General features: G+C 40.3%; 4 protein-coding genes across 11 annotated transcripts; 3 read left to right on the top strand and 1 right to left on the bottom strand.

Annotated features, from left to right (window-relative positions):
* The first annotated feature begins 14,430 nt into the window (after positions 1-14,430).
* On the top strand, positions 14,431-20,991 carry admp (anti-dorsalizing morphogenic protein). Of its 2 annotated transcripts, XM_048560165.2 has the most exons (5): positions 14,431-14,921; positions 15,019-15,161; positions 15,904-16,026; positions 18,435-18,630; positions 20,101-20,991. In XM_048560165.2, the coding sequence occupies exons 1-5, from the start codon at positions 14,642-14,644 to the stop codon at positions 20,502-20,504; spliced, it is 1,146 nt and encodes a 381-aa protein (XP_048416122.1). In that variant the 5' UTR covers positions 14,431-14,641; the 3' UTR covers positions 20,505-20,991. The 2 variants fall into 2 exon arrangements, with proteins under 2 accessions (XP_048416122.1, XP_048416123.1); XM_048560166.2 differs by lacking the exon at positions 15,904-16,026.
* Positions 20,992-22,239: 1,248 nt separating this feature from the next.
* Positions 22,240-28,562, bottom strand: pole4 (polymerase (DNA-directed), epsilon 4, accessory subunit). Of its 2 annotated transcripts, none has more exons than XM_048560168.2 (4): positions 28,339-28,562; positions 27,025-27,109; positions 25,868-25,909; positions 22,240-23,502 (listed from the first exon to the last, which is right to left on the bottom strand). In XM_048560168.2, exons 1-4 carry the CDS (start codon positions 28,522-28,524, stop codon positions 23,489-23,491), a joined length of 327 nt encoding a protein of 108 aa, XP_048416125.1. In that variant the 5' UTR covers positions 28,525-28,562; the 3' UTR covers positions 22,240-23,488. The 2 variants fall into 2 exon arrangements, with proteins under 2 accessions (XP_048416125.1, XP_048416124.1); XM_048560167.2 differs by lacking the exon at positions 22,240-23,502 and adding an exon at positions 23,509-23,635.
* Positions 28,563-34,355: 5,793 nt separating this feature from the next.
* LOC125465708 (serine/threonine-protein kinase NIM1) lies at positions 34,356-49,726 on the top strand. 6 transcript variants are annotated; one of them, XM_048559453.2, is made up of 6 exons: positions 34,356-34,600; positions 35,848-36,012; positions 36,376-37,046; positions 40,135-40,403; positions 44,065-44,775; positions 46,333-49,726. In XM_048559453.2, the coding sequence occupies exons 3-6, from the start codon at positions 36,758-36,760 to the stop codon at positions 46,348-46,350; spliced, it is 1,287 nt and encodes a 428-aa protein (XP_048415410.1). In that variant the 5' UTR covers positions 34,356-34,600; positions 35,848-36,012; positions 36,376-36,757; the 3' UTR covers positions 46,351-49,726. The 6 variants fall into 6 exon arrangements, with proteins under 6 accessions (XP_048415410.1, XP_048415406.1, XP_048415408.1 ...); XM_048559449.2 differs by lacking the exon at positions 46,333-49,726 and having other exon boundaries at positions 35,851-36,012; positions 44,065-44,833; XM_048559451.2 differs by lacking the exon at positions 46,333-49,726 and having other exon boundaries at positions 36,736-37,046; positions 44,065-44,833.
* Positions 49,727-52,943: 3,217 nt separating this feature from the next.
* ndufa11 (NADH:ubiquinone oxidoreductase subunit A11) lies at positions 52,944-66,363 on the top strand. Its single transcript, XM_048559425.2, has 4 exons — positions 52,944-53,080; positions 55,893-55,985; positions 59,002-59,124; positions 66,192-66,363. Exons 1-4 carry the CDS (start codon positions 53,002-53,004, stop codon positions 66,302-66,304), a joined length of 408 nt encoding a protein of 135 aa, XP_048415382.1. The 5' UTR covers positions 52,944-53,001; the 3' UTR covers positions 66,305-66,363.
* Positions 66,364-71,082: the final 4,719 nt, after the last annotated feature.

Raw genomic sequence — 71,082 nt, 5'->3', positions numbered from 1 at the left:
AAGGGACAAGCAGTAAGAGCGAGAATAAGGGACAGGACAATAGGTTGCTACTGATTGATGGGGACACCTAATCTTATGGAGAAAATAAACAAAATAGCTATATAAAATTCATGGCAGAATTTTAAAAAGACTTGCAGATAGTGATCAAGGCTGAAAAGTTGCATAACATTTAAGTTTCTAATCATTGTACCCAAAATTACAGCGTCCTCTCCATATTAGATACAAGTGCTCACTGCTGTTGAGGTACAACTGTGTAGCTCCCTCCTAAAGTAGGTTCTGCTAATGTAATGTTCTCTGAGTTAATCCTTAACGAAGAAATTAGGGGAATATCATCATTAAAGAAAGCCAATCTCTTTCCTCAAAATATTGCCTTTGTTTTGTTTACTCCCTGTAGGTGGCTTGGGATGTGTACCCACCAAATTTGAAACAGTTGTGTTGAGAATCCAAATGGATTAGAGTTTATTCAAACTGTGGAATTGTGTGAGGTGAGACAGAACTGTTCCAGACTGCCCCATGTGGAGTATTACTTTGTGATCACCATTAACTCCAGCGGTGAGAAGGAAGAGGGCCTGAAGATACTGGAGGTGTTAATTACTCAGCAGCTGCAGTTTGCTCAGTGTTTGGCTTTTGTGCATCACATTAGTTCCTGTCGTGACCGAACCTCTTTGTTGTGATAATGTTACAGGAAATCAATACTGGCAGATGTTTGGGAGTGTGTACTGCAGGAAATGGCTGTCACTTCAGATGTGCACGGTTGGTCCAGGTATGTTCCCCACCCCACGGACATGTTTTCCGAAAGATAGTCTGATACTGAGTTTCGCTAATGTTAATGTCCTGGTGAATGTCATGACAGCTGGTAAATTTGGGCACTAAATGAGTTGGTATTGCTGCCCATAGAGACTTGGTCCAAACCCAAGAGACAAATTCTGCCTGCACTGTAGCAAAAGTATTTCAAAAATATGAACTGTACTTGCAGTCAGCAAGAGTGGCCAAATTTAGGAGTGCTAATGGGAACTGTAGATGCGGTAGAATCCAAGATAACAAAGTGTGGAGCTGGATGAACATAGCGGGCCAAGCAGCATCTTGGGAGCACAAAAGCTGATGTTTCGGGCCTAGACCCTTCATCAGAGGAGTCTGATGAAGGGTCTAGGCCCGAAATGTCAGCTTTTGTGCTCCTGAGATGCTGCTTGGTCTGCTGTGTTCATCCAGCTCCACACTTTGTTATCTTGGCCAAATTTAGGAGTTCAGGTTTGCTCCACCTCAAACAACATAGGCCAGTAAAAGGCCAATAGCATGCTGTGTTCTACCTCAAGATAGAGAGTACAAAAGTCAAGGTGCACTGGTATATTAAACCATAGTAAAATCATAGCAGAAGTATTTTGAGCAGATTCTGGTTTCACACTTTAGTAAAGTTTTTAAGACAATAGAGGATACAAGGAGGGTTTAACAGGACACTGCCTGCCTGCCAAGAAAATACAAATGTGGAGGCAAATGTGATGAAAAATGCAAGTTTTTAGCTGTGTTTGAAGAAAGTTCAATATGACTTAATTTATTAATTTTTGTCATGAAAAGATAGAACTTAATTAATGGAAAACATCTTTTTCCAGATTGAGGGTTCAAAATGAGGGAACATAAGATTAAATATGAGATTTAGGATAGAGAACAGCAGTGATATTTTACAAGAAGCGTATGAGGCTATTGAATGCACTACTAGTACGAGGATTAAAGCACAGACCATAGTGTATATTATGTACAAGTTTCGCCAAAACATTAATGGATGTGCCACAGCAACAGCTTAAGTGGCTGTTTATGCTATTTCTCTGAATTTCTGGCAAAGTTACAGAGGGAGATCAGGAGAATCTCTGGGGAAATTCTACTGTCAATGTCAACATTAAAAGCAAGTTGGTTAGGTGCTCAAAAGAAAGTGAATTAAATGGATTTGGAAACAAAGCTGGCACAAGGGATTAAGTGAATTTGCTTTAATGCTAAAATAAGAAACAGTAGTACAGAAATAGAAACCTCAAGAGAGAAAAACAAAAGCCAAAGGTAATCCATTATTTTATTATGATATTAAGAATCAGAGTTCTTTTATTGCTTTATTGAAAAGATTTACATACTGCCTTTCTTGCAAAGCTATCTGAAGATATCACAAGATAATTAGCAGAATGTTCAGTGCACTCCAAAAGTGTTCATTGGATCACTATTTCAGAGAAAGTATCAGCTTAAATTACTGCCATGCTAAAATCGTGTCAGTGGAATACAAACATGCCGAAGTGATGTGCCACTGGAAATTCTTTTGAAGGCTCACATATCCATAGATCCTTAAATTATTAGTGAGATCTTTATGTTGAATGTACAAGATCCTTCCCATTGTTATGTTCAACTAAAATCTCCAGACTTTTAGTGTGCAAGGTAGCCTTCACTTAATTGCAATGATATACCTCATCTTTCTATTCAGTACTATAGACATTGGGCCATAGGTTTTACAGTATTAAAACATGATTTAAAAATGTGACATTTACCTTACACAGAATAAACAATATAATGTTCTTCAGCAAGTCAAGACAAAGTTAGAGGCAAAATACAGTTTATACGCAACATTATTTGTTGGTACTGTATCCAATCTTCATGTATTTCTCTCAGGAGTATCCAATTTCTGTGGAATTTACTGAGGTATCCAGCTTTGTGCAAGTCAACAAAAGAGACATCTAACCTCTGTAAATGACTTATGCTTGACACTCTGGTAGAGATATAATATTTAGATTATTATTATTATAGACAATTTTAAATAATTTCTATTGAGAGGAACAATTCTGCAATTGTCCTACTGTGCAGAAAATATCACTTATTGCTATTTGATTTCTTATATTCTGTGGAAACTTAACAGTACAGTTCAGCTTGGTTTTACAGGTCTGTTTCAGAATATGAAATCTAGGATGCTGACCTTCCTGCCATGATCTGTGTGTCTTTTTGAGTTTGGTTTACTTCAACTTAAGGGGGCCTGTGTAATTCTAGCTCTTGCAGATAGTCAGTTGGTGAGTTGAAAGGACATTTATGAAAGACGGTGATGCAGTAACTGTTCAGCTGCGTTTTGAATGTACTGTACTTAAAGGCTGGTTGGATTTTTGACAAGATTGTGATGTGTTGAAATATTGATTAATCCATTAATATTTTTGCAAGAGTTTTGGCGAAACTTGTACATAATATACACTATGGTCTGTGCTTTAATCCTGGTACTAGTAGTGCATTCAATAGCCTTATGAGCTCTTGTAAAATATCGCTACTGCTCTCCATCCTAAATCTCATATTCATCTTAGAGGTACTCACTGTCAAAGTTTCAAGTTATGTCCCCTATTCACTGCTAATACTTACCCAAAGTTCCATAAGTGAAATCTGTTCTCTTTATCGAAGATGTAGATAACTCGTCCCATTTTTTTTTGAGGAATTCTCAGAAGGACCAGCGCTTGATTTGTGAAGACAGCTCATCGAATGGTTGTTCCCCTCAGGAATATGAAACTCTCGCATTCAGGAGCTGACCTGGAAAGTTCATCAAATTCGGCAAATGCCATGGGACGATATAATAGTGAACATGGAGACAGAAAGTAGAATTACACCAACAGTGATCATTAATGCAGGAAAATGCTGTCAGTTGTCAGATATCCAGTTCACAGCCACATTGCAGAACCAGTAAAAGTAGAGATTACCACAACGCTAACAGCCAATCAACTGCCTTGCGTCATGTCTTCCTTTTTATATGGATTGTGGACTGCTCTTTTTCCAGACAACTGAATGGGTTTCAAAGCCACGGTTACCTCACCCATGATTTTGATTTCTGCAAATCATTATCCAATTGTTATCCTCACCTGGATCCCAGCAAGAGCTATTAGAGAGATTTCTGTTGAGCCAACTGCAATAAGCCCTAGTTATGTTCTTCACACTTTCTTCAGGGCAGGAAGATCAATTAATAAATATTGCTAGCTCAGCACAAACTAGGTATTGAGTCTTTGACTTGCTCGCTAATCAAATAACTGGAGTAAAATGCAAACTTGGAGCCAGAGGCCCACAACTGTAAACAGCTCAATAGCACTCATTCGAGCAACCTGTGAGTAAGCTGGGTTCTGACAGGATAGGAAGCCAAGGACCCAGTGACTTGTGCAGTGATGAAATATTCAGTTCCAAAGGGAAGTTCCAGAAAGTAATTGATCCTCTCTGCAATCTATTAATGGCTACACATTTTCTAGGTCCTCTCCTGGAACTTCAATGAGATTCATGACAGCTTCTGGCTAGAATTTGTTTTGCTACCAAACAGAAGTCTTGGATTTGCCTAGGTTACTTGACTTAGCATGGCAGAAGACAAATGTAGAATTGACCCTGTTTGAATCCTTGGAAAAGTTCTTAAGAGTATGGGCAGATTTGAAATGGAGCCCAGATTCTAACCCATCAGATCCTCCAGTAATGACCTTTCGCTCGGGCCCAGTTAGAATTTCAGGCCCACGCACTGAGCTCCATGTGTAGCAACTGCGATTGGGCTGAATGTACTAAGTTGGGTTGATTCCATTTAAAAGCAATTATATAAGGAAAGAAAATAAGCGACACAGGACTGTTCTCAACGGCTGTTCTACTCTTGATTGAGCGGCAATAGCTCTGTATTCAATATGTTGATCCATCTGTTTCACATTAAACATTACTGTTGCATAAGGATGTAGGGTCTGAAAGGGTTATTATGGTGGAGTGCTTCAAGGACCACCTACAATGATGAAGTCATACAGACATGGTAGGGGCATTAGGGTAACCATTCATGTCCTCTTCATAGTCTCTGTAACAATGTCTAACACTTCAGTGTGACATGCGGTTTATCGCATGCTAGAAACTGTACACATCTCATCAAGGACAACAGCCTCTTTGCTTTAGTAGCAACTGGTTTCCCAAATATGCTCCTGTGTATCCCTACTCAACAAGACGATGGTGGCAGCAAACCATAGTGAGCAAGTGCAAACAGCCTGATAAGGTGACGTGCGTGACACGATTATTTATACCACATGCATCAGACGGTAAATAACCTCTATTGTGTTAATAAATAAAGGGGGAGGCAGTGGTATTATCGCTGGACTGTTAATCCAAAAACCCAGGTAATATTCTGGGGACCCAGATTTGAATCCCACCACAGCAGATGGTGGAATTTGAGTTCAATAGATGTCTGGATTTAAGAGTCTAATGATGACCATGAATCCACTGCCTATTGTGAGAAAAACCCATCTGGTTGAATAATGTCCTTTAGGGCAGAAATTGTCATCTTTACCTGGTCTGTTCTACTTACAATTCCTGACCCACTGCAATGTGGTTGACTCATAATTGCCCTCTGGGCAATTAGAGATGGGCAATAAATGCTGGCCTGGCCAGTGACACCCTCATCCATTGAATGAATAAAGGGGAAAAAAAGACTTTTACAGAAACATTTTCTTTGTTCAACTCTGACAAAATTGTGCTGCATTCTCCGACAGTCCCCTTCACTATCTGCTACTCCACCCATCTTGGTGTCATCTGCAGTGACACCCAGAAACCATCGAAGAAGATCTCCATACCGTGATAAGAACGCCACTCAAGGATGACAATCGACCATTGTTTTAGAATCATAAAGTCATACGGCACAGAACCAGACCCTTCGGTCTAACTCGTCCGTGCTGGCAAAACATCCCATTCTGACCTAGTCCCATGTGCCAGCATGTGGCCCCTATCCCTTTCAATCCTTTCTGTTCATATGCCCATCTAGATGCCTCTTGAGTGTAGTAATTCTATCGCCTCCATCACTTCCTCTAGCATCTCGTTCTATTCATATACCACTGTCTGTGTGGTCATTCTGTGCCTAAAGAGAGAGAGAGAATATTGTGAATGTCTCTTCTGGACTGACAGGGATGGAGTTTATAGACTCCCTTTACAAGGGGTGAGGCAAGGAGGATTTACACACAGCAAACTCCAAATTATTATGGTACCTTACCTTCTTTTAATGACACCAATGGAAGGCATCTTCTCTGACCCAGGCCCAGAAACAAGGTAGCTTTCAACAGCCCAGATTGGCAGTATTAGCCTAATACCTGGCGGGGCAGTCTCCTAGCGTGGTGGTGCTCGATGTGGCGGTCTTGCCCAAGAGGGATGGTCTCGACCTTGAGTGGCGTTCTTATCACGGTATGGAGATCTTCTTCGATGGTTTCTGGGTGTCACTGCAGATGACACCAAGATGGGTGGAGTAGCAGATGGTGAAGGGGACTGTCGGAGAATGCAGCACAATACAGATAGATTGGAAAGCTGGGAGGAGAAATGGCAGATGGAGTTCAATCCAGGCAAATACGAGGTGATGCTTTTTGGAAGATCTAATTCAAGAGCGAACTACACGGGAAATGGAAAAGCCCTGGGGAAAATTGATACACTGAGAGATCTGGGTGTTCAGGTCCATTGTACCCTGAAGGCAACGCAGGTCAATACAGTGGTCAAGAAGGCATACGGCATGCATTCGTCAGACAGGGCATTGAGTACAAGTGTTGGCAGGTCATGTTACAGTTGTATAGGAATTTGGTTCGACCACATTTGGAATACTGTGTACAGTTCTGGTTGCCACATTACCAAAAGGATGTGGATGCTTCGGCGAGGGTGCAGAGGAGGTTCACCAGGATGTTGCCTGGTATGGAGGGCACTAGCTATGAGGAGAGGTTGAGTAGATTAGGATTATTTACATTAGAAAGATGGAGGTTGAGGGGGGACCTGATTTGAGGTCTACAAAATCATTAAGAGGTATAGACAGGGTGGATAGCAAGAAGCTTTTTCCCAGAGTGAGGGGCTCAAATGCTAGAGGTCACGATTTCAAGGTGAGAGGGGAAAGGTTAAGGGAGATATGCGTGGGAAGTTCTTTCTGCAGAGCGTGGTGGGTGCCTGAAACACGTTGTCAGCGGAGGTGGTAGAGACAGGCATGATAGCGTCATTTAAGGTGCATCTAGACAGACACATGACTGGGCAGGGAACAGAGGGATTCAGATCATTGGAAATTAGGCAGCAGGTTTAGATAGAGGATCTGGATGGGCGCAGGCCTGGAGGGCCGAAGGGCCCATTTCTGTGCTGTCATTTTCTTTGTTCTTTGTTCTTTGTTCTTCGTTCTATTCCAGCAGACCGGCCTGAAAGTCTAGTCCCATGGTACAGGTTTTGTCCAAAAGCTGCCTCCAAAGCAAGGGTCTTCCAGTTGCCCAGTGTGGGGGTCTTGTCTTGGCATAGCAGGGCTATCTCGACCCAGCACTGCATGGTGGTCTTGGTCTAGTTTTCCAGCATTCCCGAAACCTAGGAGTCATTCATTTAACTGTGATGAAATTTTACTATTTTTGACATCGGTCATTAAGTTAGGCATTGTGATATGGTGACTCATAAAACTTATCACTGTGCTTTTTTGGAAAAATACACGTGACAATAAATCGCAAAACAAAGTCACCCCTCAGGTCCTATTTAAATCTTTGCCCTTTCACTTTAATCCTACACCCTCTAGTTTTGGACTCCCATGCCATGGGAAATAAGCCCTGGCTATTTGCCCTATTCATGCCCTTCATGACTTAATAAACCTCAAAAAAGTCACCCCTTGGTCTCCGACACTTCAGGGAGAAAAGCCCCACCTTATTCAGCCTCTCCCTATAGCTCAAATCCTCCAATCCCAACAACATCCTTATAAATCGTTTCTGCACCTTTTCATGTTAACAACATCCTTCTGAGAGAAGACCGACCAGAATTGTACGTGGTATTCTAAAAGTTTTTTGAATTATTTAGTTAAGCATGGCTAGGTCAGTTTTTACTACCCATCCCTGGAGCTGAAACACTAACTGTTTCTTGTTCCACAAAACTGCCAGACTCCTTGAGTATTTCCACCATATACTGTATTGACTTCATTGTTATGTCTTTCAAGTTGCAGTTTCTGATAAGTTAGCTACCACAGAGACACCTCAACTCATTTATTCAATTTCAGATTAATGATGTTTAACCAATAAAGTAAGAATTGCTTAATGAAACCTTTTTGTTCTTGACACTAATTGATGGATATAAAAATATAACTAATCAAATGTGATAACTAAATTAAGTTTTACTGATTTCCTCCTGCCACCGGTGAACATCATTGTTGGATGCTGACAGCTAGCTCGCAGCAGAATGGTCCTTTAAAACTGTTCACAAGCAGTGGTTCGCTGAAAAGGTCCTGAAATGTTTCTGTAATGGAACATTTAAGACGATCAGATAATTCAAATGAATAAAACTCATGGAAGCAACGTGAAACCATACTCCATTTATAGCATTTATTGTCTGCAGTGTGTAGTCTTTTGTAATGGAACTTTTCAGTTGAGTTTAATCAGTGCAAATCTGGGCATTTGGTTCTTCTTCTGTGCTTAAGCTGATGAACATCACTGACAACAAATTGACTATTTCTTATGTTATCCTCCATTGTCATCAGCAAACACTCACAGTTCAGGTACAACCCGGGTTCATTAGTGCATGGAAGGAGATACCTTGAACACCAGATGTATCAAAACTGTCAATCCATTTCCAGAGAATGTATTTATGACACAGCCATACCTGATGTACAGTTGAAATCCTCCTACATTACAACAGAGTAAACTTAAAAATTACAATGGCTATAAAACACTTGGGAGTGTTGTGGAAACATGAAAGATAGTATGTAATTAAAAGTCCTTTATTACTATCATAGATAACACAGTGCAGAGCTGCAGGAACACAGCAGAGGAGCCGGAAAGCTGACATTTCGGGTCAGGACTCTTCTTCAGAAATCAGGTTTTCTGAAGAAAATTTATTTTTGAAGATCATTTCTGAAGAAGGGCTCTGACCCGAAACATCAACTTGCCTGCTCCTCTGATGCTGTCTGGCCTGCTGTGTTCCTCAAGTTCCACACTGTGTCGTCTCTGACTCCAGCATCGGCAGTTCTTACTATCTCCTTTATTACTACCATTACCTTAACCTCAGATCATCCTCAACTGTTACTTCTGATGTCCAAATTTCTAAGTGAGACTACCAATTTGAACTAGATTGAATGGAGACACTCAGAATTAGGGCTAAACTGCTCTATATCCCTGACAGGGAGATGAAATGTCCCCTTTTCCCAGGCTGGATTTCAATGTGAATATCAGAAGAAAAAGAACAAATTGCTGACTAGCCTTTGAAGTAACAAAATTAGGTGAAAAGAGAAGTGCTTAAAGGTGTTCTTCCAGAAAAATGCACAGTGTTCTCTTTTGCCAAGAAATATTTGGCAGATATTTCTCTTGATTATCACAGAATTACAGAATGATGTAGCACAAATAAGACTATTTAGCCTATTAAACCTGTGCCAAATCTTTGAACAAACCAATCAATCAGTCCCATTTCTCTGCTCTTTCCCCATAGCCCTGTAAAGGTACTTTTTCAATTCCATAATGAATGCTAAAATTGAACCTGTTTCCATCACCTTTCCAAGCAACGTTTAAAATTGTAGCATTGAGTATATAAACTGCCTCATTCATCCTTTGCAAAATGCATCATTTTACACATCTGTGTTAAAATTCAGCTTCCTATTTTCCAGTTTGTCTGCCTTCCTTAAGTCTGTTACTAGCCTCCTCAGTGATATTCCTCTGCTTATTTTCCTTCTGCACAGACCCCCAAGGTCCATGAATGGCAGTGACTCTGAAATTCCAGAAGTCGATGCTTTGGCACACTGATCGGTGTGCACGGCCAGAGAACATGGAGGAAACATTGCTCCTCAGTGGTTATTACATTTAGGTTTCATGCCATCTGCAAATTTTGACATTATATAACTGTTGGTGTTATTCATACGTAACAAACAGCAGTAATTAGAGTCATAGAGATGTACAGCATGGAAACAGGCAATTCGGTCCAACTCATCCATGCCGACCAGATATCCTAAATTAATCTAGTCCCATTTGCCAGCATTTGACCCATATCCCTCTAAACCCTTCCTATTCATATACCTATCCAGATGCCTTTTAAATGTTGTAATTGTACCAGTCTCCACCACTTCCTCTGGCAGCTCATTCCAAATACATGCCATCTTCTGTGTGAAAAAGTTACCCCTTAGGCCCTTTTTTAATCTTTCCCCTCTCATCTACGCCCTTTAGTTTTGGACTCCCCCACCCCACGGAAAATACCTTGCTTATTCACTTTATCCACGACCTGCATGATTTTATAAACCTCTATAATGTCACCCCTGCCAGCCTCTGGCGCTCCAGGGAAAATAGCCCCAGCCTATTCAGACTCTGCCTATAGCTCAAACCCTCAACCCTGGCAACATCTTTGTAAATCTTTTCTGAACCCTTTCAAGTTTCTCAAAATCCTTCCTACAGTATTCCAAAAGTGACCTAACTAATGTCCTGCACAGTTGCAACATGATCTCCCAACTCCTAAGCTCAATGCACTGACCAATACAGTTATGAGGCAATAATGAGTGTTACAGATATTACACTAATTTGGTTACACCTTGTAAACACCATGCAAAGTTTTTCTCACCAAGGATCAAATCTGGGATCTAACCTGCCCAGCATCAAGATGCTAGTCACTAAAGAACAGTTTCTGCTAATGGGTCACATCATTCAAATTGCTCATTGCAATTGTTCTACTTGGAGTTCCAGTTACAGCTACTCACAGTCATAGCAGAAGTCTCCTAAGATAATGGCTAAAACATTTGAGGAGTGTCCTCAAAGCTACCCTGAAAGATCAAACATCCCTACCAATTCATGGTAAACCCTGGCTTATAACTGAAGAAGGAGAAGGCTAGTTCATGAGGGCAGCCAGCACATCCAGTGATTTGACCAGGAATGTGCTCAGGGGAAGTTGAAGTGCTGAAGAGAGTAACACAAATCTCCAAATATGTACCCATATGAACAATCTGTCCCACACATGACAGAGTGTGCCAATCACACATTGGTCTAATCAGCATTTTAGAGCCTTTCAAACTGGAGAGGAAGCTAGACGTTGTTAATCCTCAGGGATTCCCTAAAATGAAGGCATAATTGTCTAACTATTTTGAAGCTGTGCCAGGAGTGTGGCGTTTAGCAAGAAACAAATAGATGTATTAGAAATCAGGCCTGGGTTATGATCATAAAGTCCCTAATTTTCTACCAGTGAGGAAATTCTTCACTGCCATTATTATTCAGATTCCCAACTGTGGGTTAACAGAAGGTCTTGCACTCTTCCAGTAGAAAAAGATTCTCCAGCCTGGCCTGATAAATTTCTTTTGTATGCTGATATTGCTGGGATCTGCTATTTTAGCACTTCTCTTTTTTTTCAAATGGCCTCAAATGACCCTTTATAAAGTGGTGAGGAATGAGCATCCCTTGTCATTTAGTGAGCAGTGTAAAGGAAACCCAGAAACTTTATTTCATCTCTTTCAAAAGATTTAACCTATGATAAGAAAATATGATGACTTCTGCATGCCAGCAAGTTTACAATTTGATCCAGTGTACAACGTGTCTGGGATGCATTAACCTGTTAGGGGTTACAGAACAGATAATCAAAATGCTATTTCAGCTTAAAAGGTTAAGTAATGAGGTCAAATTGCATAAAGGTTAATTTATATTACCTTGAGTTTAAAAGAGTGAGAGTTATTTTAGTTCTGGTGTTGATTTTGCAGATATAGGTAAGTGATTTCCTCTGGCTGAGAAATTCAGGACAATCTGAAAAATGTTGCTTGGCCATTCAGAAGCAAAATATTTATTCATACTAAGTTTGCTGAAATGTGGCACTCCTTTCCTCAAAAGCCTACAATGTTGGGGCAATTACAATTTTTAAAATTGAGATTGTCAAGGTTATTCAATAAAATCATCAAATGAAATGTGCCAAATCAGTCCTAAATTGATAGCAAAAAAGCTCAAGATGTTAAATAGCCTATTCCTGCCTAGGCTAGGCCAACAGGCCGCAACTGCCCAGATATACTGCATGCTGAGCCTTTTTACATATAGAGATAAGTGTAACTGGAACATTCTGCTAGGAGCTGCTACTCCAATAAGATGCAGTTTTCTCCTATGTTTGCTGCTGATAGGCTCAATAATGAGCTACCAGGGGATCTTTCAGGATGGGTAGATCAGTGAAAAAGACAGACACACATATACCTGTCCTTTACCTTTTCTTCCCACCCTCCACCTTGCAAAGCTTATCCATAAAGCTTGCAGGACAAAATAAATTACGAACTGGGAGACACCCACTTCCAACTCCTACTGTTGAATTCCATGGACACAAAGAGAGGTTTCATTGGTTAGCTCTGGCCCTTGGCATTTCTTAATGGACCTTTTTTTTCAATTATTCAGTTAAATTATTACTTCATTGCTTTTGACTTTCTGAGATTCACATGATGTTTACCACAATAGGTTTTTGGTAAACATCATCTTTCTGAAAGTTGCTCACTGAACTACACCCCCTCCCCTAAAGTGAGGGAGAAATTGAAATGTGGCCCCTTGTGTAAAAAGGCTCAACATCCCTGCTGTAAACAATAAGAACAGTGCAAACCTCCAAGCCACGCAATACACAGAGAGCAAATCTGTGAGTAAGAAATACAAGGAGCAAATCGGATTGAATCTGATCTTTGAAGATTGGTTCATCCTGGCTCTGAAGCAGTGATTCTCATTCGTGTCACATTAGAGGTACTTTTTTGCAACAGATGTCCAAAGTTGTTCTTTCCCATTAGACATAGGATCATAAGAGATAAAGACAGTTTCGGAAGTCCATTTCATTTGTATTCTTTCTGACATACAGCCCTACTCTTCAAACCCCTTTCTACTTCAGATATAATCATACCTTTTAGTTTGTTGTCAGGCTTTGTTTGTCTTTATGATCTAGCTATTGTTCTCTCTTGCTTTACTTTTTCTTTGCTGCCCCTGGAGCCCTATCACCTTAACAAATCACTATTTCCACAGATATATTCAAAGAAGTAATTTAAGCTTTTGTAGGCAACACTTTGAAGCATAAATATAAAAAGTTTTTTAGAAAGCCAAGCAGCATAAACTGAAAGCAGTAATATTCATTCTTGATCGTAATCCAAAGAAATGATCAGCCATTCATTAGCAATTTATTGTCACAAGATGCTGCCAGATCTGCTGTTTCCAGCACTTTGTTTTTAAGACCAACTTCTACTGTGCACAATTTTTTTCCTTTTGTGCTGTTACTGCATGTCTGTAATGATCTATCACCTGAACCACTTTTCAAAATATACACTTTATTCATAAAAAATATCCAGAAATATATACAAATATTCTAAACCAATTCTGTACAGTCCGTGCAGAGGTAAACAAACAAATGAAGCTTTGGAAATTTGACATTTGTCAAAACTTCTCCACAGTTGCAAAAAACGCAGTTTCTTCAAATGCAAAAAACTATTTCATTCTGAGGCACCAAGAGGATCTGATAACTAAACACCTCTTGTTATACTTCAGCAGTATAATTCTCCCAATAACTGACCAATATATATCCTTCAACCAGTACTATTAAATGAGATGATTTGTTGCCAGGTTCTTGCTACAGGTATGTTGCCAGTCATGCCACCAAAAGGCCTCTCTGATGAAGGGTCTAGGCCCGAAACATCAGCTTTTGTGCTCCTGAGATGCTGCTGGGCCTGCTGTGTTCATCCAGCCTCACATTTTATTATCCTGGCCTTCAAATGTACCTCCTTAGCTGTAAAAGGAGTTTTGCACCATGAATAGCATTATACAGGTTTTCATTTCCCATCTAATGTTAATACAAACTATTTGAATGCTCCAGCGCATTTGAGTAAAGGAAGCCTGGGGTAGATGAAAAGACATGGAAAGTCAAAGGAGGTGAAAGGGCACATTGCAATCTGGCAGCTTCTTTAGACGAAGTGGGCTGACACTGCAATCACCCCTATCGCAGAAGAGTATACAGATTTGTATCTTTTCTCCTTCCTTCCAAAAAAAATTGTCCTTCATTCAAAAGTTCTTCCTATACACGATGGACCGAATGTCATTACACTTGTTACACGTGAAATGCAACAGAATGTTGTCCCACAGATTCCTCATGCTTTGTGTTTCTGTAGTGCCCACCTGAACAGCAATTGCTTGTAGGTTTAGAGAGAAAGAAACGATCCTTTCGTTTTACATCACAGTATCTACATACGACTATCACAACAACTGGACTCACTTTTGCCCTTATCCCAACAGTTTCTAATTAAACATCTGATAGCTCTCTGACCTGAGGTATTTTGCTAATCCAGTCTTTCTTGAGTTTTATTTACCCTTTCCACTCTTTAACAATTCTTCCAAAGCTATTTCTCTGACCTTGTCCCTGTCAGCACCCTCTGTTTGTACAGTTAATGGTTTCATTAGCGAAAATTAATCACGCAAGGGCTTAGAAAGTGGCCCCGACCGTGTCAGTACAATCGGAAGGGAGGTCCTCCATGTGAGTCCGGGGTCAATGTGTATTACAGTTGAAAAGCAAGGTCCTTCCTGGCTTTGGAGTCACACCTCGTTAGCAGGAGAGACCGAACCCCTCACACTCACTAATTGTCCGTTTGCATATTCCACTCTAATAGGCTGCACAGGGGGTTGGGTTTCCATTATATTGAGGCTGCCTCGATGACCGCTGTTCCACTCCCTGCTGACGGTGTGCCATGTGCTCTAGACTCGGAGCTTCGCTACTGCTCCTCCTCATATTTCTGCGGCCGAATTGCGCCGCAAGTCTGCCTGGCCACAACCAGCAAGTCCGCTCCCAGGCACTAAAGAGGCTGCTAGAGGTGTTCGGGATGGTGGATGCCCCGCAGTCCCCTCACAGAGTCCGCCAGCCCCCTCAGTATATGCTGGACCTTTACAACGCAGTGGCAGACGTGGACGGAGTGACTAAGCAACCCGATCTACTGGTGGGAAACACGGTGCGCAGCTTCCTGGATAGAAGTGAGACCCTAGCGGTTCCAAGTCGCTTCAAGTGTTAGTTACTGATAACCCCAACCCCAACCTTCCCTTGCTCATCTTTGCATGTTTTCTTTCCCAGGTCGCAGTCAGCAACTCCAGTTCTTTTTCAACCTGTCCAGTGTGGCTAAAAGCGAAACCATTCTTTCCGCTGAGCTGCATCTGTTCAAATTGAGAGGTCGGCTCTTTCGGGACACACTGCACCACAGGCAACATTTCTGTCAGGTAAGGGCGGTGCGAGGCTCTTCAGATCGACACTAACCCACAGTAAGGGACAGAACACAGTTTCTCTCAGACTGTCTTGAAGTCTAAGAAAGTGAGAGGGGCGGAGGCAAGTAAGCCGGAAAGAAATTCAAAGGGGCACAAAAGTGAGAACGTAATTCCGAAAAAAACAAAGATCCAGAAGTCTTTCTCTGCAGTTTAAGAAGTCCTCCCACCGTGGGTGAATTGACAGGGCCGTTTAACAATATTCTCCGTATTATTCCCAAATAGATATGAGAAGCTCCTCGTTCTCACTCATCCAGTTCCACAATGTTACACTTGGCCCCAAAAGTGTCAAGTGTACGTTCTATTTATGAATGAGGAACTGCCCTAAAACATCAGCTGCTATACCTCAGAAAAGAAATATCTGAATTTGATCATCGGACCCCAATTGTTTACACTGATTCTGCCACGTTTTATATACAAGGTTCATTGGAAATTAGTGTGATAGACAACGCAAAAATGTCAAGACTGCGCCTAACTTCGATATTGCACCTTCTCTCTCCTCTCCCAAAGTATCTGACAGGAAAGAAGGAAGAACTAAGAAATGAATCAAACCGAGCTCAGTAATTACGAGTCCTTCGTAATTGTAATTTCTAATTAATCGGTCAGGAGCAGTGCAATGATTTCACTTTGATTGTTTTCTGGCTTTGTTTGAAATATAACTAGCAGTAACAACTTGGCTGAGCTGTGAACTCTATTTTAGGTCAGTGTCTACCAGATACTGGACAGTAGTAACACATCTACAGCAGAGGGACAACGATTGCTGTCATCCAGAGTACTAGCAGTCCATGACAGCACGTGGGAGGTCTTCACAATCACCCAGGCTGTAAGTTACAGTGCACCATAACCTTCAATAATACTTAGAGGATTAATTTTTGAAACATGACCACATCCACACGATCACTAATCACTATGCCCTCTCAAGTTGCAACAGGGACCATGTTGACTTGTACCATTCCCCACAAAGTGATGCCATATTTATTTGGCATGACATATTAATAGACCCATAATGTTATCAGGGATGGAAGACTAGAATTTTGATCTAGTCTCAGTGAAGGAAAAGCAATATATTTCCAAGTCAAGGTAGTGAGTGGCTTGGACAGGACCTTGCAATATTAGTGTAGAATAATCTGTGAAGGAAATACATTTTCCTTTTGTAAGGCCTCCACAATCTTAAGAGCAGATACACTACAAAATGTAAATTATTTTAAATGGTCTATGCAAATAAGAGTTTACTGTTAAAATTGCAAGTTTCCACAAACATTACTTTTTCTATCAGCTCTTTGAAAGTCCTACATTAAACATACAGGAGGTTACACTCAATCTTTGAATGCTCTGGTTAGACCATAATTACAGTAGTGTCCAGTTCCAGTCATGGCACTTAAAAGATGGGAAGACCATTAACAGGGTACAGAGGAGATTATTTACAAAGTAGATTGCAATGGCTTGGGCTGTTCTCCTTGGAAATGATAGTGGAATCAAGATCCCAATTTGATTAAATAAGCTAAGAAAATACAAACACTTCCCCATAGCTGATGGTACAAGGTCTATGGAACACATAAGAATGAGAAGATGACTTTTTTTAAACCCAGTGGTAATAGCCAGAAACATGCTGCCTCTGAGTGTGGTAGACATGGAAACAACCAAATGATTGCCAAAGAAAATTGTACAGCTAGGGATCAAACGGGGGAAGCGGGACTGACTGGACTGCTTTGAGAACCCGCCATTCAAAAACTGAATGCCCTTTTGTTCCACAGAAACATCTATGTCCTGCTATTGATCATTACAGTTGTGAGAATAATCAAACCTATAGCTGCTATATCAGCAGCAGTAGGTGAACTAATGCTGATTAGATTTCTAGGAGTAACTTATAATTGCTACGTGTACTCAAGTACACAAATATAGGAGTACGGTGTAAACTATACAAAGTCCCCATCTCAGATACAAAGGTGTCGAAATACAAAATAGAAAAACAAAAGAACTTTTAAAAGTTAAACTTTACAGTCCTTTTAGTATAAAGTAGAAAAATATATTGTAGGAAATGCACAGAATCTTGTTATACCTTGACGGGTTAGAAGTTAGGAAGGTGTTTCTCCTGGTTACACACATGACAATATTATTATTCTTATTTGTTATGCTATTTTATTTGTAGAGTAACCACACCATACTTCAGCCTTTAGCAATATGCTAGGGCACACTGTGCAGACCAACCAGCATACAGATGCCAGCTGCGATCTGGTGTAATGAACCACATTAACAAATTTATATTTGACTGAGAGGATAAACAGCTCATGTCAGTCAATGCTGTATAGAAATAATCAAACTAATTAGAACGTAAACTAGACTGGATTAATCATCTGTGGCTCAATAGCAGGTACCCAACTATGATTTGGCACCAAATTAATTCTCACCTCAAGGCTGCAGGGGTGATTGAAAAATAAATTTCCTACAACTGTTGGGTAAGGTATGGTAAAGCAGAAAGACAGAGCAACAATAGTCTTTTCACACATGGTAAACCATTAACTATAAAGAAAACAGAATGCTTAGTTATATTCTGTAACCAATTATGTCAGAAAGTATAGTGCTAAAACTGTGAAATAAATAGCATCCTGATCTGAAGCTATGCCCAGCACTGTTTTGGTTTTAAAGAAGGGAATATTTAATCTACTGGAATGGTAGAAAGTAAAGTCATGAGATTAATTCAGAACAAATCGAGTTCATCAGGAATGACTTTTTAAAACCTTGAAGTACTGAGTTGGGCCTCGCATAAATTTAATGATATTAAACAATATATTTGATAAAATTAATCCAATGTATGCAGGATACTAAAACAAGAACAGAGATTTAAAATGTGCAAAACAAGAGAGATATGAACATCACACAAAGTAAACAGGTATTCTAGTAATGGAGGTCAAAAACTTGTTTTTCAAGAATACTGACAATTCATTCAGGATTTTCCTCGCTCTAGATGGGTAAGCAACATTAGGCGCAATAACCTCAGATGTGTCTGTCTTGCAAGTGAAAATTGGAAATCTCACTGTTGTGCAGTAGGATCTACTGTTCTGAGATTGAAGGCGAAGGCACATAACTCCCTTTTCTCATTCCAAGTTTCGTTCTGTATCTGACATCTGCCACAGTTGACTTAGCAGTGGCTCAGGAGATATGACACAAGAATCCTACTCTGTGTGAAACACTTGCTGCATTAGATGATGAAAGATTTCTTTATTTGTGCAGGTGTACACATGGACACACGATAAAAAGAGCAACAAGGGCCTGATGGTCATTGTGCAAACTCTGGCCGGGCAGCAGACAAATAATCATTTTGTCCGCTTTGCCACAGCAAGAGACCATCACAGCAGCAAGCAACCAATGCTGGTCCTCTTCACAGATGAGGAGAGGAGAGGAATTACTACTTCCTCGTCATTAAAAGGTGAAGTCCTTATGATTGGTACCAAAGATGATGATCCACCTTATCGCTGTAAACACATCTACAGAAAGGTCTCATAAGAATCATACTTCAACTAGTTGTTTTCAATCTCAGTTAGGTCCCTTATGGATGGTCTTCTTTCAAATTCATTTAAAGAGTCAAAACTATAATTCTATTCATTTATATAAAAAGTAACGAACTTTAAATTCCTGATGGTTTGAAGGCTTCATGCATCCATTGGTATTGTGCTCAGCTGTACACACCATGGAAAGTTATAGCTCTAGTTCCTAATTTGTTACATTATTTCAGACTAAATTATTTACACTCAGGACTGCCAGACTGAGGCAGAGAAAAGCTATAAAACACTTTACTACTATAAAAGACAGGATAGCCAATTCATTTTCCTTCACCTTACACGGTAGCTATTTATTTCTAATCCTAATTAATACCCTACATTTCATGCAGATATGTATTGGCTTTTTAAAATTTTAAACTGCTTTCGCATTTAATCCACATCCAGAGGACATTGGCAGATTGGGTGAAGCACTGGAGAACTAACGTTTAATACTTTCATGGAATAATGGTGTCACTTGCAAAACAAGCATTTGTTGCCCTGCCCTAAGATGGTGAGGTGCCACCCTGAACAGCAACAGTCCATCTACTGCAAGTACACTCAAAAGCGCTGCCAAACTGTTCACAGCGAGGGAAAGTTACATGGTTTTACATTGGGTGAATTGATTGAAACAGGGTTCATTCTCTACTACTTTAAAGACTTCTACAAAACAGGAACCGGAGTAAAGTCAGTTGTAACAGTCAACGTGTTGCTGTAAGGTAATACCATGCCAGAAAAAGCAAGGAAGCCGACTGAGTCATTTACAGGGTTAGCTGGGAAGAGTTTGAAAACATAACTGCAACACAGTGCACACTTGACGGTTTTGAGCCAGAGAGCTAATGTATTTGGTAAACCCATGGTTGGTTTAAGTTGTTAGCACTCTCACAGCTGTAAAGGTCAAAGCTATTCTCTCCCTCTACCTCCCTATAGTAATGCTTGGTTGAGATTAAGCTAACAAATCTAAAGATTTCTCACTTGAAGTATTACCATAATCCAGCACAGCAGGATCCAACCAGTTTCCAAAAACTGGTTTCAGTCATGGTGACACTAAGTATGAGAATTAAAAAGAATTAAATCCTTGCTGACATACTCAATACATAGGTCATTAATAAAAACAGCAGATACTTAGGTCTGACAGTCTCCTTTGAAACGCAGTACAAGATTCAGGTCAAATTAACTTTATTTCTTTCTCCAAAAAGCAAGCTAATAGAAAGATGCTGGAAATATTCAATGTCCAAAATCTGCAACATTTGCTTTTTTAACAGATGGTGCTGGTATCTTGAGGGAAAGTAAAGATTTTTGTTTTTAAACGGCCCCTGAATACATAAGATGACTTAACTCATTATACTCCACACTTACAGATATGGGCACAGAGAATCCATTTATCTCTCACAGAATTCTTCAGAACAAAGCAAGCCAGAACCGGAACACAAGGTCTTTACATTTCCAAGGATGTCAGAGACATCATCTATATGTAGACTTTGAAGAGATTGGCTGGTCTGGTTGGATTATCTCCCCTCGAGGGTACAATGCTTATCATTGTAAAGGAGCATGCGTCTTCCCACTGGGCAAAAATATGAGACCTACCAACCATGCCACTGTTCAGTCCATTATCAATGCTCTTAAGCTAGCCAATGATGTAGCTTCTCCGTGCTGTATCCCAGACAAACTTTTCTCCATTAATCTTCTCTATTTTGATGATGATGAAAATGTGGTCCTGAAACAGTATGATGACATGGTTGCCGGAAGCTGTGGGTGCCATTAACCCATTACCAACCCCTCATTCAGAGGTGTTCAAGGCAAGGAACCATCACCATGGCAGTTTTGCATATGACTGGTTCCTGAGGTGAGAAACCGGCATCCTCAGGAGATCTGGAAGCAATGGGATCAATAGCAATCGTTTCAAAAACCCCATACCATGCAAGTAAAGTGTTGGTTTGAAAAATGGATTTAAAAAAGTCACTCCCTAAAGTATGCAGACTACAGATGGAGTTGTAAAATGTGCATGTGTACATAATGTTATTGAGATGTATTAATATATCAAGGTCATGAGTAATTCTGGCATTGATCAATGTAAATTGATGTATTATACAGAATAAATAAATATAGCATAACAGGATTGGGTAACTTCACTTACAAACTTTCAAACAAAAATGAAGTATGAATAAACAATATGATCTCTGTCTTGTTTCAGTTATCTTCTTTCAATATTTCACATTCCTTCACTGAAGTTATCTTGTCTCTTTCCAACCTTCAATCATGTTCTCTCTCAAGCTATTGTTTATTATTTACTTTTCTCCTATTATTATAATCCCAAGTCTTCACTATTTTGTTTATTCTCATTTCCAAAAACTAATTGCAATTCAGTTTTCTTGCTGATCCTTGGTGTCTCACTGCCCAAACGATATTCTCATCTTCCTTCACTGCTTTTCTGTTATTTTCACTATTTCAAAAAACTCCAGTATCTTTTTTCCTTCAAGTGGTGTAAAGACATTGCCCATTTTTGTTGTTTCACTGTCCTCTTCACCTCATTATTCTTGGTCTACCTCTTTCATATACAATTGAAGAGGTGAATTTCCTGATCTCTCAAAATCTTATGCACAAAGGATGCAAAGTCTGCGTCACCTTGTTTATTTGAAACAAATTACTATATTCAGACTGTTACAAAGACCCAAACCTCTTCAAACAAATCCCCACCTCTTAGCAAAATCTCATTCCTGAAAGGAGACACAGACTGGCAGTGGTGCAAATAACTTTTGGGTTTGGGGCCTCCTGACTGGTTTTCATAAACTCTGGTTGACTACTTTAAGAGAATAAAAATCAATTTAAATATGGAAATCATGTTAACCCCTTTAAAATCTTATGGTCTCTCCCTTTTGTCTATCAACACCCTCAATGATTGCCAATGTCACATCTTCAATTACACAACTATTCTATTTAGTATGCAGGGATAAATTCCATCTACTCCAAAATAAAAACTTTCAGACAGGTTAGGATTGATGACTTTAGTCAAGCAAAAGTTTACTTTCTTAACCAGGTCATAGTTTAAATCTATTTACATTGTGAAGTCTCCCAGCTCTTTTCTAAATAACCTCTCACAGATAAAATGCTTAAGGAATTTCTTACTGTTATGCTTTGCACTCTCAGCCCTGTTTTCCTTCCACTCTCCAAACAACATATTAATGTAATATTTTTATTTGTTACAACATGGGGCTGAAAGGTCAGCCTTGCGTGCGCTCATGCATAAGACTTGGACCAATAACCTAAAATCAAGGGCTAAATAGAAAACAATGAGAGAAAAAAAACAACGAACAAAAATTAACTATTGTACTACTGGGCGTGATGAACACTCAAAAAGAAAGGTGTAGCAAAACTAGGACATGGGCCTAGATCTAGTTAACCTGACAAAGACAAACAGTTCTATAACAATGAAAGGTGGGAAAAATGAAAGACTCATTAACAGTTACAAATGTCATAAAAATTGAACTTAGTCAAAAACGTAATGTACAGTTTTCTTTAATCAATAATTATCGTTTAAAACTTGACTCTCAAACCAGACTCTTCCAGGCCACTGGCATTAATAGGTATTACAAACAACTCTGAATCCAGTTTAACAAATAATGGTCAATGTTAATTTAATTGTATTTATTGGAGAACTTTTGTATTCATGTCATTTGGGGGGTGGAAAGGGCAGACAGAACATGATACAGCACAGGGCACATTAAATTAGTGGAATTAGGTTAGGAGGGATTATACAAAGATGATTATCACTTGAAAATAGGTCATGAAGATATTACACATTATACAACTTAACCTACAATTCTCACCCTTCACCACCAAACCCATATTGCACAGCTGACAGAACAGCACAAAACTGTGCACGTAGTAACAAATGTACTGTTTATTGACCAAGGACTCTACTAGTAGTTATTAAAATGGATTCCTCAAGTACATTACCATCAGATACACAAACGGGCTGACAGAAATGAAAATTGTGGGCTGTGGGGTTGGAGTGATCCTGGTTCAAAAGAAAAGCATACAGAGTATGACTGTTGTGTACCTCAGGTGACACAAAGATGACTTCAAGTACAATAAATACTATGGTCGTTCGAAATCACTGACCAAATTACATAATTGTATTTCAATACATAACATCCTCCTGCAAAGCACAAAGTTCACTTGCAAGTGAATTTGTAACTAATGTGAAGTGATAAAATAGCACGTATATTGGAATGTTTCAGGTTGGAATTAACTGAGGGTCAAAGCAGTTAGATTTCCAGTCTTAAACAGTACAGATTTCAGATCATATCCAGTGCAAGTGCAATAATGTAAAAGCCTGTGCTCTGAAACTTTTCACTCACTCAGCACACCTCCTAAAGATGATATATCATTAGGTGCTGCTGCTAGTTTTGTATCAGTGATATAGTTCAAGCGATGATCTGTTTTGCGTAAACTATTGATCCCACCTTACTTGTTGGGATTTTATTGTATGCATGCATATCCTAACCTCAGCAGCAGCATGACTGAAAGGCCTTATGATCAACAGCAGTATTCAAGATAAAAATTACAAAACCTTTTAATGTATTCATAATTGCAAACATTCACATCAGGAAATCACTAACTCGTAACAGGTACAACTACCTTTTTACAAAATTATACAAAATATACATACACTTATACAGTGAGATCTCTAAACACAGCTCTCCAGTTACAGTCAATGTGTGGCTGCTAGTGAAGCTTGGCTCCAATTCAATCCAGAGTTCCTAGAAGAATAAAATGCACTGAAATTGTCTGGAACATATACATATGAAGCAGATACGTTAACAAAATGTAATCCAAGAAGCAGTAACCATTGCAATGCCTATCTTTACAGAGTTGCAGCATCACCACCAGAACCTGGGGAAGATAACAGCATTCCTTGGATCAAAATAACTTAGGCATTTGAAGATTCAGGTCATTTAGAATCATAGTCTAAAATCAGGGTGGAAACCAATTTTCTTTACTCACACTACTTTTCCCATTACATCTAATAAAAGTGCCAATAAATAAATTATATACTCAAGATAGATAACCATGAGAGAACATGTGACACAACCATACACTGTGCAGAAGGAAAAAGGCTGAGGGGGCAGGGGAGAAACAGAAAAAGATTAATTAAATCAAAAGCAAAACACTGCAGATGCAGAAATCTGAAATAAATAAAGGTCAAAAAGGCAAAGTTATGCAGTATTTGTGATCTCTTCTCAAGATGGCGGCATGCAACACAGCATGTGGGCTCCTAAACCCAGCGGCCCAGAGCTCTTCTGCTTAGTTTACTTCTACTTTTTCCCTTCATTTGTCTTTTCTTTCTTTTTTCTCTTCATCTTCTAATATCATGGGGAAACTGGACTGGTATTGGTTGGCTACAGTGATGACTGTGCCCAGAGCGAAGACTCCAGACTCCTGTAAGGCTACAGTCTGGACTTGGGGATTCGATGGGTCATTGGCCATGGCAGTGCCAAGAAGAGGACTCCTACCTGTGGTAGTTCTGCAGTAGGGACTCGGTAGTCTTTGGATGCAGTGGTGGTGCTGCCTGAAGCATGGACTCAGCAGAGGCAGTGCCCGGAGCGAGGGCTTCTGACTGAGGACCTTGCAGAGATGTTAAAGCCCTGTATGTGTGTGTGTGTACACCCCTTGTTCAGAAGGTGAACTCTATTCATGTAAATCTTTATTCGTTTTGTAGTCTAGAGGCTAGGTACCACCACAGACTGGGGTGGAAGGGCTGTATTTCTGAACTTTTGATTCCTTTTTTTTCCTATTTTATTCCTATGAGTTTGTATTTTTCTAATTTATTCCCAAGAATCAGTGCTTAGGTGTCCTTGTAGCTAAGACGGTGCCATAAGTAGTGACTTATAAACTTTTCACTGTGCTCATGAGTGCATGTGATAATGAAGCTAATTCTAAGAAACAAACAGCATTAATATTTCACAGTGATCCGAGCATGTCTCAAGGTAGTTCACAGCCAATTAATTATTTTGAGTTGCTTGTGATGGAGAATTGAATCAGAAATGTAATAACTTAGTAATTGAAGTGGAGGCCAGGCAATGTGGAAATGAAGAATGATGTTGATTTCAGGTAAATAAGACATTAAAAGCAGGAGGATAAAACTGTAAAGAGATCAACTAAGAGAATATTATGTTTTAAGAGATTTAAAATAAGAGTCAAAATGACATGGTGAATAAAATCACAAGATCATAACTGGATACAGTACAATTATGAGTGATGACTTAAACCAGAAAGCGGTGTGACAATGTACAGAAGGACAAAAAGATTATAAACAAGAAAGTTAAGATTGACAGAACTGTGAAGCTGTGGATTGCGACACCAAAATATGATTCAAGCAAAACTTCTGTCAATAGTTAAGAACAGGCTAAGTAGATCTTGTGGCACTCTAGTAATGCTCCACCTGTGGGCCAGAAGATCAGGGTTCAAGTCCCATGCACCTCAGAAGTACATCAATAAGGGGAGGCGATGGCCTGGTAGTATTATCACTGGACTGTTAATTCAGAGACCCAGGTAATGTTCCGAGGACCCAGGTTTGAATCTGAATTCAATAGATATTTGGAAATAAGAGTTCGATGATGATCATAAACATACAGTTGATTGTTGTTAAAATACATCTGGTCACTAATGTCACTCAGGGAAGGAAATTGCCATCCTTACATGGTCTGGCCTACATGTGACTCCAGATCCACAGCAATGTGGTTGACTTTTAACTGCCCTTTGTGCAATTAGGGATGGGCAATAAATGCCAGTCTAGCCAGTGACACCTCATCATGTGAATGAATAAAAATGGTCCCGACAATTTGATTAAAGGTGCTTTTAAAAATAGATTAGAAAAGTAATTGAGTGAATGGAGGGTACATTGTATTAATGCAATAATTGTTCATGTGAAAGATTAACAACAGTCTTGACAGACTGTGGAAGTCAACTAGTTTCAGCCTTCACATCAGTAGCTCGACTCAAGGTAATTCTATCTGCTGCACCTTGCAGCGGCAGTGCCTTCTCCACTGGTGTAGGAAGGACTGACAGGAGAAAACAACAAAACAAAACAACGTTATGGCTGTTAAATAAGGAGGAAGGACTCACCTTCCAAAAATGCAAATTCATCTGTAACATCAACTGCATTGTCTGAAAGAGAAATAAAAATACAATATCTAGCAACTTTGACAACTTCCAAACAAACCAACAATTGACTATTTCATCACTGCAGTCCCACCTTCACACAAGATTAGCTCAGCACTTAAATGATTTGTATGTAAATATAGGAAGTATGATTAGCAAGTTACAAATGACATCAAAATTAGCCGTGTACTGTACAGTGAAGAAGGTTACCTATGAGTACAACAGGACCTTGATTAGACAGGCGGAGGAATGGCAGATAAAGTTTAATCTAGATAAATGTGAGGACCTTATACTTTTAATGGTAAGGTCCTGGGAAATGATGCCGAACAAGGAGACTTGCACAGAGCAGTTTCATTGTTCCTCGAAAGTGGAGTCACAGGTAGACAAGGTGACGAAGGTGGCATTTGATACACATGTCTTTATTGATCAGTGCATCGAGTATAGGAGCTGGGAGATCGTGTTGCAGCAGACAGGACGTGGATTAGGCCACTTTTGGAGTACTGCATTCAGTTGTGGTCTCCCTCCTATAGGAGGCATATTGTGCAACTTGAAAGGGTTTACAAGGATGTTGTCAAGGATGGAGTGTTTGGGTTGTACGGGGAGCCTGAATAGGCTGGGGCTATTTTCCTTCGAATGTCAGAGGCTGAGGGGTGACGTTATAGAGGTTTATAAAATGATGAGGGACATGGATAGGGTGAATAGTCAAGGTCTTTTCCCTAGGATAAGCGAGTCCAAAACTAGAGGGCATTGGTTTAAGGCGAGGGGAAAGATTTGAGGAGGACCAAAGAGGCAACTTTTTCATGCAGAGGGTGACGCACCTATGGAATGAATTCCCAGAGTCAGTGGAGGAGCTTGGTACAATTACAACATTTTAAAGGCATTTAATGGGTATAAGAAAAGGAAGGGTTGAGGGGGGATTTGGGCCAAATGCTGGCAAATGGAACTAGATTAATTTAGGATATCTGGTCTCCATGGATGAGTTGGACCGAAGAGTTTGATTCCATGCTGTACTTTTCTATGACTCTGACTTGAAAACACAGCCACTCACATACATTGTAATGCAAAGACCTTTTTAATGCTGGCAAAAACAGTCTGGAATAACAAACCGCTGACAGACTCACCCACATCCTTTCGTTGGATGGTTTTACGCTTGCCCCGCAAAGCAAATGAGTATGCATCCTTCGCAATCACTTCAACAAAAAGTTCCTTTGGGAGAAACCAAATACAGTGTTCAGTCACTGTAGTACCCAGGTTGCTCAGTATACACTCACTCTCTCCAGGAACCCAGTATACTGCTCCAGTTCTCATACAGCTCTCATCTCTGTCCTGAGCAGGAGTAGCATTTCCTCCCAGTGTTTCTCTCCACAATGAGGAAAGTTGCTTTTGCCTCATTATTAAACAATAAACAGATGCCAAGATACTAGTTTCCTTAAGAGTTAAACTAAATTAAAGTATTCTTATGCAAGACAATCATTGTCACCGTCATCAGGGATTAAATGATCCAGAATCCAGCTCCATGTCTGTTTTTGCCCCGTATCCCTTAAAATTATTGACCTAGATTTAAAAATATTTAAAATCTAAATGTTTAAAAGCGTCACAAACTGGTGCAGAAAATAATCATGAAAGCTAATTCTTGCCTTTATATCTACAGGACTAGAGTACATGAATGCAGAAGTTAACACTTCTAAACAAAAAGGGTGGTACATGTTTGGAATTCTCTATCACAAACTGCAGTGGACGCTGAATCGTTGTTAATTTCAAATGTGAAACAGGCAACTTTTTGTTAAGCAGTGGTATTATGGGATACAGGCCAAAGACAGGTAGACAGATTTAGGTCACAGATCAGCCACAATCTTACAGAGTGGTGGGGCAGGCTTAAGGAGCTGAATGGCCTCTAACTTATTTCTATAACTGCTTGGAGGTGGGGGTCAAAACTTCAACTACCCTTGTATGTCAATAGGTATCATTACTTTTCAAAAGTCTGGCTCTACGGCTTTGATTATGCCCTCTAATCTGGTGGCATCTATGGAGGGGGGTGGCGGGGAACATCACTTTAATAACTCTTCAAAAAAAAATGCAGCAACGTTTGGTTTTTATTTTAGTGGTCACACTTCTAGAATAAAGGATGTTTAGTTCATTATTATTTTTCTTCAAGGAATAGCTACACCGAAGAAGATCTGAAGTGTCCAGTATTTTACGTTTATCCTTATCTCTACTCGTAATTTACCCCTGGAGATTACTGTGGTAAATATACTATGTACCCTCACCAAGTAGCCCTGAGCTCAGCACCAAACAAGAAACACGGGCAACGACCGAGCGAACTGTCCCCGCGAGGGCAGTCCGGCCACACTGACTGTTACGGCCTGGAGCGGTGGTGGTGGTGGCAGGGGAGGGAGCTGGGTGGTGGTCGGGGAAGCCGCCATTCACTCACACACCGTGGCCTTGCCGATGGCGAACACAGCCTCCTGACTCGCCAGCGAGACATCGGGATCAGCTTTCATCAGCCCCTTGATCCGGCTCAGCGGCAGCCGCAGCAGTTTATGCTGTAGGCCCAGCCTGTCCACCTCGGCCTCCAACTGTAGGCTCTGGCCCGGCTCCACTCCACTCTCGCGCTCCTCCATCAGCCGCCTTCCCGCCACGCCGCCTGCCGCCCCCAACAACCACCAATCAGAACGCGAAGTCACCCCTCCACCAATCACAGCAAGCATAGGCGGGCCAGTCACGACACTGGACAGAAGCACCAATCACAACACAGTACAGTAACGCCAATCATCAAAGGGCGCGCAAACAGTCCAATAGCACGACTGGGGGAAGGGGTGTGGTCCAATCAGATGGTGCAACATGAACTTTTCTACCCAATCAATCGGCTGCAATTAGGGGCAAAGCTCAGTTACAAGAAGGGACCATGCTGGAGATTCTCAACAGCCGTTGCCAGATGTGATGAGTGCTTCCAGCATTCACAGTTCTTTTTCTTTGTTTAAAGCACAGCAAAGTAGAGACGTTTTGGTTCATTAAGTTTGCCGACCAGGCTATATTGATCCCACTTTCCAGCACTTCCCTCGTAGTGGGAGGTGATGGCCTAGTGATAGTATCACTAGCCGATTAATCCAGAGACCCAGGTAATGTTCTGGGCAATTTAAAAAATTTGGAATTGTATGTCTAGTTATGACAATGAACCGTTGTTGATTGTCAGGCAAACAAAAGGGAAAGAAACTGTAATCCTTATCTGGTCTGCAGTCTCCATGTGACTCCAGATCCACAGTAATGTTGTTGACTCTGAACTGCCAATGGTAATGATTGTTGGTGTAGCCCACATCCTCTGAATGAATTGGAAAAAATAGCCTGGAGTGTTATGACGTTTCAGTTGCTTATCCAAGCATTTTTGAAGGTTGAAACAAAAACTGAAGTTGCCTGTAAAGCTTAGCAGGTCTGTGATGAGAAATCAGAGTCATCCTTTCAAGTTTGGTGACCTTACCTCAGAATTGACAGTGGCTAGCAAAATGTCTCTGTTTAGTCTCCTTCAACAGTTAGTCACTATCCTAGTGAGATCGTTATCCACTTCATTGTCCAATTGTTCTTCTCACTCTTTAGGCCCTATTCCCACTTATCATTTATTCCCTACACCCTCCCCCACACTATCTACTGCATATAAAATAACATTTTCTTAGCTATCATCTGTTCTGAGGAAGGGTCACAGGACTGGAAAAATTATGCTGATTTTTGCTTCATAGATGTTGCCAGACCTCCTAAGCTTTTCCAGCAATTTCTGTTTTTGTTTCTGATTTACAGCATGCACAGTTCTTTCCATTTTTAAAAGTTGTGAGATTTCCCATCTTTTCTTCTCTCCCAGTCTGTGCATTTGAGGTTTCCATCACCCTCTGAGTGAAAAATGTTTTTCCTCAAATCCCTAAAGCTCCTGCCCTGTATCTTAAAATTATGGCCCTTTGCCATTGATCCTTCAGTTAAGGAGAACAGCTGCTTACCCACCCTGTCGATGCCCCTCGTAACCTCATATGTCTTAATCATGTCCCCCCCTCAACCTTCTCTGCTCTGTAAAAAATGACTTGAGCCCATCCAATCTCTTGTCGTAGCTAAAATGCTCTAACCCATGCAAGATCCTGATAAATCTCCTCTGCGCTCCCTCCATTGTAGTCACATACTCACAAAGAAGTGAATTAATACTTGCTTCTGCAGTGCTCAGAATGGAAGAGGTTGATTGGGCTTAAAGTTGTAAATTGTGGCTGAATGCACTCCAAGAGTGTCCTGGAAATGTTGATCTTAAATCCTTGGAGATTCCAGGACTCTCTTGGAGGGATGATAATTTTGTCCTAGGTCAAGACAGATTGGTAAAGGGTGATGTAGATTGTTTCATGTTCAAGGTGGAGTTTAGAGCAATCAGATATCGATGTTGAGGTTGCTTCCGAGTAGTTGGTCTCACATCTGTGAAGGCTGGAATGCAGTGCTCTCATACCTGTCCCAGAACACCAACTTTGATTCCAAAATGGAGAACACACTGGCCTAGGCTACACTGTTGAGACTGGAGAATGATTCTGTCTGAAATGAAGCTGTTGTACACCATTGGTCTCTACAAGGAGGAAAATAATTCCTTCTTGTAGAATTTGCAGTACTTTAGCAGGTTATTCAGCCTACTGTGTTGAAAGTTTTCAATAATTTCCACTGCCCAGTTCTTTCTCCTCAGCGCTGAGATTTATTATTTTTAAAAATACCTTATGAGGAAAGTGAAGTTTTGGCATTTGCATTCCAAGTCAGGAACATAGTGTGATGCTCATCAGACTAACGCACATCAAATCAGAACACACTGACGCTGCAGTTAAAGTTAGTCATTCTTCTGAAAAGCTAGATGAGATAAAATGAATTTTATATCTACTTTTCAGAATTCCTTGTGCTCTGTAATTCAGTATTAACTGCCCATTTCCATAATCTGTGGCCTTCTGGGTGAAAGTCGCTCTTTAACTCCATTGCTTGTTCACTGTGAGCGCAATTACATCCACAAGAAGCCTTCCCAATACACAGTGCGCCATTTTGTCTTGCAGTAAGAATAGTATTATTAGATTAAGATGAGCATTGGACAGATATCTTTCAACTGCTGGGAAATACATGATCATACATCTATTGCCAAAAGGGCAGTTTGTTGTGTGCAAGGAAGGGCGTTAGAGTGAATTCCAAACACAGCTTCCAGTGGAAGGGGTGTTACAAATCATTAACCAATGGTGCATGGAGCATGAGGGTTTTTATTCCATGGTGTTGGAAGAATTGGAGCGAATTGAAAGAAGTAGTAGTTCTCTAATCTTACCTACTTTGTCCGGTCAGTTATGTTCTAATAATGGCATGCAATCTTGAGATATCCAGAACCACTGACATCTCCCCACACAAGGCTATTATGACCCGTTCCATTCTTTTTCTTTCTGTGAATACCTCATTGTCATTCCCTGCACGTGATCTGTCCCATTAATACCTGTGAGTTAGCATCTGAGAAAAAAAAAAATAGATCTTTACTTTGGTCTTTTGGCTACCAGGGAAATGGATGGAACTATTGTTTTATAATGGAGTTAGTTATAAGTTACTCAGTGCTTGGAAATAATTCTGCCTTGTCTGCTCCTGGTCCTGCAGAAGCAAAATGAAAGGGGATGATTAACTGAATTTAACACATTGACGGATGGTGCAAGAAAATTCAATAGCCTGCTTCCTCTCCAAGTTGGCTTTTAATTTATGCAGCAACAACTTACTTCCCATCACCCCACCCAACATAATTTACCCCTTCTTCACAGGAGTAATGCTCCTGTTGCTCATTATTTTACAAATTAGATGAGTTACAAATCACTTGAGAGTGGCCCACTCAATAAGTTCAGGTACATATCTGAATTATCTCTTTCTATTCTGTTGAAAATTTGTCTAGGTAAAATTCTTGTTTCTGATGCTTCTGTATAAGTTGTCAAATCAACCTGGATGCTGGGTTCACCCTGAACACATGGCTCAGGCTGGGTTCACTATCTCGTCTGACACAAGTGTTTGGCCCAGAGAGACAAAGACAGAAAGTTAAGCATAAGGTGGGGGCAAGAATACTTGAGTTCACAAATCACACTATAGTGGGCAAAATAGAGAACAACAACAATTCATACTTATGTAGCATATTTAACAAATTAAAATGTCTCTTCACCGGTGCATTATAAAACAGACAGGCATACACATGGATGCATATACATACAAGCACTGTACTTTGCAGTAGCAATGGGACATACACACACAAACCTCTATGTTCCTCCTGCTGTGGCCTTTTGCGCATCCCAAATACCATCTACAAGATGCTCTGCAGTAATTCACCAAGCCTCCTTCGTTAACACTTTCCAAATATATGACTGCTATCACCTAGAAGGACAAGGGCAGCAGCTATATGGAGCACCTACACCTGCAAGTTCTCCTCCAAGCCAAACCATTCTGACTTAGAGCTACATTGCTGTTCCTTCACAGTTGCTGGGTTAAAATCCTGGAACTCTCTTTCTAACTGCACTGTAGTGGTCCCGACATCATACAGGGGGGGCTTCAGTGGCTCAAGAAGGTGGCTCACCACCACCTTTTCAAAAACTGTTAGGGGTTGACAATAAATGCTGGCCTAGCCAATGACACTCACACTGCGAACAAATTTTAAAAATCACTTTGCTCCACAATAGATGGCAATGCTCTAAGGTTTTGGAGTAGATCTGTAGCTTGGGTTGTGGGCGTTGAGGTTGGTTGGCTCACTGAACTGTTTTGTTGTTCTGCAGACGTTTTGTTACTGTGCTGGGTAACATCCTCAGTGCAGCCTCTGATGAAGCGTCGGTGTGTTTTCCTGCCTGGTTTTTAAACTCTGGGGTCCGTTATGATGGATTGCCTCACTTCTGACATGTTCACAGTTGACGCATGGTCGTGACAAGATCTTCTTCAGTTAAATACGTTGCCACCAATGCTTCTTTAAGTATTAGAAGGATGAGCCACAGATCAGTAGTAGGTTATGATTTATTACATAATAGTGGGGAAGTGATGGTGTTATCACTGGACTGTTAATCCAGAGACATAGATAACATTCTAGGGACCCAGGTTCAAATCTTGCCACTGCAGATGGTGGAATTTGAATTTAATAAATATCTGGAATTAAGAATCTAATGATTACAGTGAATCCATTGTCAATTAGAGGAAAAACCCATCTGGTTCACTAATGCCCTTTAGGGAAGGAAACTGCCATTCTTACCTGGTCTGGCCTACATGTGACTCCAGCCGCACGGCAACGTGGTTGACACTTAACTGCTGTCTGGGAAATTAGGATTGGGCAATAAATGCTGCCTAGCCAGTGATGCCCCTCATCCCATGAACGAATAAAGCAAAAAAAAGGTAAGATAACAGGTTACGTTAGCTTATGACTGGTTAACATTACCTCTTAAGCAATAGTAACCAGGTATATGCTACATGACTGTAGATCTCACTAATAAGATGCTGACTGAATGAGGGACAAGCCAGTCTTTTACACATCAGTGGGTGAAGATATTCCAAAGCTTTCAAGTTAACTCTTTCAAGCCAGCTTCCTTATGCAACACACCGCCCTTTGACCAGACATGCCTAAAGTCTCATGAGCAAAACCTTTCTACATCTGCAAAGTAAAAGAGATCCTGAGTGAATCAACAGCTGATTTTTCCACACACCCAATTTACTTTCACAGAGCAGTAGTTGGAGAAATGCTTCCTAATCTCATTTCTTTAATTCTGTTTGAAATTAAGTATCCTGACAGTCATTTTCCAAGTCAATGGAAAATAAAGGCTAATGTTATGAAAAATAAATTGCTAATGGGCATAGAGACTATTTTGTACCGATAACATGGACCAGTCTGAATCAATTTTGCTTTGCTTTTGTCTGATTATATTCCAGTCCAGGCTCTTGGGAGGTCTTTTCCTATGTTGTAGACATTATATCAATATAAGCTCAAATGGCTGCATGGCTCATTTGCGATGCAGAGTGATGCCAACAGTGTGGGTTCAATTCCCTTACTGGCTAAGAAGTCCCACCTCCTCAATCGCCCTTTCCTGAGCCATGGTGACTCTCAAGTTAAATTCATCAGCAGTCATGTCTGTCTAATGAGAGAGCAGTCCTCTTGTCCTCTGGGGCAATGTTGACTTTACCTTTATCAATATAATTTGGTATTGTGTGAGAAGTGACACTGGTAGCATAGTGTGAGAAATCACTTTAGGAGCTTTGCATGTGGAGTACAGTCAATAACAAAGGGTAGGTTGTTTTAAGATGATTGCATTCTATTAAAAGAAATAAATGCACTAATGACACCTTTAAATAAATAGAACCTAGTCATTTTAGGTCAGGCAGTAGTTCTTGAAATCCTGTTAAGAATAACCAGGTCACATATAAAAAGGCAAAGTAACTGCACTAATCCTCATCCTTAAGACTGTGAGTAACTGAGCAAGATTAATCCGGACAGCAGAACATTTCTGTCTGTTCTTTGTAGCATTCACCAGAGATTGAAACCCTTTTAGACTCCACCATGTGCAACTGACACAGGAGCAGTGAACAGCAGGCAATACTGAAAAGTGGGATGCAAAGGCACTTCATGCGGCAGGACACGTAAAAACCAAAAGATCAACATAAAGCTACAACAGATGGAGAAGAAAGTAATATTATACAAATTCAATGAAACAGGTAACTATTCCTACGAATTTATGATATGCTATCTTATTCACTGATAGCGCAGTGTTACAAAATCAAACTTGGGCACGTTTAAAGAATAAATTTCATCAATTTAAATTAATTCTAAAATTATTATGTAACAACTGGCTGGAGACATTGTTAATGTACTTTGATTATAAGGCTTTCTTTACTAATGCCATAACAAATCTGAAGGTTAGTGCTATTCTTATCTAGCAATTACTTAATACCTGTTGTATGTTGCTGTGTAGCCTCAATTCAGCTTTGATTATTTGAGAATTGGGAATAGGGTAGAAATCTTACAGGTCCTTTTGAACTTAAGGTTAGTCATGGGAAAGGGTTCAATAATTGGAACATGGTAGGCAACAGTGGAGTGAGAGATTTAGGTAGTGTTCTTTTATGATCCATCAGCCAAGCCTACATCACGAGCAGGCACCCCAATCTGCTGGATCTCACCAATAAGACTTTAACCTGTTTAGCTTGAATCATTAGGAGTACCGATCAGCTGGCTTGCATGGTGCTGGTGTGATGTGTAGAACTACATAAGAATACGCAGTCTTTATACAGTCAGTAAAGTTGTCAGGAAGGTTTTAAAAATATAATTTGCTGTTTGAAGGTCCTCATTTCTGTTTTGGTATTATTCAGTGGGACAGGACATGACCAGGGATGGTGATAGTAGAGTCTGGGACATAGTCATACTCACTGAAACATAACTGATAGGCAATGACAAGCATGTTGGTTTAGTCTGTGAGACAGCTCTCACAATTTTGGCGCTAGTCCCCTGATGTTAGTAAGGAGGACTTTGCAGGGTCAGCAGGGCTATTTCTGCTATTGTCTTTTCTGGTGCCTAGGTGGAAGCCAGGTAGTCTGTCTGGTTCCATTTGTTTCTTGAGACTTTATAGCGAATGATACAAGTGAGTTGTTTCATTTCAGAGGCCAGTCGAGAGTCAACTGCATGGCTGTGGGTCTGGAGTCACATGTAAACCAGTCAAGGTGAAGATGGCAGATTTCCTTACCTGAGGGGCATTAGTGAACCTGTAACAAAAATAGAGATTGTGGGAAAAGCTCAGCAGGTCTGGCAGTATCTGTGGAGAGAAATCAGAGTTCACATTTCGGGTTGAGTGACCCTTTCTCAGTTCTGATTTCTCTCCACAGAAGCTGCCAGACCTGCTGAGCTTTCCCAGCATCACTGTTTTTGTTTCTGATTTACAGCATCCACAATTCTTTTGATTTTTATTTAGCAGTGAACCAACACCTTGCTTTAAAGCAGGAACACCAAACGGTCACAGGAAGAATGGGATTGTCACTCTTTGAAGAGTAGAGCCATATACTTGGCTGACATCTGAAGTTTCAGAAAACCCTCACGCCTCTGAAGAAAATCAGTCCTCATATTCCAGTGGCACCAGGTATAGGTGACACAGACTTAATATTTTGGACAAGAAAATGAGCGTGAATTTTTTTAAAGCATTGAATGGTAATGGCTTGGAACTTGCTGCCTTTGAGGGTGGTGAAAGTGAAAGTGTTCAATAAGTTTAAAAGAAAATTGGATGTATATGTGGCAGGGGAAATAATTTAGTATTGCATGAGTTGTTGAACATAGACACTCTAATCACCGTTTTTCAACAATACAAGATAGTTTTCTGTGGGTTGATCTCTTGCTATTTTATAAACCAATGGATTTTGTGGCCCCTTTTCATATAACATATTTTCTTCAGATCTACTGACTGTCCATTATCAAAGTTACATTTTTTTTTCCCGTGTCATCACAGGGTATGTTCAGTCATTGTCTAAAACATTAAAAGATTCTCCGATCAAGAGGGAGACAAAGTGATGGCTTTTCAACCTCCATTGAAATGATAATGATGATGAAATAGCAATATTTTTGTCTCATTGGTACTGGCCATAATCAGTGGCAGAAGCATTTAGACCTAGACTTCCTGCAGTAAGAAACTAACAAATGCAAGTTTGGGAAGGATCTTCTAAGAAGTGAGCCCATGTGGAACTAAAGTAAAACTTGATTCATCGAGGAGCAACCAATGCATTGGGGATGCTTTTTTAAAGGGGAACTTCTGCTTGCCAGCTTTGACAGACTTTTTTTGAGGAATGATGAAGAAGTTCTTGTTTTTTAGATACACCCTGTGAACCTTATTGATGGCTGTAGCAAATTTATCTGTTCACAACAAGAGTTTGAGTGGTCACCTCGGCACAACACAAAGTGTTAAATGGCAGGTACAACACCATATGGATGAGAAGGAGCAAGAAGACGAGCAAAATATCTTACTCTCACCATTTGAGAAAGTTATTTATGACATGAAGAATAGCAAGAAAGTAAAAAATGAACTGATGCTTGGAAAAAGGATTGGATTTTACCAGCTCCGTGGAGAAATTGGTACTGGGAACTTCTCCAAAGTGAAGCTTGGAATACACTGCTTAACAAAAGGTTTGTCTACCTGACCCACTCCTATCCTACGTACTGAGAAGTCTGGCTGATTAAAGAGGTTGTCTTTATTTTCAGGCGAGACAATTCATGCTGGTATCGAGATTATATACAAAAATCTGTCTGCTGTGCAATAAGTTAGCACCATACTGTGATTCTGTAATGTATTGAAAAATGACGTAATAGAATCATAGAATCTCTACAGTGTGGAAACAGGCCACTCGGCCCAACAAGTCCACATCGACCCTCAGAGCATCCCAACCAGATCCATCCCCCTACAGCCCACCTAATCTACATATCCCTGAACACTATGGGCAATTTCGCATGGCCAATCCACCTAGTGTGCACATCTTTGGACTCTGGGAGGAAACTGGAGCACCCAGAGGAAACCCACACAGACACAGGGAGAATGTGCAAACTCCACACAGACAGTCTCATGAGGGTGGAATCAAACCTGGGTCCCTGGCGCTGTAAGGCAGCAGTGTTAACCACTGAGCCACCATGCCACCCCAAATATTATAATAACTAATAATGTTAATGTTAGTGATAACATTATATTAGAAGCAAAACAAAATGAAATAGTACAGAGCTTAATGCATCAAGCAATGCATCTTCAAACCATCTATTTAAGGACTGGTTAAAACTAACAGAGGAAAACACTGCTAATAATTACTACTAATCTTTGACATTATTAAACTGACAATTTGAGAACCTGAAATAAAAACAGAAAGTGCTGGAAAAACTCAGCAGACCTGGCAGCAATTGTGGAGAGATATACAGCTACCATGTCAAGTCCAATTTAACTCTTCTTCAGAACATATCCATTATGACTGTTCCAAAGAACTTTTGCTTTCTGTAGATGCCACTGGATTTGCTGAGTTTCTGTGCACTGCACTTTTTCAGCATCCACCTCCATTCAATTGATAATGAACTCTCATTAGCAGCAGCCATCATCTGTGATGGAGGCATTTAGATCTGGGGTTTCTGCAGCACAGAGACTAACAAACACATGTTAATTTGAAAACATGGCACATTTAGAGTACTAGAAAACCTGCACGAGGAATACACCCATTGATTATCATAGACACAACCACTATCAGCGAAGATCATTTATTATGATTTCGTGTTCAGCGCCAGTTGACTGCAGTTAACATTCACTTGGATTTTTACACTGCAGATGGTGACAACAGCTTCTTCTCAAAGTTTTTTTTGCCAGTTTTGGGGTAATGAAGATAACATTTTTAAAAATATTTTCAAATTAGAAGGGTCAACTTGATCTCTTTAGTTGGAGTACTTAGTCAAATGTTTCTTTAAAAGTATTTTCATGATAGGATTGTGTTAATCAATAAATGTTGTTCTTGTGGTACCACCAAATCCTTCCTTACGTAGGCACACTCAGCTTTGAACTATGGAACAGGAGTAGGCCATTCAACCTCTTAGCCATTGGCAAGAGTGGCCCACACCATAATGTGAACAATTTAGCTTTAGCTGCAAGGATTGGTGTCCTTCCTTCATTCAAAGATTTCATGGACCTTCATCACTTAAGCAGCCTTCAGTGTGTTCTACCACACCTCTCATATACCTGTCTCTCAAAAAGCCTTGCTTTCTGTCTTCTTTCTCAATGTTTTCACCCGCCACAGATTTAATCTTAGGTTTCATGCAGCTCATCTAGCTATATATCAACAGATCTAGCAGAACCAACCAATTCAACCTCATTTGCCAAAACTATTCACCAATTCAGGAAGGCAAAGATAGCTCTTGGCTTTTTCTCTTAAAGACCAACAATTGCCTTTAACACATTTCCTCTGTGCCTCACCATTCTCACCTTCAATAATAATTGTTTGTAATAGAGACTGAAACCAATCGTTCAACTTTTGCTGCATTGCTTCTCCCTAGCCACTAGGTCAAATTCTGCTCTCTTCCATGTTTCTCCCAGCAGAGCCCAGAACCAGTGTTTTTGTCTAGTTTCTCTCCTTCCTCCTCTTTTATCCACAAGAACCAGTTTCTGCTTCCTTGACTACACAACTGTGAAACCCAACTTCCCTTCTCGACATTCATGCCCATTGTATTAGGCCCTCAGATACTGTTGTTCTCCCTTTCAAAGCTGCCACACTTGAGAAGTCCTGTTCTAAAAAAAACTCAACCTCTTTGTGATTGTAAATTGTTGCCTCATCTTCTCCATACTAATTTAATGTGTTTCTGCCTTCCAAACCTTTCTTCAATTTGATGTAATTCCATGCTTGCATCTCTTCATTTTGGTGAAGTATTCCTAGCCAGATTCTGTAATTACATTTGCTCTGAAAATGGCCATGGTGCAATTATACGTCTTCATCTTTCTCAGCTTTTTCACAGCCTTTGACACGGTTGGTAACTGGGTTACCCTCCAATGTCTGTCTTCAATTGTCCAGTTCAATGGAATTGTTTGCCTGCTCAGGGTCCTATTTTCCCTAGTTGAAGTTTCGACCCATGTCTTCTCCATAATGTGATCAATCATTTACACTTCAACAACATTATTTATTTCTGCTCTTGCCTCATTTAATTTAGCATCCAAAAAAAAGTTAATTCATGCCTTTATTGCCTTCAGACTTGATTAATTCCAGGCTCATTGCTCACTCGCCATTTTCAGTCTATTTCAGCTGATAGATTTAATGGATCAAATGATCCCTTTCTCTGCCTTAATTAGTTTTTTTAGCACATCAAACTTGGCTGTTTGTATCATATACCACATCAAGTCCTGATGACCTTGCAATCTTGTCTTCTATGATGAACGTTGGTTTTGCTGCATAACACTTCAAAAGTTAAGGTACTCATTCTGTTTTGATCCTTTGTTTTCTTACCTACAATCTCCATCTAAACTCTTCATTCCCCTCACTCTAGCATCTTGTGTAACCTCTCAACCTGTAGCCTAATCAATAAATCTGATATTCAATTGTTTTGCAAGCTCCAGTTACTTGATGTACGATCAGGTTGCATTATGAAGTGTTTTGTGCCTCAGTACTTGATTGAAATGTTGATATATATTGATGTATTGAAATGTTATGACTGATATCAATAATAAAGTAATGAATATCTTTTTCTCTGTAACTTGTAGACAAGGTAGCAATTAAAATCATGAATAAAAAGCAAGTAACCCAGAAGTCACAACAACTGTTCATAAATGAAATTCTGTGTATGGAGCAACTTCATCATCCAAATATCATCCGGCTGTATGAGATGCTGGAAACACAATCCCGACTGTACCTGGTCTTGGAGTATGCAGATGGAGGGGATCTTTTCACCAAGATCTCCACAAATGGACGTCTCTCAGAATATGAGAGTAAATTTATATTTATTCAGATTGTATCGGCTGTTAAACACATGGTAAGTGGATATGTAGTCTTAGCTTTAAAAATAAGCCTCTTGTATTGTCATCATTCAAGTGATATTGCCTTTTTTTAACGCATGATTGAGTTAGACTGATACCAAATATTCACCTAATGGACAATCTCATACTAAAGACAAATGGTTTAAGGTAGATTGTCAATATAATCTTTCCGTTCCTGCATCATTTCTAAAGTCTGACATATCCACCAGATTGCATTTAGTTTTCAGACTGCCAGAGGATATTGTGAGAGGAAGAAAGCAGTGTCAATTTTATATACTTCAAAGTCCTTATGGAATGACCAGGTAGCAGCATAGTGTAGAGGTTGCCACAACATTCAGAGAATTGAAGAAGACCTTACAAGGTATGTCATTCTTTTCTTCTTCTGCCCTCATCCAAATACTACTCATATGTTAAAAGACTTATCCTTCACTAAAATGAATTGGAGTTACCTGTGATGCTCATTTGTTGATATGACACTGCATGATCAATTGGCATGTGACCAAGTCTCTTTACCTTGGGTTTCTTCAGAACGACCAAGGTCAGTGATCAAGATGGTATTTGCTAGCAAGCTTCCTGAGCAATGTTAATTCCTGATCATCATCTTCATCTGCTTCTATCAAGTCGGACACTTGTGAGCAGGCTGGTGAAGCAAGTTCAAATGCAGAGATCGTCTGAACAATATTATACATAGCACTATGTGACTGTACCTGAGTACAAGCAAGTAGCTAACTACCATGACATTGTCCTGAATGAAGACAGCATCAGTTCATACTGCAAGACCGCAAAGCCTGGATTGTCTGAAAATCATGTCTAGCTATGATGACAGATGAGACTCCTTGAAATAAGGACATTGAGCTTTTGGAACAGTTTGAGATGTTTGTTGGTGAAAAGCCCCCACAAAGCCAAATGCTTAAGGAAGGATATTGACGTAGGTGTGATCGCAGTTAAACTGTAACAGTAGAACCATTTTCATGAACTTCCTCTGAGGTAAGAATATGCCAGTTAGCAACTTGGGTACATAGACCCATGCCCTATGATATTAAAAGTATCTAAGATTATTTGCAGTAAGCTAGCAGTGATATGAAAACCAGCATAGCTTTTAACCAGTTTCCTAGCCAGCAGTCTAAATGTTACAATCCTGAAGCTTTCTGCAGGTTGAGGAAACATACTCATCCTATATCCAACAAACTTTCTCCCTGTGGCAATCAACATTGCTAGAATCTTTGAAAAGTAAAGATGGTAATCATTGCTGGCACACTAAAGACAAACACCAGTAACCAAAAAATGACATATGTAGCCTCCAAACTAGATGTGGGGTCAGGAAGAAAGGAGTCACAGCTGAGCAGGACGGCTCATGAAGAAAGCTTCAAATATCTCTGTTTTTCAGCTTATCCCAAGTCAGGTGTAATCATGGCCTTATTTTTTGGCCTGAACAAATTATTGTCACTCCAACGGCTTGATAATTTTAAAAAAAATGTAGCCTATTTTTCTAATCAACCTGTTCAGGGATGTAAATACACACCTCTGAAGCAAGTGAGACTTGAACCTCATTCTCTCGGTTGAGGTATAGGGACACCGCCACTGTGCCACATGCCAGCCCTAAAGTATCAACTTGAGAATTCAGTGGGACATTACCACTGCGCCATCATCACCCACTTCAGCTTGATAATTGATCCGTCTGATCAATGGTGATCAGTTGTGTCCTTTGAGGCCTGACTTTTCAGTGATACAAGTAAGCTTATAGGATTTGTCTTATCTGGGACCAGAACCTCTATGAGTCCTTCAAAACCTCATCACCACCAACCCAGAGAAAGAAAAGAACAATACAAAGGAACAAAGAACAATTCATAAAGGAAACCTCTATGAAAATCAAAAAAAGGATATAGAAACTGTAGTTTTGTAGTATTGTCACTAGACTAGAAAGTTCTTAGGCTCAGAGTAATGCTGTGGGGACACAGGTTCAAATGTCATGACAGCAGCTTTTGGAAATTAAAGTAATTATAATTTAATTAATAAATATGAACTATAAACTACCCTCAGTAAAGGTGACCATAAAACTATCATTGATTGCTGTTAAAAATATCCATTAGGCTTATCAATATCCTTTGTAGAAGGAAATCTTGCCATGTTGATGTGACCTCAGATTCACGGTAATGTGGTTCATTCTCAATTGCCCACTGAAATGGCCTGGCAAGTCACTCAATTAAAGTGCAATTAGGAATGGGCAAAAAAAATGCTAGACCAAAGACTAAAAAAAACTCAGCTTTAAAACATGACAAATTTTTAAAATGTAAAACAGCAAGATGTCAACTAAACTTGATTGGAAGGTATATATCACAGGGTATCCGCTGTGCCTGTTGTGGCCTCCTCTACATTGGGGAAACCAAGCGGAGGCTTGGGGACCACCTTGCAGAATGCCTACGCTCGGTTCTCAACAAACAACTACACCTCCCAATCACAAACTATTTCAACTCCCCCTCCCACTCCTTGGATGACATATCCATCATGCGCCTCCTGCATTGCCACAATGATGCCATCCGAAAGCTGCAGGAACAGCATCGCATATTTTGCTTGGGAACCCTGCAGCCCAAGGGTATCAATGTGGACTTCACAAGCTTCAAAATCTCCCCTCCCCTGACCGCATCCCAAAACCAGCCCAACTCGTCCCTGCCTCCCTAACCATTCCTCCCACCTCAAATTCACCCCCATCTCCTACCCACTAACCTCATCTCGCCTCCTTGACCTGTCCGTCCTCCCTGGACCAACCTATCCCCTCCCTAACTCCCCACCTACACTCACCTTCACTGGCTCCACCTCCATCTCTTTGACCTGTTTGTCTCCTCTCCACTTATCTTCTCTTTTATCCATCTTCTATCCACCTCCCCTTCTCTCCCTATTTATTTCAGAATCTCCTTCCCCTCCCCCATTTCTGAAGAAGAGTCTCAACCCGAAACGTCAGCTTTCCTGCTCCTCTGATGCTGCTTGGCCTGCTGTGTTCATCCAGCTCTACACTCTGTTATCTCAAGTATATAATCACTGTTGGTTTTTATCCTCCTCATCTTCTAAATGCCTACAACTGTGCTTGACTAACGGAATCCACAGTGCCAGAAAGAACTTGCTTGCAAAAAAGGAATCCAGGATGCAGGAAAGGAATGCAGTGTAGGAAAGAAATCCACAGTGCAGACCCATCAGAAAAGACTGGGTAGATTTAACAGAAACTGAAGAGAAGATTACCAAATAGTCAGTGTATTGTTGAATTCAATCCATTTGTTTCTGGCACTCCGGGAGCTGTAGAAGAATTACCTACTTTACTCAGATAAAGTTATTCGGATAAGGAAGGCCTAAAGAATCATGTAGAATTCTAACTCCCAGAGAACTGCTTAGCCAGTCTCATTAGTGGTACATGTAGGCTAGAGCATCCCAATTTGGTCTGAGCATCAGAGCCCTGAAACTTGTTGGAAAATCCAGCCCACAGACAGAAATGTTAATCTTGGCTATGCTCTGGGGAGAAGTCATTATTGGAATGGAGTGATGCAGTTGGAGCTGGTGATAGCTCTGGTGCTCCTACTACGTTTCTTATAACCTGTCAACTTCTCACTTTTCTCATCTATTCCTTCCCCAATTCAGATTTGCGTAACTTTGCATTTTCCTTTTCAGCATGACAACAATGTGATCCATCGGGATCTCAAAGCAGAAAATGTGCTGTACTCAGCTGCTAATTGTGTGAAGTTGGGTGACTTTGGCTTCAGTGCTGTGTGTCCTTTGTCGGAACTCTTAAACACTTCGTGCGGCTCTCCTCCATATGCAGCGCCAGAACTCTTTAAAGAAAATAGCTACTTTGGAATTCACGTGGACATCTGGGCTCTGGGCATCCTACTGTACTTCATGGTGACGGCAACCTTGCCTTTCCATGCGGAAACCGTCAGGAAGCTGAAAAAGTGCATTTTACTCGGGTCGTACACAATTCCAGCCTATGTATCAGATCCCTGCCAGAAACTAATTCATGGAATTCTTCAAACCAATCCAATAAACCGCTTCACCCTGGCCAACATCCTGGACAGTCCATGGCTGAAGGGAATGGAATGTCCTGAGCCATACCAACCATTCCACTTGAATCCGGCACACCTAGCCAGTTCTCTCTCTCTAAGCGAAGAGGAAAAGGAGGTGAAGAATGCATTGAGGCACCTGGGAATCACGGAGGAGCACATCTGCAATAATCCTCATTGGGACTGTCACAGTCCCATCACTGGGATTTACCGTATCCTTCACCACCGGAGCCAGAAGAGGCGCTATTCAGAGGGTCCTGCCATGATAAACAATTGTCCTGCAAAAGCCAGGCTGAATGAAAACAGGAAGAAGCGTCCCAAAGTACGTGCACAGACTTCACGGATGTGTCTGATTCTGTAGATTCAGCACACACACACACACACACCAATGTTACTCTAACAAGGTATGAAATATTGCAGCTAAATATTGCCAAGGTTGAAGATGGAGATGGCTGATGAGGCAGTGAGTATTAAGAACCTCTCCCAATTTCATATGTAAATAGCCATTAAATATTTGGGATGCAGGTATGCCCTGCTGAGGCACTGTCCATAATAGCTCTCTGAGAATAAAGAAAATGGTGAGTTTTCTCACAGTGCCTCATATATCATTAGAATTCCAGCAGCCATTTCAAGAAATAACCTGGTGGATACATTCTGGATGAATATTCAATTTAAAATCAAGTAGATAATTAAGGAAGTAGTTTTAAATTTTGCACTTTTTAACAAAAATGTTAAATAAAGGTCTATTATTCATAAGTACTCACAACAGAGGAAGTGGAGGTATGATTCCAACACTGGGATAAGAGAGATTGATTTAAATGCTTGTGCTTAAATATTGCCTGCCACAACTAGGTTAAACAAAAACACAATCAAAAGCACCAAAAAGCCTAGCTATTGCCTGAGATGTTGACACATCTCTCAAAAAATTTCACATGTTTCACATTCAGGTGCAGTAATTGCTATTATATTGTAGCATTCTTCTCTAAGCAAGATTTCACAAGCAACGATGAGGTGAATGACAGTATTTATGATTTTGGTTGAGGAAGATACCAGGGAAATGAATCACACCTCTTCAGATAATGTGATAGCATCTTTTATTTTCACGTGAATCAGCCAAGTCAGCAGAGGCAAATTTGAATAACATCTCATGGGATAGCAGCAGCTACAACAATGCAGTACTCCCTCAATACTGCTTTAGTGAGTACAACCTGAGCTACATATTACAACATTTATATACACGTATGACAGCTATTTAAATCCCAACAGTTGCTTAACGGAGCAGTTTCATGAAAACTGACTATTGTGAAAACATGTTTTCATTTGTGCACATACTATACAGCTATACAAATGAAGTAAGAAAATAATTATAGGTCTTCTAAAAAGCAAGAGCTAAGTTTCTTCACATGTCACTCCCATTCTACATTACCTAACTTATTGATGGATTTTCTGCATCATTTTCTCTCGCTACTCTGTTCTCTCTTGTGCCTGTGTGTTCTATCACTCTATAGTTATGGTGAAGAGACGTGCCTAAAGATTTGTCCTAACTGTATAGTTGTATTATTGGTCAGAAAGTACATGCTAAGAAAGTGTGGAGGATTAGCAAAAAACAGTTATGCTGCTAAGAGCCTCAACCCAGCTGATGTACAACCAAATTACTTCATTACTGAAGGTTCTAATTAATTTCAATGGGGACCCTCAAACTCAAGCTTCAATAGTATCTAGTGTAAGACATTCAAAGATTGTTGTTCTTAATGGTGATACTTTCATATTGTGCTTATCATTGGATAACAAAATAACAGACAAGGAGGTGAGAATGATTTGATTTAAAATACTTTCCTTTAAATCCAATCCTGTACAAGTTTCAGCCCTTTTTTTGCAGGCAAACTGGAAAGCATAACGTAGATAAACAGGAGGCTAGAAGAACACAGCAAGCCAGGCAGCATCTGGAGGAAAGGAGGAGTCAACATTTCGGGTATTACCTTTCTTCAGGCTTGTTACATTGTTACAATGGGTGACTGGTAAAACAACAAGACATTGGGACGTAGGCAGTTTCAAGTGTAAACTTGATTCTGATCAATTGTTGGATATCTGTGGGATCATTCAGAAGCATTCAGAAGGATAACTGATAAGTCATTTCTAGCAAAAAGACCTTAAAAGGTGACCTAAATATTGCCAGCCTTCAAACAGTCAGGCCAATACACCATGGGCAGTAGGTTACTTTTAACACTGCGGTCATGAAACTGACAAAAACACAGAACTTGACATTGATCTACTGTACTGCAATATCAGAACTTTTCCTGACAGCTAGACATTGAAAGAATAGACCAGAGTACTGTTTTGATAATGTGAATACTGACTTGCTCTGATATTACTATGACAGGTCCAGGCTGGCTGGCCTGAATTATATGACAGTCAAAGAGGAGAGTCTGAAGCACCTCACACCAGTGGGAATCTCAACACCCTGGGAAAGCCACATGACCACTTCTCCTACTTTTCTCTAGTTTGCCAAAAGACTGTAAAGTCTCCTCTCCTGGCCTTTCTGTGACTTAGAATGAATTGAGAGATATTGGCAATGTTGTCAATTCGAGCCCAGAAGGATCCCAAGTTTTAGACATTTTGGAGCCAGTGATCTCCAGTTTTATCTTTGCCCTGTTCTATCACTGTAGGTCTGATTGAAGGAGGTGGCACAGTTCAACAAACACTGCTGTGCTGAATCACAGAAACCCTTGATACAGCTTCTAGCTAAGGTAAAGGTAGGAGAAATTCTCCTTGAGGATCCTTGGTGGACACAGCCTTCTATTGAGAGCTTTCCTTTTCCTCCTTCACTGCTTTGCTTCTTCTCTGCACTGCCTGTGCTTCATCTCCCTGTCATACTGCACCCCAAAAGGGATTGTAAATAATGCTCTTATGAAACAGTGCAGGTTTTCTGCTCATGGCCCTACCAGAGAAGGGGCAAACCTTGACCTCCTCTTTAGAAATAAGGGAGGGCAAGTGACTGAGGTGTTAGTGAGGGAGCAATTTGGGACCAGTGACCATACTTCTATTAGTTTTAAGGTAGTTATGGAAAGGGACAGGTCTGGTCCACAAATTGGAAGTTCTAGATTAGGGCAAGGCCAATTTTGATGGTATTGGAGAGGAACTTTCAAAAGTCATTTGGGGAAGACTGTCTTTAGGTAAGATGTCTGGCATGTGGTGGGCTCTCAAAAGCAAGATAAGGAGAGCTCAGGGCCAACATGTTCCTGCTAGTCTGAGGAGCAAGGCTGTGGCAGAAGAAAGGGGCACTGGATGATTAGAAAGATTAAGACTTTAGTCAAAAAAAAAGGAGGCATATATAAAGTATAGGCAGCTGGGATCAAGAGAATCTCTTCAGGACTATAGACAGTGCAAGAGTACACTTAACAAGGAAATCAGGAGGGCAAAAAGGGGACATAGTTTTGACAGGCAAGGTAAAGGTCAATCTAAAGAGATTCTACAAATGTGCTAACAGCAAAAGAGTAAAGGAACAGAATAAAGCCCCTAAATCATGAAGGGCATAGATAAGGTCAATGGCCAAGGTCTTTTCTCCAGGGTAGGGGATCCAAATCTAGAGGACACATTTTCAAGGTGAGAGGATAAAGATGTAAAAGGGAAATGAGGGGCAACTTTTTCACACAGAGGGTGATGCATATATGGAATGGGCTGCCAGCAGAAGTGATAGAGGTGGGTACAATCAACATTTACAAGACATTTGTACAGGTACATAGATAGGAAAGATTTAGAGATACGGGCTAAGCACAGGCAAATGGGACTGGATCAGTTTAGGAAATCTGGTCAGCATAGATGCATTGGGCCGAATGGCCAGTTTCTGTGCTGTATGACTGTGATTAATTGAATTAGCTGAAAAAGATGATGAAACCCAATCTGATGAAAGTTAACAGCCTTAACTATAGCAATAGTGCAGTTCTAAGAACACAATTGGTTTATCTTCATTGAAGCCAAGGCATGACAGAGTAAGGGGCTGAGTTTGGGTGGGATGCTCTTCACAGCATTGCTGTAGACATGATGGGCCGATGGCCTCTTTCTGCACTGTAGGGATTCTATGATTTTCCAACACACTATTGAATGAAGATAATTTTATTATGGACAAAATCTCCATTTGGATGGCACCACAGCTACAACATCTCAGTCTCAAACAAATTCAAATGCAGAGATTAGCAATATCAACAAAATTAAAGGCTGATCTGTAGACTGTCTTGAGGGAGCAAATCTGTTCCTGAACGCATTGCTTGAGGTGTGCTTACTATTTCTTGCCATTACTTTCTGAGTATGCCCCAACAGCACTGGACATTTATAGATAACAAGGTGTAGAGCTGGATGAACACGGCAGGCCAAGCAGCATCAGAGGAGAAGGAAAGCTGAGGTTTCATTTCGAGACCTTTCTTCAGAAAAACTGGACATTTGTGTGCTGTTTAATCTCTTGACAAAGACCTCGAGCAGACCATGTGAAAACAATGCTTTGTTATTTTTGATTACTGCATTGCGTACTGTTCTATGATCTTGGTATCCACAATGCACCTTCAACAGGTGCAGACGAGTTGTAAGGAATACAGGCCAGCTTTAAGTAGTGCTAGACTACAAATGTAATGGGGTTATTGCTTACAATGAGCATGCGGCACAACATATTATATTTGCATTCCATTTATTGAGTTTGGGTTCATTACAATCCCTGATTGGAGTAAATCAAATTAACCCCCATAGAGGCCAGACAAAATTAGAAAGTAGGGATAAAAATATTTAAGTACAATTCCAGAAAAGCTAGAAAATGAATGTTTTTAAAATGCATTTCTGAAAGATGGAGTGCATGTTGAAAATTTAATTGAATTCAGTTGAAATACAGTAAACTCAAAAGCAGATTGTTTTAGCACTAATGTTTATCTCCAAACTGAAATAAAGGAAAGCAGTAGTATTTGGCATAAATAGATGAAGTAAATGTTTTGTTACTTAAGAGTGAACAAGATGATGATAATTAAAGAAGACAACAGTGTGGATGGTGTCAACAGCCAAAGAAACTAGCTTTTCAGCACCAGTCAGGCACCAAAGCTACATGCACGTACCTATTAAGGGAAGAAGTTTTATGTTTATTTATGTTTTAATTTTGGAAGTAGTCTAGATTTTTCTGTGTTATTTTGAATGTAAACTGTAAGCTAACCTTGCTAACTGTATTACAATTCTGGATATTGAACATTGCTCTGTACTTATGTCCACAATTAAATAAATCTGCTAAGACTAAGATATATTTAAGAGACAAGTTATGATTATAATTTTCCATGATTAATCATACAGTGGTATGAGTTTAATTATAACGGTGGTAATTGTGCATAGCTGCGAGTGGCTTTGAACGTGATGTTTTGCAAGTAGAGAAAGTTTCAATTTTATGATGTGATAGGTTTGGGCTAGTGTGCCTCTTAATAAAATAAGGACTGGCTAATGTAAGCTCTTTTACATGCAAGTTTTTGGTGTTAAAATGCTGAAAATTGAGTTGACTCATATGGTATCTTCCAAATTTGAAGACTTGATAGATTTACCATTCCGTAACCTTAAAAGTGAGAAGACAGTATTTCAGGTGTATAAAATGATAATATCACAAAAAAAATGCAACCTATGCAAAATCTCAAGATGGGTTGAGAATGGATTGCTTCATAATTATATACCAGCTTTGCTTGCATTTCCGGATGGATATAGAAAAATTCTGTAACACTGTTCGAAACAACTATGGAATTTTATCAGCGTATTAGCTAAAATCTCCCTCACCACCAACCAACATCTGCAAAAACAAATGAACTTCTTATTCAAGTCATTCAGTGTTAGAAATTTCATTATGTGAAAATTTGTGGTTGCACTTCCTTACTGTCACAATTCTGGAGTTTGTACATCAGACATCTGAATTATTAGTTATCTCTGCAAACAGATCTGTCCCCTGTAATCTGGACATTTTTTTCTGCCCAATATCTAAATGAATAATAAGCACAGCTTTGGGACTGGAACAAAGAACACTTGCTTCATTCCCCTATTCTTGGAGCATATTGTATTCTATATTACAAATTATCTTCTATTTGCAGAATTCAAATTTGATAGACACTCTTACAAAATGATCAAATAGTTTTATTTGCAATAGATACAAATAAACAAAAGTTTACACAGTGAAATCAGTATCTGTAATATGTAAAATAAAAAATAGATAATTTGATTACCTCTGACCACATTTATAACTTCAAACTGAACTGATTGCTGTTCAGGAATGTTACATCACTCATTACAGTTGTAACTAGTGAGTTGAAATACATTAGGTATTTTATTCCCTGTACTTGTGTGAAAAATACTAATCTGTCTGTGAACTGAATTCTCTAACCACCAACTGTCACTTACAGATGGCTCCAGCCAGAGCATGGTTCTCTTTTGAAGACCCGAAAATAACTGTGATTAGAGTTATTTCCCACTTGAACTCTAAACTGGGGGCTGATGCACACTCCTCTGCCTCTGAATAAAGGTCAACAAACAACACAACAAAGTAACTGCTCTTATACAGTTTTAAATGAGGCATTGGGACATCAGCAGCCAATTGTGATTTCTGTTTCTATATCTTGTGTCAATGGTGTCCCTCAGTGACATTATCTCATAATACATTTATTTATTTACGTGTATGCTTCTGACACTCAGACCTCATCACCACCACCGTCGGACTGCTGCAGTACCTTTCATTTGTCACTGTTCATCTGGAGTAGAAATTTCGTCCCCAGTTAACAGTAAAGGCATTCCCAATCCCAATGCACTAACTCCATCTCTGCCATGAGTACACTTTGAGGCTGAACAATACTACTTGCGAACTCACCAACCCATTTAATCCTGAGCTGAGATGTGACCCTTTACCCAAGACTACCTACCACCTCGTTGCAAACGTACCTGTCCGTGTCCTGTCCCAATCCACCTGTTACCCAGATAGAAATATGGAAAGTAAATCTTGCAAGCAACACATACTGGTCTGACTCGTTGATATTTCAAAAATGGAGCTCCGTATGTTCACGTCAAAGTATAACTTTTGTTACAGGTGTTTTTTTTTAACCCTCTCGAATGCTGTAATGCCTGTATTACCTCCAGCCTTGCCTAATCTACACATCCCTGAACACTACACGACAGGCAATTTAGTATAGCCGATCCACATTGTAATACCCTACTACTCAATGTTTCCCACACTGACAGAAAAGCAGAATAGCGAGCTGCTGGAAATCTGAACTAAAACAAAATAAAACCAGAGAATACTGGTGAAACTCAGCAGGTCTGGCAGCATCTATGAAGAAAGAAAGGCCTCGACACACAAACTCTGCACCTTTCTCAACAGATGCTGCTTAGAAACAAAAACAGAAGTTGCTGGAAAATGAGATAACGAAGTGTGGAGCTGAATGAACACAGCAGGCCAAGCAGTATCTTACGAGCACAAATACTGATGTTTCAGGCCTAGACCCTTCATCAGAAAAGGGGGATGGGGAGAGGGTTCTGAAATAAATAGGGAGAGAGGGGAAGGCAGACCGAAGATTGATAGAGGAGAAGATAGGTGGAGAGGAGCGTATAGGTGGGGAGAGGTCAGTCCAGGGAGGATGGACAGGTCAAGGGGGCGGGATGAGGTTAGTAGGTAGGAAATGGAAGTGTGGCTTGAGGTGGGAGAGGGGGATAGGCGTAAGGAAGAACAGGTTAGGGAGGCAGGGACGAGCTGGTTTTGTTTTGGGATGCAGTGGGGGGAGGGGAGATTTTGAAGCTTGTGAAGTCCACATTGATACCATTGGGCTGCAGGGTTCCCAAGCGGAATATGAGTTGCTGTTCCTGCAACCTATGGGTGGCATCATTATGGCACTGCAGGAGGCCCAGGATGGACATGTCGTGTAAGGAATGGGAGGGGGAGTAAAAATGGTTCGCGATTGGGAGGTGTAGTTGTTTATTGCGAACCGAGCGGAGGTGTTCTGCAAAGCGGTCCCCAACGTAGAGTGAGCGACACCGTCTACAGCGGATGCAGTATACCACTTTGGCGGATGTGCACGTGAACACTGCTTGATGTGGAAAGTCATCTTGGGGCCTGGGATGAGGGTGAGGGAGGTGGTGTGGGGGCAAGCGCTGGAAAAGTTCAGGAGGTCTGAAAGCAACTGTGAAGAAAAAAATTAAGAGTTAACGTTTCGGGTCCAGTGACCTTCAGGATACTGCTTTAGACCCTGCTCAGTTTCTCCAGCATTTTCTGTTTTTGATCTCCCACCCTGAACCTCAGCCCATCCGAAACTCTGCGAGCCCCAACTTTAAGGCGCATCTAATCCACCTCAGTCCACCCCTCAAGGTTGGCCTCGAAGTTGGACCATTTTGGTGCACAGCAGCCAGACTCCAACGCCAGAGTATCGCCAGGGTCGACTGAGGGCGACATCACTGCTCATGCGCGCCGTCGATCACGTGATTCTCGCCGGACGCCGTCTTCTCGCGATATCTGTCTGGTTTCCCCAGTGACCGTGTCCTTGAGGCGCTCGGCTCGGCTATGGGTTACTGGGACTCGGCAGATGGAGAGCACTGTCCCACCAAAACCTGGGCCGCTACACAGGCTGGGGCCGGCCTCGGTGAGTGTTGAGCTCAGGCGGTGGAAACGGGAGTAGTACGGAGGGGGAAGGGAAGAGCTCCATTTGAAACTTTAACCTTTACAAAGTGGTGGTACTGGGCAGGAGGCACTGAACATTTTATTTCATGTACAAGCTCAGCTCGGGGTGGCCTGGCGGGCCCAGCTTGAAAAGATGCTGGCAGCTGATTGAACAGTAATTTGTAACGGGACATTTATATCTTTTTAATCAATCTGCACAGATGTGTTATGACACACTTTTAGAGCGGCTGGTACTTCAGATGCTTGTAACTGCTTTAGAACAAGATGGTTTCCCATTTTAGATTTTATGAGCATATTCTCAGGGATGAATCTGGCTCATCTGTGATAGTGAATAAAACCCACCTCTAGTCTCATGTAACTTAGGTATACAGTTTTTCTGAAGCCATGTATGTTTTCTTTCAACTTCATTTTGTCCTGTACATCAGAGCATGGACCTCTTTTGCTCTATCTGCCTTTAATGCAAAAATCAGGACTGGTGCCCACTAATAATCTTGGCATTTGGAAGTGATGTTTGCCTTGACCCATGTGTATTAACTGTTTATCTCTCAGAAGCCTTTGACATGCTTCATCATGTTATTCTTCTCCAGCCTGATCAGATGAGATTCTCTTGGTTTCCCTTTTGTCTCTTCCCACTAGACAGATGATTTCTTGCAATAGCTTTTCTTCCTGTCTCTGCACTGTTAGGCTCTCAACATTTGCCCCTGCCCTCCCCAATTTGTCACCTACATGGTGACTCCTAGCAACATCATCTCTAGACTCTGGGCCTGCTTCTTTATGTCAGTTAATGCCACCCAGCTCTTTCCTCCAATCTCTTGACAGCTCAATTGACATTGTATTTGTCAGATTGCTTATCTGTTGTTTCAGCTTCACTCAGACTGGACAATCATCTTTCAGCTCACGTCTCATCTGTACTCTTGTCATTGATTCCATGTGACACCAATATACAAAGACATCTAGCCACCCCCACCCCTCCCTCAACTGCATTCTGCAGTTCCTCACCATTTAAATTATATTTTGCTCCCCAAAATTCCATCTGCCAGCTTTCTGCCCAGTCATTTAGCCTGTCTGTATCCCTTTGCAAACACTCATCTTACCCGCACTTGCTTTCCAACCCATCTTGTTGTTAAATTTGTTGATGTTACAATGCATTTGGTTCTTTTTATCTAAATTTTTGATTTTGATTATAAATAGCTGAGGCCCAGCCCTGATTCTTTCTGCCTCCTGTTTTTCCAGTTTTCCAACTGGAAAATTACCTTTTTATCAAGATTCTTATTTCCTGTTAGTTAACCGAACCTTTAGTCACGTTACTGCATCAGCCCTCCAACCATGAGCTTAAGTAGTAACCTTTTGTTTGGTACTCTGAGTGTCTTTTGGAAATCTGATTACACTGTATCTGCTAGTACTCCTTTGTCCATCTGCTTGCTAATAAACTAGTCAAACGCAGTTTCCTTTTTGTTGACTATGCATGACATGTAAACTGCTTTTCTAAATGTCCTGCTACTGCTTCCTTAATATTGAATTCTCTTTTTTTTGCCAAGGACAGACTTAGGCTAACTAGCCTGTAGTTGGCTGCTTTTTGTCTCCACCCTTTCTGAATATGTATGCTGTGGTTTTCCAATCTTGGCTTTTCCAAACTCCAGTTTTCCAATAGCCATGGCAAAATGTTTGGAGTTTGGAAGATTGCAGCCTGTTGTTTTAACATTTTAGGATGTAGGCTATCAGATCTGGGAACTTGTCAGCCTTTAACTTCCATTGTTTCCTCATACATTTTCTCTAATGATTATGATAAATTGTAGCTCCCTGCTCTGCTTTAAGCCTTGATTATCTAGTATTCTTGAGATGCTTTGTAAGTTCTATTGTGAAGACAGAAACAAAGGCCAAGGTCTCTGCAATTTCCTTATAATCCATCCATAATTCCCTAGTCTCTTCCTCATAATGGACCAATGTTTACTTTAGCTACTCTTTTCTCTTTAGATACTCGTGGAAACCATGACAGTCTCTTTCTAATTCTTGCTCATTTCTCTCTTTGTTTTTAAAAAGGCATCCTTTTGCTGGTTCTGAAGCTTCCCCGATGCCCTGGCTTACTGCTAACTTTCTATTTTGTACTTTTGATAACGTCCTTAACTTTCTTGGTTTGCCGTTTTCTCAATGGAACACGTCTTTGCTGAGAGTTATTAAACTTCTTGCATGTGTGCTATTGATTTTTTTTTTAACCATCTTACCATTTCACCTATTTTCCCATTCTAGATGAGGCAATTCTGTTTTAATGCCCTTGTCTTGTTTTTGTTTAAGTTTAAGACATGAATCGTTTAGTGAGTTCTTGTACTTTCATACATGTGTATGTGTTGATTGGATGGAATGCACCTTTTGTTTTTTAGTTAGGTTTTTCACTTGGCTATGTGATTATTTGAGTTTGAAACAAAGATAAATCTTCAGAGCAATCATATTTTAGATCTTCTAACTCAGGTTAGACAATAGACAATAGGTGCTGGAGCAGGCCATTTGGCCTTTTGAGCCAGCACCACCATTGTGGATGATCAGCCATGATCATAATGAATCAGTATCCTGTTCCTGCCTTATCCCCATAATCCTTGATTTCACTATCTTTAAGAGCTCCATCTGTCTCTTTCTTGAAAGAGATAGAAGGCTTGTGGATAACATTTGAGAATTGTTTGTGGTCCAGGAAGGCAGGGAACATTTAGTGTATTAATAGTAGTCATTTTCAACAGAATGTGAAATTTTGATGTGATTATCTTGTACTTTCTCTTCTCTAGGTCTCGTTGGCTCAGCCTATCATATTGTTGCATTGCCACCTAAAAATGTTATTGAAGCAGTGCATACAGCAACCAATGGCACCCTAACAATGGGTAAGTACTGCTTTGTGGATGGTATTGCCTCATCCATTGCTATTTTCAAAGAAGCTTGTTTCATTCATTGTTTCTCGGGAGAAACCATCTTCATCAAAATTTCTATTATTTTACTGGGTATGCTTCTGGTTTTGGGGAATATAGTTCTGCTTGACAGCCTGAATTCTTAGGAGGCATTGACACTCTGTGGGGTACTTCAATGCTCAGATCAGTGTGGGCTGCACTGACACACAATGATATTCACAACTCAAGAGAAGTTATACAAAAATTTTGCCCTAAGTATAAAAGTACCAGTGGGAACGAAGTATTAAGTAAGAGAAATGAGAATATTCTATTGAGTGTACTTGTTGAACAATTTGGATGTGGTTTATAAGCCACACTCTTTTGGAACGTTTCAGTAGTTTTGCTGAATTCTTATAAACCTAAAGTGGAACGATGACAACGTGACCAAAATGAATAGAATTTTAGGCTGTTTATCAGCAAGGGAGCTGTTTATGTGTTTAAAATGTGCAAATGCAAACAAAGGAGATGATGGCAACAGTTGTAAAGGAGATGTGAAGAGTTCTTTGTATGTGGTCTTGACAATTGACAAACAACGCAAGTATTGCTCAATCCTAATTATCCTTGGGAAAGTATGTGTACTTAAGGGTGAGAGGGAGAGATTCTTAGTTAGTAGGAAAATTGAGGATTATGGGAGAAGGGCAGAAAAGTGGGTGAGGTATGTCGTATGTTGAATGGCGGAGTGAGCTCAAGGGGCCGAATGGTCTCCTCCTGTTTCTATTTCATAGGTCTTGAGGTGGTGGGAACCCATGCTCTTAAACTATTGGAGTGCATCTGCTGTTAACTACAAAACAGAGTTCCAGAATTTTGACCCAGTGAAAGAACAATTTTATAATTCCAAATCATCAGGATTATCCGTGACTAAAGAGAAACTTTCAGATTGTGGTGTTTCCTTGTATCTGTTATCCTAGTCCTTCTAGGTGGTAGAGCTTTGATTTGGTAGGTGCTTGAGGAAGCCCGGCAAGTTGCTATAGTGTAGCTTGCAGATGGTAAATGCTGCTGCTACTGTATGTCGATGGAAGATCAAGGGAATGTTTAAGGTGATGTGCAGTGTTTATCAAGCAACCTGCTTTGGTTTTGTTTCTTTGTTGGAGCTGCCCTCTTCTCGATGTGTTGGAATACATTACACTTAACTCCTGACTTGTGCCTTTTATTGATGATGACAGAATTTGGAGAATTCTGAAGATGAGTTTACTCACTAAGGAATTCCCAGCCCTTGGCCACCTCTTGTATCCACTGGATTTAAATAGATTTTTCATTCAGTTTCAGGAAGGTGGTGACCCCCAAGAGTTAATAGCGGTGAATGTCAAATGAAAGTGATAGGTAATCTATTTTGGAGATATTCATAGCACTCATGATCTGAATGATACATGCCTCTTGTCAGCCCAAGCATGAGTTTTATTCAGGTCTGGCTGACTGTAGCCACGGACTGTTTCAGTATCTGAGGAGTTGTGAACTATGTTGGTACTATGCACTCTCAGTCAACATCCCCATTCTGATGTTATGTTGGTGGGACGATCTTTGAAATTGTTCTGCAGGAAAGAGACTAGTTGTTGCTGCCATTGTTTCAGACTGTTGAGGTAAAGTTGTATGATTGGATGTTGGAACAAAATTAGATTGATTTGGGGCAGCATGATGGCTCAGTGGTTTTCAATGCTGCCTCAGCGCCAGTGACCTAGGTTTGATTCCAGCCTTGTACTCCTGTCCATGTGGAGTTTGCACGTTATCCTCGTGTCTGCATGGGCTTCCTCTGAGTGCTCCGGTTTCGTCCCACAGTCCAAAGATGCCCAAGTTAGGTGAATTGGCCATGCTAAATTGCCCATGGTGTCCAGGGATGTGCAGGTAAGGTGGATTGGCCATGGGAAATGCAGGCTTATGGGGAAAGGAGGGTGGGGTGGATTTGGGTGGGGATGTTCTTCCAAGGGTCAGTATAGACTTAATGGGCCAAATGGCCTGCTTCCACACTGTAGTGATTCTGGGATTCTATTAAGATGGAGAAGGTATATGCAGAGACCTGAGAAGGAAGTAGTAAAACAAGATGTATATGGTGACACAAGGCCATTCAGCCTCTCGAGTCTACTATACGATTCAATGAAATCATGGTTAACCTGGTAATCTTCATTCTGCTTCTTTGCTTTATCCCCTAAACCTTGATTCCCTTAATCAACAGGAATCTGTCTATCTCAGCCTTGAATGTACGCGGTGACTTAGTCATGGCAGCCCTCTGCAGTAAAGAATTTCAGATTCTGAGAGTGGAATAAAGTCCTCCTAATCTCTGCCTTAAATTGGCTACCGTCCACTGGGCTATGTCGTCTGGTCTTAGACTTTCCCATGAGGGGAAACAACTTCTCCTGTCAAGCTCTTTAAGAGTCACATGTTTCAATTCAATCCAATCTCCCCTTATTCTTCTCCATATCTGGGATCAACCTAATGAACTGGACTGAATATCGCTGGACTGTTTCCATTGCCAGTATATCTTGCCTTAGGTAAGGGGACTAAAACTCTTCATGGTATTCCACGTGTGGTCTGACCATTACCATGTGTAGATCAGCAAGATCTCCTTATTTTTAAACTCCAGAAAGCCACACATCAAAGGTGAAACAGTTTAAGTCCACTTATTAAATAATACCAGTTACACAAAGTAGATCTAAATTATTCAAGTCTACCAAGAAAGTAAGGTAAAAAGACATGGTTAGGAATGAATATTAATTACATTTGAATCAAATACTTTAAAATAATAAGACAAAAAACTGGATCAATTAAAATATACCATTTTGTTTTGCATCCACATAAAGAAATCAGTTTGTATTAAGTATGGCCTTTTTGAAGATTGCAATCTGGCTTATTCTTGCCGGTACTGTTGATTGAAAACCATGTGTAATTAACAATTACTGTATGCTTTTATAATATATTGAGCCATGTAATAAACCCTGTGTCAATTTATTTGTTTCCTTAGCTGCACTTGGTGCAATCTTTGGAGTGACCACCTGCCTAACTTCTCAAATCAGAGGAACCGAAGATGATCCGTTGAATTATTTCATTGGAGGTTGTGCTTCAGGAATCTTTCTCGGAGTGAGAAGTGAGTGCTTGCTACTGTGGTTTGTTGCTTGAATTCTTTGAGAACTTTTTATGGATAATGGAAAGCACTACATTCAAAACAAATATTTCCTTCAAGGAAACTTAACAATGAAGGAACTAATTAAATTTAACCTTTTTTTGCAACTTTTTATTTTACATGTGGGACAAAGATGATATAAGGGACAAAGCGTAAATATTAGAATGCATCAGCTAAACAGGTCAGAGTAGTTAAACTGCTGAACAAAGAGAATTAAAAGCTCTTGAGCTGAATGTGTACAACATTTATAACAAGATGAATTAGCTAACAGATTGATTAGAAATTAATTCTGTGATACGGTCCCCATCATAGAGACATGCTTGCAATGTGACTACAGCTAGGATCTGGGTTCAAGGGTATTTGATGTTTTGGAAAGACAAGAAGGAAATAGGATGGGGTGGCACTTGATAATGGATAAGATCAGCATTCTAGTGAAAATGATTATGTTTCAGACAATCAACATGCAGAACCAGTTTGGGCAGGGATAAGAAATAATGAAGGAAGCAACCCACCACCGGGAGTGGTTTATAACTTCCCTTCAGAATTACACTGAAGAAAGGACTACGAAGCAATGAATTATTGATTGTAAGAGAAGTATCACAATAATCATGGTAAAGTTTAAATTTTCATTTGGATTAGACAAATCTAGGGGTTTGGGAGTTGGGTCTGAAGCTAACGGTTTAGTCTTGTAACCCTTTATAAAGATAGAGTTGGTTAATGTGGAGTAAGAAGATAGCTTAAAGGTAAGATGATGGAGAAACAGTGGCAGGCATTTAAGGAAATATTTTCTAATACCCAACAAACAGCAATTCCATTAAGATATAGACTCTGGAAAAGGTCTTTGGCTAGCTAAGCAATTTAGGGATGGTCGCAGATTGCACATTTTTTTTCCTTTACAATCTGGAAAGATTAGTGGTAGCCCAGAAGATTGTTAATATTTTATAAGACAGCAAAGATTATTTAAAAGTAACAATAAAGATGGGCAAGTTGGAGTATGAGGAAGAGCTAGTAAGAAATGTAAGTGCTTCTACAAGTACATGAAAAGGAGGAGAGTAAATAAAGAGCAAAATCAGAAGTTGCTGGGAAAAACTCAGCAGGTCAGGTAGTGTCTGCGCAGAAAAATTAGTTTAATGTTTTGGGTACCATGACCTTTCCTCAGAACTTTGCTTTTCCAGCAACTTCTGTTTTTGATTTACAGCATTCGTGGTTCTTCTGCTTTTATTATTTTATAGAGTAAATAAATAAGTTGGTCCCTAAGTGAGGAGACTGTTGGATAAATAATAGGGAACAACAAAATGGCAGAGCATTTGGGGGTTAAAAAGAAGTCAATAACTGCTTTCGCTGTAGAAGACAGCGTCTCAAGGACAGCAGAAAATCTAGAGACAAAATGGAAAGAGGGATTTTTTAAAAAATTATCATCACTAGAGCAATGGTGCCTTGCAAATTAATGAAACCAAAGGTTGACAGTCCCTTGGGCTTGATGACCTGTGTCCTAGGGACTAAAAAGTAGTAGTTGAAGTTGATGTAATCTTCCAAAGTTGTCTAGATTCTGGAAAACTCCTTGCAGTTTGGAAAACAGCACATCTTCCTAGAAAGAAGAGAGCTGTAAAGCAGGTCACTGTAGACTGGTTAGTCTAATGTTAGTTATTAGAAGAATGCTAGAATCCATTATTAAAGAGGTAGTGCAGACATTTCGAAAGTAACTCTGCTTGACTGCATTGTTAACATGGGTTTGTGAAAGGAGGATTGTTTGACACATTTATTAGGATTATTTGAGTATGTAACAAACCAGGAGGGAAAAAGAGCAACTGGTTGACGCAGTGGATTTGATTTCCCAAAATACACGTGATAAGATAGCACATGAAAGACTATTATTCAAAATTAGAGCTGGTAGTATTGAGTTTATTAAATTAGCAAGAATAGTGTTATGGCTAATTAACAGGAAACGTATTCTAGCTCTAAAGGTCAATTTCAGGTCGGAAAACTAAGCCAAATGCTAGGGCCTCAAATATTTACCAGCCCTAGTAATTTGGATGAAGGAACAGAGTGTATTTTAGCTAAATTTGCAAATGATGCAGAGCTAGTTAGGAAAATAAGTTGAGGAGGAACAAGGAGTCTACAAAGGGTTAGTTTAGTGAGTGGGAATAAATTTGGATGGGATATAACGTGGGCAAATGTAAGAACTTAGAACATTACAGTGCAGTACAGGCCCTTCGGCCCTCTGTTGCACCGACCTGTGAAACCAATCTGAAGCCCGTTTAACCTACACTATGTAAGATCTGTTTTGGCGGAACGAACAGGAAAGCAGAATATTATGAATAGAAAGAGGCTGCAGAATGCTACAGCGCAGGGGTATCTGGGTGTCCTTGTCCATGAATCACAAAGTACTTAGGAATGTTGGTCTTTTTTGCGATGGGATGGCATATAAAAGTATGATGTATTGCTACATTTGTATAAGACATTTGTGAAGGCAGTCTGCATTGGAAGAAAGGATTTCTCATTTAAGGCAAAGATGACCAATTTATTATTTCAGTAGGTGGTTAGTCTATGAAATCCTCTTCTATAGAAATAAGTGAAAGCTGTGTCATTGAATATATTCAGGGCTGAGTCTGTTTCTATTTCTTAGGCTCCTGTTCTTGTCTAGCTAAAGGCAATTGAGCTAATTTTTCAGTTTTGTAGATTAATGCCTGCCTGAACACATCAGTTCAGAATGAAGTTTGACAATTGGAACATGTAGCAGTAAGAGAATATTTTATAGGGATCGCAATTCAGTTAGAATTAGCCTAGTTAAGGCAAAGGACAAAGATAGACCAGGAGTGTAAGTACTTAGTTAGGGAAAGGCCAAATTATCAATCTGAAATGTGATTTCGCAGATGTGAACTGGAAGCAGCTACATAAAGATGTCAATTTGAGAACATTTTAGAACAAATGGGAAAATGTGGAAAAAGTGCACTCAAAAGTAAAAGGCTGAGACTCAGCAATCCAGACGCATCTGAATGTCAAAGGGCAAAGTAGGGTGAGGCAAAAAGAGAAGCTTGTGTTGGATTCCAAGTGCTAAATATTGCAAAAACTTGGAGGAGCACACAGTCTAAGAGTAAAATTAGACAGAAAATTAGGAAAGCAGAGAAAGGACATTTAAAAAAGTTGGCAAGTAAAATGTAGGATAATACAAAGATATTGTATAAATACATAATAATCTGGTAGTACAGAATTTGAGTATTCTTGAAAGGAGACTTTGCTAAGGCTTTCCACCTTACATTCACAAGGATAAATGCAAGAATTGACATATTTCAAACAATCACAGATTGTAATACATTAGAAAAAGGCTGCTTATTGGCTTCAAGTCAACTTTGGCCAAGATGTTCCAATGAAGGGAACAGCAGAGGATCAAAGTCTTCCCCAGTTCCCACGTAACTCAGGAAAAAAAGCACATCTTTGAAATTTAAGATAATTGCATGAACTCAACCTGAATTTTATTTGGACTTACTAGATGCAACGTATATCTGTATGCAGGGACCTGTACTGTGCAAACAAAAGGATTATGTTCAAGGGTAAATCAACAGGATCAGTGGAAAGTGTTCTGAAAAGAATGTTACCAGATGCAGAACTAGTTAAACCCTAAGGATTAAGAATGCTACTTGCCAGCAAAGACATTTATGGATATCTTAAGATACAAGAAACAGCTTTTAACTTGAAAGGATTCATCCCAGAAGACATTGGATAAAGTGTCTCAAGGTACTAACTGATAGCTGAAATGGAAGTTCATAGAAAGAAAGCAACTTATTGACCTGATTAGGAATTTGGCTAAATGGCAGGGGACAAATGACTTAATAAGGTAAATGGCAGACTTCTGTTCCTGTATTGATGGTACGTTTTAATTGCCCTATAGCTCCGTTCCCACTAGCAAGTGCCTAATTTCAATTTGAGATAACTGCCTTTAAAATAGGTAACTTCATACCCAGATTCTTGTGTTTTGTAAGTGTATGGCAAAAGAATTGACAGTCTTTCCATTGCTCATGATGCAAGTTACCATTGATGATAACATGCCCACCAGTTCAGTCAGAAATGAATAAACTGATAAACAAGTGGCTTTTGTGAGGAGGCCTTTGATTCTTCTTAAACTGAGGACGTTGTAGAGGACCAACGTGCTGCGTCAAGGCGTTGAGCAGCACCCCCCCCCCCCATCACTATCAACAACTACGAGCTGGAGGTAGTCCACAAATTCACATACCTCGGCTCCACCATCACAGACAGCCTCTCCCTGGACTCTGAGATCAACAGGCGGATCGGACGAGCAGCCTCCACATTCGCCAGGCTGACCACGAGAGGCTGGGAGAATAAAAAGCTGACTACGAACACCAAGATTGCAGTCTACAGGGCGTGCGTCCTCAGCACATTGCTTTACCGCAGCAAGACTTGGAGCCTCTACCTCAGACAAGAGCAGCGTCTCAACGCTTTCCACCTTCGCAGCCTGAGACGCATTCTGGACGTCAAGTGGACTGACAGAGTCACCAACACCGAAGTCCTCACCAGCGCCCAGGTACTCAGCCTCTTCACCCTACTCCAACAACGCCGCCTCCGCTGGTTGGATCACGTACATTGTATGTCGGACGGGAAGATCCCGAAAGATATGCTGTATGGGGAAGTGGCCATCGGCAAGAGAGCATGAGGACAACGACGACGACATCTTCATTTCAAAGACGCCTGTTAAAGGGACATGAAGTCAGTGGATCTGGACGTCGAGAGATTGGAAGATGTCGCAAATGATTGCTCACGCTGGAGACGGGAACTATGCAGAAGGCTGGACCGAGGAGAGGAGAAACTGAGGCTTGCCGCTGAGGAAAAGTGCGCTGGACAGAAAGACAGCAACACAGCAACAGTGGAGGAGAGTGTCTTCAAATGCAGTCGCTGCAACCGAGACTGTCACTCCTGTGTGGGCCTGTACAGCCACAACAGACACTGCGCTATCACCAGCAGCTGAATCAAAACTCTTCAGGCACAGATCCATGGTCTCTCAAGACTGACAGATGCCCCAAAAAAAAATTGGATAGATTCTGGTGAGCAATAGCTCAGTCAAGGGGAAATAATTATGGATAACGTTACTGAGATTAGCTTCATCTAATCTGCCTCAATGCATCGCTCACTAGATTTTTAATTTCATTGGACTAGTTTTCTACAAGGTCTTCCTACCCTAAACTTGTAATTTGTTTTGCATCTTTTCATTATCATCCTTGTTACATTTCTTTTTCACTGTTTATTTAATGCAAGTGCAGCAGTTGTCCTCAGTGACATCTTTAAATCATAACCTTTTCTGCCCCTTTTGGTATTTGGCATAGATTTTTGTTTGAATTGAACCAATTTCTTAGGTATGTGTGTGTGTAAGCCTATTTGGCAGGGATAACTCAAATTTTAATTGTTCAAAATATATGCTACATTAGGTAATATTACTGGTTGGTATTAAGTGATCTGAAAATATTGGTCATCTGTTAAGACAGAATGCTGAATATGGAAGTAAATCAGCAGGCAGGGCTCCACAGTATGCTTGCCCTGTTGGTTCAGCAGTGCCACTGGCAGCTGGGCCATGTCAGCCAAATGGGTAATGGCTGCATCCCAAAGTTACATACTCTATGATGAGATGCTGTTGACACTACCACCTTGCTGCCCGCGTTTGCAATAAAAGGATGAATGTAAGCACAATTTCAAGTTGTCAAATCACAGCCAACACTTGGGAAGTCTTCACTCTCGACTGGACTACAGGAGATTAGCAGTCAGGAAGGGTATAGAAAGAGCTGAGGATAAATGACCAGCTGACGGAGAAGTGATGGCATTAAAAACATCAGTTGACTTTGAGTCAACACTGCACAGTTGTGCCAGTGTGAAACTCTCACATCGGTCTCCACAGCCGCTATGGTGATTTTCAGAATGGAACTAACACAACCTATCATCTCCCAGGGTAAACAGATACTGTCAAGAGTAATAAGTTAGAGTTCCTGTTAAGTTGAATTATAACCCTGTGCCCAAATTTTGGGGTGTGGACTTCCTAACAAACTAAGTAGTCCTGGGTAGGACATGCAACGAATTACTGGGCTGATTCCCGAGTTTGTAGTCATTTGGGATGAATGGTGTCCTCCGAATGCCAGCCATTTAATTTTGTTGCTTATTTTTAGATTCTTGAACTATATAATGTACAGTTGCCAGCAGGGTAGCTAGCCTTTGAGAAATGATCAGAAAGAATGTAGGAGTTTTCAACAAATATATCTATTTTGGACGTTCCCGACAATGATAGGGATGAGTAATTGGGAGGTTTTCATTGTGATGATTCTCAGGTTTATTTTAAAAGTTATACAAGTTTGGGATATCGGAGTTAAGTTTATTATTCCCTCTTTTCCTGAATTTGGATTTCAGAGCTGTTTCTGTTGAGTTTGACCAAAGGGATCACAATTGAAGGACACCAATCAATGCACCTGAAGGATACTGCTATTTAAACTTGTTGTTTCTGATGTTGTCCACTAGATAGCACCAGATAGATGGTTTTATGGAAACATTAAGGACCAAACATGGTAATGCTCTCTCGCTAGTTTATTTCCCATGATTTGTGATTTAGTACAAACATTTGAAACTCTGTATGCTAATTTTCATATCCTAGCTAGCTTTTAAGTGCTTCTAATATGCTTCAGGAACTGTAATCCCTAATAGTAAGTGAATGAAGTTTGTGATTGTTACACGTTTTGCATGTGTTGCTCTAAGTGTGCAGTTAGTGTTTTCAGCTGTGTGGGGATCTTTCCAGAGTACACACTCAATGTTTCATTCTGTGTATTGATTTGTGTTTTTTTTTCAGTAATGTGAAACAGAACTGCTATAATTTTGCTAAAGAACATCTTTGTGAATGTTCAACATAATTCATTCAGAAGTATATTGGAATATCAGTAGGTATGGCAGCATTAATGTTGAGAGAAGATAAAGTTTCAGGTACATGAAACTATTAGAAATGTTACAATTTTAATGTGAGAAAACCTTCTTTCTTTCCACAGCTCATAGCTACATGACTGGAACCTCAGCCTGCCTTGGTCTTGGCACACTTGCGGCTCTGACAAAGATTGGCAAGATGGAGGGCTGGCGCTTATCAGGACCTCCAAAACTTTGAAAACATCACAAACCATAGTAATGTAGTGTATCATGTCCAATAAAACCAAAATTATTCTGCCTCTGTGTCACTTCAATAGCAAACCTGAGCTTTGTACATGTATTGTGTTATGCTACATGATGTAGCATGAGTGAAAGTAACTGCAATATTTCCTTTCTTAGCCTGTTTGATTTTTTTTCTTTTGGATAACATTTTGGAAATGTGCACTGATTTGTGTATTGTTTACCTCTCTAAAATGCAGTTGTGTTGATCAAACACTTTCCAGCCTCTCAATATCTCTCCTAAAGTACCCATTTTTTCTATTCAGTCATTTAATGTTAAGAGAAACTTGTTTATGTTTCTTATCCATCAGGAACCTCTGCCCATTTTCTCCTTCCCTTATTTAGGACCCTTAATGCCAATTTATAGTGTCCTGCAAGAGACAACGGGGGAAGAGATCCAGCATATTTAGGTTAGACAATGTGACTCTGAAATGGTGAGCAGGTGGCTAGGGCCCTATTCATAAGATGCCAATCTTTTAGCATGTGAAACCCAACAGTTGCATTCACCAGTGAATGTAGGCTTGTACTCAGTAGTAGTAGAAAGCCCACTGGCAGAGCTCTCACCTAGGATATTGTGGAAAATGAGCTGGTTTGACTGTGCCATTTTGAAGATTAAAGTAATTAGTAATCATTTAAAGGTGGTTTGGTTAAAGAATCTTTTTACAATGTTCACTTTGATACAGTTTGCGTTCTCTGTTTGAAAACAATATTAGAATCTGTCCAGCAAGTCAACACTGCCCCTCCAAAGAGCATCCCACCCAGACCCGTTCTCCTACACCATTTCCCATGTCTAATCCACCGAATTTACATGCCCCTGGGCACTTCAGGCAATTTAGCATGGCCAATCCACCTAACCTGCACATCTTTGGACTGAGGGAGGAAACTGGTGCACCTGGAGGAAACCCACGCAGACACAGGGAGAATGTGCAAACTTCACACAAGACAGTTGTCTGAAGATGGAATCGAACCCAAACCCTTGGCGCTGTGAGGTAGCAGTGCTTAGCACTGAACTGTTGTACCGTCCCTTTTCAGCGGTAAAATTTTACATCTAAGACAACAATGTTTCTGACAATAATCAGTCAACTGTAATGCCATGTTTAATTTCATGTGACCTGCACAGTAATGATTCAGTGACATACATGATTCCCATAAGTTTATATTTAAATATTGATGATAAACAGTCAGATAGTGCAGTGTACCCACTGTGTACATGTCATCATAAAGCATTGAATATTCTAAGTTACATGACAATACATGTAAAACTCAAGGACTTTTTTTTAAAACTGCATTGTTGCTTCCACCTGTGCCCTGGCAGAGTTCAGTCTTTCAACTCCTGGAGATTTCAGGTGAATCCCAACAGCAAATCTCTGCGTTTCTGACAGTTAGAGTTTTATAACAATGATAGGACGGTCTGTTCCTATGTGCTAGTGGACTTGTGGGAATGTAGATAGTCTTAATAGTAGACTGGATTGTAAATATTTTAAGAGAAATGTTAAGTTTGATTATTTTTTTCACTGTCTGGTTTGGGTAGAGTTCTGGGGAGTAGCCTAGAAAGACCGAAAGTGCCAACTTTTTGTACACTGGCATGACTCCCAAATATGATCCCAATGCAGTCAGTTAATTTATCCCAGAGTAGGGAACTAGACTGGGATGTTTATGCCTTATAAAACTCAGCATCAGTTCCAAGAAGTATTTGTCAATCATTAAGATATCTGTCTTTCCATTTGATGCTGGAATTTAGTCAGTTAGAACCCTGACTGTAGGGGCCAGTTTTGCAACAAGTAAAGCAAACTTCCAAAATTCAGCCCTGCAGAATGTTATCAGTGTTTCTTTTAGTTCCCCCAAGCCTGTTACAAACTAGTGCTTCTAATTGTTTGCAGAGGATGGAAGAGTGATGTCTGTGGCACACGTGTGGAATCGCATTGCGTTTAATTTTTTTTCTAAGATCATGCTAATTTACTGCCATGATCTGTTCACGTGAAACCAAGAGGTGAAAATTCATCATTCCATGAGGTTATTAGTAACAGCTGTGTGGGTAACAGTAGCACCACTGACTAAAGTGCTTTCTATAATGGTTTATTCTTGAGCTACTTAAGCACAAAACATCAGCACTAACTTCCTCAGCTTTTTATTCTAGTAAATTAATTTATTGAGCAAGACTTTTGCTTAATCGGATCTCCATCCTCCTGTCAGTCTGCTGTTCTGTCTGTACTCTATTTTGATAACCTGTATTTTAACCACCTCTTCCTTCTCTCCCCTGAGTTATACTGAATTGATGACAGAAATAGAAATTGCTGGAAAAGCACAGCAAGTCTGACAGCATCTGTGGAGAGAAATCAGAGTAGATATTTCAGGCCAAGTGGGGAAGGGCCACTCGAACCAAAGCATTAACTCATATTTTTTCCCACAGATGCTGCATGAGGTAATGTTTCACGGAGAGTGACCCTTCCTCAGAAGTTTGGAGGAATGGTCACTCGACCTGAAATATTTACTCTGATTTCTTCCCACAGATGCTGTCAGACCTGTTGAGCAGTCTAGCAATTTCTATTTTTGTCTCTGATTTAATGGCTTCCGCAGTCCTTTTTTAAAATACTGAATTGATGTTTAATATGATAAAATATCTTTTTGTGACTTTTTAGTCAAGTAGTTTAGTGCCACGAGATGAGACATGTTCTGTAATCTTGTCATTTACAATCAAAGGTTCACTTCCATTACAATATGTGCTTGTAACATAGCGACCAATCTAAGACATTTCTTATAAGTGGAATATAAATGCTAGGAGTAACAGAAGAACTGGGGAGAGTGACCAAAAGAATTGTTGGAAGTATTTGATGATGTGCTACATAAAAGTAAAGGAGTGACTGCTGTTGGGTAGCCCCACCAACCTAATGGCTTCTGAAGAGGCTGTCATGTTCAACTCATGATCTGCAGGTTCTGCCACATTTTGGGCAGGTGGTACTTGGAATGTTGGATAGGTGGGTTGTTGGTGGCTCATACATTCTCCCTGACGTGTCCGTTTTGTTAACTGTCAAGCCAGAGTGCCCTATGACTCAGCAGAGATGTTTGATCTCTTCTGAGATGTTTTGAGTTCATCACTAAAGTGTTCCCAATGTCCTTTTGGGAGTCTCCTACCGACTGAGTTCATCATGGAGCAGAGTTACTCAGGGAGTCAGGACTAGAAGATGAGCTAGTTTTGAGTGACTATCACTTCTCTGGTCAAGTTGGGAGTAGTTGTTGCAGTTTGACCATCTCCCTTGCTGCAGGATTGGGATGATCTTGTGCAAAACATGCAATGCATATTCTCCAGTGCTTTGTGGCTCCTTGGCCACCCAAGTCTCTAAAACACACAAGAGATGTGGGGATCACTACAGTCCAATTAACTGGCCTTGGGATTGAGATCTGGTCCTCTCCTACTTTAATCTTCCATCAGCTAAAGGTTGTGGTGACATTTTGGAGGCAATGATAAATTATTTCATTTATGTCTACATTGAGTGGAGGATCATAACATTCAGAAAATGCATCAGACTTCCCTGTGTTTTGCTATTGATCATAATCAGTGTTAGGAAGTAGGGTTTGGTTGGAAAGGGGCATTAATTTTATGGATACAAAGGCAAAATGCTGTGGATGCTGGAAATCAAATAAAGAATGCAAACTGTTGGATTTTTTTTTTGTTTTGCACCATAAATGCTGCATTGTAATAACTTTAGAAACATCATAGAATCCCTACAATGTGGAAAGAGGCCATTAAGCTCATTGAGCCTGCACCAACACTATCCCTATGACCCTGCATTTAACATGGCTTGATCACTTAGCCTGCCCATTCCCTGGACACTATGGGGTAATTTAGGATTGCCTGACCACCTAATCTGCAGGTCTCTGGACTGTGGGAGGAAACTAGCGCAACCATGCAATCACGAGAGAATATGCAAACTTCACTCGGACAATCGCCCAAGGGAATTGAACCCGGAGCCCTGGCTCTGTGAAGTTGTTTTAAGAACAGAAGAAAAATGGAAATGTGTAAGATTTAAAAGCTAATGAAAGGATGAAAAAAGGGTCAGGGTCTGATGTGGTGAGTTGGAATGATTAAATCTCGTGTTTTAAAACATTTAACTCTAAAAACAGTGGTAATGGACGTAGTGAAGAGCCACATGTCATGTCCAGATGAGGTGTAAATAGCAATATAGTAGTCTTCGGCACATAATATCAAGGGATATAGACAGAAATAAGCTATCAAAAGAAAAACAACACAAAAAGAACAAGATGGAGGTAAAAGGTTACGATCTAAAATTTGTCAACTCAATATCTAGTCGAGAGCAGAGATTAAGCAAGGTGCGTCATGCTGATGTTATGTAAACTATAAAGCTAACAGAAATAGTATTTTCTGTAAATAGGCGATCAGTCTGAAAAGATGCTCGTCCCACCACGTAGTAAGCAATGCTTCTGAGCCTTGCTACCTACATGATGCCAGGTAAGTGTGCATCTCAGGGGTTGGCTGACTGATTCAAACAGTTTGTTTCTTGATTGTTTATAGTATGCAAAGTAAAGGCCAGACTCTCCATTCCCTCCTCTTTCAGACAGAAAACAAAATGCCTACAGTTAAAGAGATAATGGGAACTGCAGATGCTGGAGATTCCAAGATAGTAAAATGTGAGGCTGGATGAACACAGCAGGCCAAGCAGCATCTCAGGAGCACAAAAGCTGACGTTTCGGGCCTAGACCCGATGAAGGGTCTAGGCC

This window comes from Stegostoma tigrinum, chromosome 30 (genome assembly GCF_030684315.1).
Source record: "Stegostoma tigrinum isolate sSteTig4 chromosome 30, sSteTig4.hap1, whole genome shotgun sequence".
In the NCBI taxonomy this organism is placed as follows: Eukaryota; Metazoa; Chordata; class Chondrichthyes; order Orectolobiformes; family Stegostomatidae; genus Stegostoma; species Stegostoma tigrinum.
Note: the sequence above shows the minus strand (reverse complement) of the source record. Positions and strands in the feature narration are given on the sequence as shown.

What these genes read in the sequence shown, in the direction of transcription:
- admp (XM_048560165.2), top strand. Translation starts at nt 14,642, where the DNA reads ATGTGCTCTAGACTCGGAGCTTCGCTACTGCTCCTCCTCATATTTCTG. An exon ending in ACAGGCAACATTTCTGTCAG is followed by an intron (nt 15,162 to 15,903) that starts GTAAGGGCGGTG and finishes ACTCTATTTTAG; the next exon opens with GTCAGTGTCTACCAGATACT. An exon ending in TACTTCCTCGTCATTAAAAG is followed by an intron (nt 18,631 to 20,100) that starts GTGAAGTCCTTA and finishes CCACACTTACAG; the next exon opens with ATATGGGCACAGAGAATCCA.
- pole4 (XM_048560167.2), bottom strand. Translation starts at nt 28,524, where the DNA reads ATGGAGGAGCGCGAGAGTGGAGTGGAGCCGGGCCAGAGCCTACAGTTG. An exon ending in TCGCCATCGGCAAGGCCACG is followed by an intron (nt 27,110 to 28,338) that starts GTGTGTGAGTGA and finishes TTTCTCCCAAAG; the next exon opens with GAACTTTTTGTTGAAGTGAT. An exon ending in CATCCAACGAAAGGATGTGG is followed by an intron (nt 25,910 to 27,024) that starts GTGAGTCTGTCA and finishes TTTCTCTTTCAG; the next exon opens with ACAATGCAGTTGATGTTACA.
- LOC125465708 (XM_048559452.2), top strand. Translation starts at nt 36,758, where the DNA reads ATGGCTGTAGCAAATTTATCTGTTCACAACAAGAGTTTGAGTGGTCAC. An exon ending in AATACACTGCTTAACAAAAG is followed by an intron (nt 37,047 to 40,134) that starts GTTTGTCTACCT and finishes TGTAACTTGTAG; the next exon opens with ACAAGGTAGCAATTAAAATC. An exon ending in TATCGGCTGTTAAACACATG is followed by an intron (nt 40,404 to 44,064) that starts GTAAGTGGATAT and finishes TTTCCTTTTCAG; the next exon opens with CATGACAACAATGTGATCCA.
- ndufa11 (XM_048559425.2), top strand. Translation starts at nt 53,002, where the DNA reads ATGGGTTACTGGGACTCGGCAGATGGAGAGCACTGTCCCACCAAAACC. An exon ending in ACAGGCTGGGGCCGGCCTCG is followed by an intron (nt 53,081 to 55,892) that starts GTGAGTGTTGAG and finishes TCTCTTCTCTAG; the next exon opens with GTCTCGTTGGCTCAGCCTAT. An exon ending in CAATGGCACCCTAACAATGG is followed by an intron (nt 55,986 to 59,001) that starts GTAAGTACTGCT and finishes TTGTTTCCTTAG; the next exon opens with CTGCACTTGGTGCAATCTTT.